This window comes from Canis lupus, chromosome 14, assembly GCF_011100685.1.
Source record: "Canis lupus familiaris isolate Mischka breed German Shepherd chromosome 14, alternate assembly UU_Cfam_GSD_1.0, whole genome shotgun sequence".
Taxonomy (NCBI): domain Eukaryota; kingdom Metazoa; phylum Chordata; class Mammalia; order Carnivora; family Canidae; genus Canis; species Canis lupus.
In genome coordinates, this window is record NC_049235.1 from 19,833,507 (window position 1) to 19,905,595 (window position 72,089).

The 72,089-nt window shown below is 39.0% G+C and overlaps 1 protein-coding gene across 1 annotated transcript; it reads left to right on the forward strand.

Annotated features, from left to right (window-relative positions):
* The first annotated feature begins 9,590 nt into the window (after positions 1-9,590).
* Positions 9,591-45,383, forward strand: COL1A2 (collagen type I alpha 2 chain). The gene is given in 52 exon segments (NM_001003187.1): positions 9,591-9,797; positions 12,317-12,327; positions 12,911-12,925; positions 13,568-13,603; positions 14,753-14,845; positions 16,125-16,178; positions 19,098-19,142; positions 19,247-19,300; positions 19,393-19,446; positions 19,761-19,814; positions 20,231-20,284; positions 20,778-20,831; positions 22,397-22,441; positions 22,734-22,787; positions 22,883-22,927; positions 23,294-23,347; positions 24,061-24,159; positions 24,300-24,344; positions 24,451-24,549; positions 24,957-25,010; positions 25,174-25,281; positions 25,651-25,704; positions 25,810-25,908; positions 26,832-26,885; positions 27,352-27,450; positions 27,845-27,898; positions 28,375-28,428; positions 28,579-28,632; positions 28,908-28,961; positions 29,947-29,991; positions 31,255-31,353; positions 32,981-33,088; positions 33,786-33,839; positions 34,811-34,864; positions 35,572-35,625; positions 35,723-35,776; positions 35,873-35,980; positions 36,365-36,418; positions 37,272-37,325; positions 38,305-38,466; positions 39,162-39,269; positions 39,943-40,050; positions 40,442-40,495; positions 40,583-40,690; positions 40,837-40,890; positions 41,255-41,362; positions 41,825-41,878; positions 42,003-42,110; positions 42,440-42,698; positions 43,099-43,283; positions 43,977-44,219; positions 44,915-45,383. Coding segments are annotated over 52 exon segments (4,101 nt in total). The 5' UTR covers positions 9,591-9,727; the 3' UTR covers positions 45,062-45,383.
* The last annotated feature ends 26,706 nt before the right edge of the window (positions 45,384-72,089 follow it).

A 72,089-nucleotide genomic window follows, 5' to 3' on the forward strand; every position in this document is an offset into this window, starting at 1 on the left:
GTGGAGATTGGGAGCAGGCCCAGCAGAAATGGACTCAGCTGCAGGCAATAGCTGGAAGTCAGAAGCAGGGAAAGCAGAGATAACGAGGATGTGCCGGGCCAAGCCAGGACTGCTATCAGTGAGGTCCTGCAAGAAGAAATGCAGGTGTTGCAACAGATGTTGGAAGATAGAGCCCTGGGGAAGCACTATTGCAGATCCAGGCAGGCAGGTCTACAACAATAACAGGAACATAGAGACATGGCACTGAAGTTAGGGACAGGACTCTGGTCTTCAGGGTGTCAGGAAAGGGTCATGGGAGGGTTGTCAGGAGCATGTCTCACACCCAGCTCCCAACACTGTATCTTGCATGGACAATAACAGATTCATGGAATGAACAAGGCCACTCATTGAGGAAATAAGCACATTATCAAAAGAGGAACTTGGGTACAAGAGGAGACAGAGGAATGGGCCTCACATTTAGACTGGGCTGTAGCTATAAGAAGTCCAGACAAAAGGAACAATGCCACAGCGTCAAATCCAAACTTGACAGAAAATGTTAGAACTGGAGATTCTTAATCTCATCTTCTACCACGACAGGGTGGATTTCCAGAGTCTGGGTAGGATTGGGTCTGAACATGTACATAAGTGGCCACAATTGTAAAACCAGGACCCTGTCAGGAAACCCAGCTGGGACTCACAAGCAGGAACAATGACATCTGCGATTGTTTTAGTCTAGCATGTTGCACATTCTGGAGTTCTGAATAGGAAGATTTGTTCACTCATGTACTCTCTTGGGTGCTTCAGAAGGAAAGTCCATTTTTTAAAGCTCTGGAGTGCCATTCTAATTCAAGTATCAAAACATGACATGGGAACCATAGGGAATAGAAGCATATGCCTGTGATATCAATATATAAATAAAATGTTTCAAAACATCATCTGGGCCTTTGGGGAGGGGCATTGTTCAGAATGAGTCATGAATTTGCAGTAAACCATGATCTTTCTTGCCTCACCTGAACTAATTACCCAGGGAATTACACCCAGGACCACAGAGTGGTGGATTCCAAGGTACTATAACAGGGAGAAGTTAATTGGTCCACAGAGGGACTATGGCTACAGCCCAGACTTAATTAGCTACAAGTTCCAACCATGAGGCCAACCACACTCAGCTTTCCTCAAGCGTTCACACATACCCTTCCTCACACATTTTTCCTCTATATATGCTATTTATCCAAATAAACTTAAATCGAATTTGGATCAATAAAACAGGATTAAAGCAGTCTTCCTTTGATGTTACAAATACTATAAATAAAAAATAATTAATAGCCTTTCAGAATGTTCAGCTACCCATTCCCTTGAACCAAGAAGAATTAAGAAAAGAAGCAGCAAGTCAACAGATACATTGGAAAGAGAGTAAAAATAGATATGAAGGGGGCTTTCTGGAATGAAGGAGAATAGAGAAGAGGAGATAACATTTTCTTAACTGGACTTTCCCACTTTGCTATCTTGTCATGTTTACTTCTATCCTCCATGATGCAAGCTATAGATCTAATTCAGGTTTAAGCATAACAGTCACATTCCTCAATACTAAATCACCTGACAGCTGTTAGAACACAGACTATTGCTAACCCATGTCCAGAGTTATTTAGTAGGTGTGGGATGGGGCACGTGATTCATATCTCTAGCAAGTTCTAGGGTGATGCTAATATCCAAGGACAATACTTTGAGAAAGATCTGGAGAAAACCTTGAACTTTGTTGAGCCTCATTTTATCCTCTCTAAAATAATAACTAATCTTCAGATTATTGTAAAGGCCAAATACTGCAAAATATTCCAGGCAAATGCTAGTTGTTATTTTAATTTAAAGGAAAAAAATCAAGAGACTGGGACTTAGGAAACTCTCCCCCTGCCCCAGTCACAGGTCTGTAACAAGGTATCTGGTCATATAACCTCTCTAGGCACGTTACCTCATTTATAAAATATATTAATTCAGGTATCTAAAATTTATTGAATACCTGATGTGTGCTTCACACTGGCCAGACATTAAAAATATGATAGAAAACAAATCCTGATTCTACACATTTAGAATTATTATTATATTTTGGATGATACCTCAATTGTCTTTCAACCCTAACATTTTGTGACTTTAAAATTAGTAAAATTAGCTTTTTCCTGTTTTTCAATCACTTTGTTTTTCAATAATTGGACTTGAAATATTTATGAGACACCGAGGAAAAATTAGGGGCTATTATTGGGTGAGTAGGCTAAAACACATTCACGTATTATTGAAGTAAATTTCATGTGTTCACTGCCATTCTTACCTATCAATAAAAAGAAAAATTTAAGTGTGTGGGTCAGATGGTAAATCAACAATGAAGAAAATAACCACAACTGACATTTAGTTCCATATTCCCCAGTGCTGTCATGCCAAATCAGTCTTCATTAACTGAGTAAATATTTGTTGAGCATCTATTATCTAATAGGTGTTATGATAGGATAAAGGGTTGAAAGTGTGAATAAAATAGGCATTGTTGTGGCTATTAATGACCTCACATCTAAGTGAGGTCAGTCAATGGAGAATTAACTCATTTCACTAATGAATCAACTGTCATTGTGAGAGCTACTAGATATTAGAAGTACAAGGCATTAGAAAATGTGCAACGGGAAGATGCTCAACATCACTCATCATCAGAGAAATGCAAATCAGAACCACAATGAGATATCACCTCACACCTATCAGAATGGCTAAAATCAAAAACACAAGAAACAACAGGTGTTGGCAAAGATGTGGAGGAAAAGGAACTCTCGTGAATTCTTGGTGGGAAGGCAAACTGGCGCAGCCACTCTGGAAAATGGTATGGAGGTTCCTCAAGAGGTTAACAAGAGAATTACCATATGACCCAGTAGTTTCACTAAAGAATATGAAAGTACTAATTCGAAAAGATATATGCACTCATACAGTTATTGAAGCACTATTAATAATGCCTAAATTATGGAAGCAGCCCAAAGGTCCATTGATATAGATCCATGGATAAAGAAGATGTGGTATGTGTGTACACACACACATATACACACACACTGGAATACATTAAAAAAAAAGAATGAAATTTTGGCATTTGCAACAACATGGGTGGATCTAGAGTATAATGCTGAGTGAAATAAGTCAGGGCAGAGAAAGACAAATACATATATAGAATTTAAGAAGCAAAACAAGTAAACAAAGTGGGGGAAAAAGACAAACCAAACCAAGATTCTTAACTATAGACAACAAATTGATGGATACCAGAGGTGAGGTGGACAGGGGATGGGTGAAATAGGTGAAAGGGATTAAGAGACATTTATTGTAATGAGCACTGAGTAATGTATAAAATTGTTGAATCTCTATATGCACACCTGAAACTAAATAACACCATATGTTAACTACATGGAATTAAAAACAAAATGAAACGAAAATGTACAACGGAGACTTAACTCATTCTAGGGTATCTGAGAAGCCTTAGACCAGTCACTTCACTTCTCTAAGTCTCAGGTTTTTCACTTGTAAAATTGGGAATAATAAAACATGTCTCCCCCCACCCCCAAGATTTAGATAATGACTATTGGAGGTTTGAGACAATTTATGTCAAATTCCTAGCATAGTACTTAGCACACAATATAATAGGTAGTTATGATGGCTCATTAACGAACAGAAAGATTATCCATGCAAATAAAGAATTCCAAAGGTCAGGATCGAATTTGAAACTCTAAAGAGTTCATCAGTAATACCGTTAACTTAATTCGCTGGTTATTTTTAAAAGATGAAATATAAATTATATGAATTCTAAATACGGCAACATATATAATTCTTTTAACTTTTTTCTTTATGCAATGTAGGAACCAAAGAGAATGTATCTTGATTCAACTTAATGGGTAAATCAATCAGTTACCAACACCAAGAATCTTTCTTGCAACTGAAGTAAAAGTCTCTTTATTTCTTCCAGCTACTTGAAATGAATTAAAAAATATGACTCTGGAAACCAAGCCAACCAAAGTTCTAATAAGCCGGAGTGGACTTTTGGAATGCATCAGCATTCTGGTACTCTTCAATTTAAGGATAGATTTGGAACTAGTTGAAGAAATGTAATCAGCATCTTCTCAAAGAAAGAGGTGAACTTAATTGAAAGTTGAAATTTTTGTGCCCTAATATATTCCTCTGGAATTATTGGGCTTAGAATAAGTAGCCAATAACAAGATACCACAAAACAAATATATTCATACAATCTATACTTGAGAATACTCAGAGTCCTGTGGAAGTCAGAAGGTGATTGTTTATTTCATATTTCTAAACTTGAAAAACGGGGCACTGAATCCCAGATTAAGCTGGGATTCATAAACTATGAGATAAATTGACTGTCTACACATTTTAAGAAGTCCTGAAGAAAAAATGGTCATTCATTATCAAATAAAAAAAATCTACAAGTACTTGATTGCTCCTTGCTTCAATGTTAAAAAGCAAATGAGGAGGTATATAATGTAGGACAACTGAAGGAGAAGAGCATTTCAATGGAAGTCTTTAGAATGAAGTTCCTAAGAACGCCTGGGTGGTGGGTGCAGTGGTTGAGTGTCTGCCTTTGGCTCAGGTCATGATTCTGGGGTCCTGGAATTGAGTCTACCATCGGGCTCCTAAAGAGAGCCTGCTTCTCCCTTTGCCTATGTCTCTGCCTCTCTCTGTGTGTCTCTCATGAATAAATAAATCTTAAAAAAAAAAAGAAAGAAAGAATGAGGTTTGTGTTAAGATTAAATATCTGCTTCATAAAGTCCCTAACATATATAATTCTCTTCCATATGAATCCTAACATCATCCATAAACTATACCCCAGCTTTCTCCTTACTTCTGTTATACTCCAATTTAACTTCAATTCTACCCCAGATGTGTCTGTTACCTCACTCTTCCATCTTCTCATAGCTTGATTCCATTCCATTGAAACCAGCTCATCAAGATCACAGGTGACCTCTGGGTTGCTAATTGATGTAGTCTGTTTAGCCTTTACTTGATCTCTCAGAAACACATGAAACTTCAGCACACCAAAAAATTATATTCTCCTCCCCTAAACAACCTGTTCCCTTGCCTTCTGTGGTGGAGATGCTACGGTTTTCCCCTATCCCATGTGGCTATTCCTTCTAAGTCACCAGGATGCATTTTCCTCTTCTGTCTATTGCTTACATGCTGAGCCCCTTCAGAGTTTTGTCCTGGGTTCTTCCTATTGTCCACTTCCACACACACACAGGATTTCATCCTGTCTACCATGACATCAGTAATCTAATGTCTTTGACTCCTTTGTCCATATGTACATATGACTATGTAGTTGATCTTTTTTATTTTAAGATTTTATTTATTTATTCATGAGAGACACAGAGAGAGGGAGACAAGACACAGGCAGAGGGAGAAGCAGGCTCCGTACAGGGAGCCCAATGTGGGACTCGATCCCAGGACTCCAGGATCACGCCTTGAGCCAAAGGCAGATGCTTAACCGCTGAGCCACCCAGGCGTCCCTGTAGTTAATCTTCTAATGAACACATCCTCTTGGGTGGTCCACAATCACCCAACACTGAACAAGCTCAGATTTGGCTTCTTCATCCTCTCCTCCCTCACCTCAATCAAGTCTTCCCCTCAGATGTTTCCCACCTCAATGTACTATGCCTCCAGGCAGTCAGTTGCTAAAGCTAGAACTGGTGACTGTTCCTCCAGTCTTCCCTCTCCCTTGCTTCCCCCAACCAAACATCAGACTACTTCCAACTCTAAGGGCACTACCTTGGTCCCAACCACCATTGTTTTCTGGCAGAATTACTGCTGCAGCCTCCTAACTAGCTCCTCTGCAGCTGACACCATCTTTTTAGATGCACTTTCATTACATAATTTCTCTGCTTAAAATTATCTAAACACTTTCTGTAGCACAGTTTAGAAAACACAAACACCAAAATACAGTTTAAAGATGCTTTTTCTTTTTTGATCTAGTTCCTGCTAAATCCACCAATCTCATCTCTAGCTTCTTCCTCTATTCTTTCCCTCTCTCTCCCCACCCCGACTCCATAATCCTACCCTGCCGAAATGCTTCCATTCCTCAGAACTGCCACATTTTCTAATGCCTCTGTACCTGGATCTCTCCCCCATCTCTTCTAAGTTTTATTCATATTTAAGGCTTGAGCTTGCTATATTCTCCAGGAAGCCCTCTTTGACTCTACCTAGAGAGTCTAGATTAGGTGTCCATCTTAAATCCTCTCATAAACACAAAAGCATCCTGTTCTCCCCCCATGGCAGTACTCTCCACGCTCTTCTCTATCCTCCAACAGACTATCAGCCTCCTTAGGGCAATGACCATGACATTCTGTTTCACAGCTATAAACTTTTATAGTGCCTGGTACAACACTAAATATTACATGAATGAACATATATTTAAATGATTAGCAGGAACTGAATAACCCAACTGATTGGATGTAGGGCAGGAATCTCCATGCCTTCCAAACAGATATCACAGAGAGAAGTCAGTCCTCAAATCATGTTAGCTACTACCTTAATTATTTCCTAATACCTTGTCAGCAATTGTTTGACAAACAACTCAACTCAAACTCAAACTCGAATGAGATAGGATAGTATTGGGGGCTTTCCAGAGTGGATCCTCCACAAATGTTTGAAAGGAGACCTTAGTCAGATGCTTACTCTGATCAAAGAAAAGAAAGGAATCAATGTGTAAGACAACATGGCTTTATCAGGCTGTTCACATCCCTTTATCAGGCAGACAGACACTCATGTCATACTTTAAGGTGTGGCCCAGTTTGAAAACTGTGGGCTGTAGGGAGCTGAGGAGCCCATCTGTTTTGCAGCACAGAATACTTTAGGAGTGGGAACCCAGGTGATAACGGTCAAGCAGCAGAAGGCTGATCTCTGCCTCCTTTCCTCCACCCCACACCCCAGGTCTCCCTCATCCACTCCTTCACTCTTTTCTCCCCCTACTCAGTCCCCAGCCACCAGCCCAGGCGCCAGGCACCCCCACACTCACACACCACGGCAGCCATCACCAGGGCTGTCCTTTAGGGTTTGGGTCAGCTCTCTTCCCAGCCCCACCCCTGTTGACACAACAAGCTTCTCTCTGTTTGTGGCACAAAACATTTTACAGAGATCTGACTGTAAACACTATCTTCCCCAATGAGTGATGAGTGATGAGTACAAGTCAAAATAATGTATTAAAATGGCTGGGACTGCAATCAGTGTTACGCTTAAAAAAGAATTCTCCTTCAGTTTTCACCATCTTCATTGTTCTGTCTAGTTCCAGGGCCTCCTACCAATCGCTGACGACTGCCTGCTTCAAACCCTGCCACATCAGCAGGGAAGTTGCCGGGGCAGCATTTGGTATTTGCATCAGTTTCCAGGAATGTGTTTCAAGTTATCAGTTTACTCTGCAGAGATGTTTTTCCTTTAAGTTTATAAATGTGTGCTTGAGCTGATATTTCTCTAGTTTTCAAAAACTAGCTGAGCATTTTTTATGCTAAGAAAGAATTTATAGTTGCATTTCCACAAAATGTTCTCCGATTTAAACTATCAGATTTGACCGCGGCTTCCTCCTTGTAAACATCCTCCTAGAACTGACCAGATACCCTTTCAAATTCCTTCCCTCCACGTTACTTCAAAACGTCTTTCCACATTATCTCCCAAGTCAGTACCCTTAATTAGAATAAAAGAGGGGTTTATTATATGAGTTTTGTTTGTTTCCTTTTATTTCCATTAACCTGTTTTAAGTTTAGAGGAAGCAACCAGTTTAAGAATATTCAGTCCCTTTGGTTTATAGTAGCTGCTGATGGAGTTAACTTAGAAATTCTTCCTTAAAGCACAGCCAAAAAAAAAAAAAAAAATCAAGGAAGAGATAGGGGAAAGAAAGAAAGAAGAAGAAAAAGCAAGGAACTGCAGCCCACTCACTTCTGTTTGGCACAGCAGGAATTGACCCAAAGATGCCCCTTTTGCGTTGACTTCTGGGAGCCCCTGGCATTCTGAGTAGCACCTGACTGCCTTATTGGGGGTGCAGAACGAGCAGAGGTGCAGCCCCAGCCCTATGGGCCCGGAATGACATCTCAGGAGAGTTGGGGAAAGGGCGGTCCACTGAAGTTGACTGCACCCAGTATTTCACAATTCTCAGGACCTCTCAAGGAGTCCTTTCAACCTCAATCCCTCAGGGTCAAGGTCCCAGCTCCTCCTCTCCCTGGTGGGGAGCAGAGAATGGGATGAGCCCTAAAGAGGAGAAGGAAGTTGGGTGTTCAGGAGAGAGTAAATATATACATTGATGAGGGCGCTGCTTGGGTAGTTACCGGAGAAGACACCCCATCTCAGAATGGAATTGGAAGCCCCTCTAGATGGGCTAGGCACTTCCCCCAAGGTGTAGAGAGGAGACCCCCATGGAAGTCAAGAAGGTGCTCGGGCGTTGCCCGTAAGAGGGGAGAGATCACTGAATGCACACGGAGGTCCAGAGGCATTGGGGGCACCCCCTGGAAAGTTATCTGATGAGTCCAGGCTCAACACGGAGCTGGTAAATCCAGACAAGGCATCCGTGGAGAAGAGGAGGTGGAGAGTGGAAACCTGTAGGGGAGAGGACGGATTCTCCCCTCCAGCCTCAGAAAGGGGAGACCCCCCCACCCCCACCCCCGTTAAGAGAGGCGTCCAGGTCGTCAACTGCAGTCATTTCGCAGGGCCAGATAATCTCCAAAGCCTCTGCGAGGAGACTCGGCCTCGGGAGCCATCGACTTTGCCTGATGGCTGGGTCTGGTCTACTGTGCACAAAGCACATCCTCCCCGCCCCCGCCCCCGCCCCCGCCCCCTGCTCAGTGCCACGCTACCCCTCGGGGCTCCCCCCTCCTCTCCCACGGTGCGGTCCTCCGGCTCCCACCCGACCCTGCGCACACAGAACCCCCCTCTCACCCTCTCCCGGAGCCAGAAGAGAGAGAGAGCGTTACTGCTGAAAAAGTGGGCGCACACACGCCCTAAAGCTGGAGAAAAGCTGGGCGCGGGCGGGGGCGGGGGCGGGGGAGGGGGAGGGCGGCCTCCGGCTGCGCCACGCTGTCGAGCCCCCGCTCCCTCCTCCCCGCTTCCTCTGCGCCCCGGCGCCCTGCCCCCGGCGGGTGGCCCGCAGGGCACAAGGTGAGGCCGGGCTGGACAGCTCCCGCTTTGATCTCCGGGCTCCGGTCCCCTCCGCCGCTGCCCGGCTGCCCCGGGATCTGCACAGGCTGCCCACGTCGGTGTCTGCAGAGCGCTCCGACGTGTCCAAAAGTGTTTCCAAACTTGGAAAGGGCGGGGAAGGGCGGGGGGATGGGGAGGGCGGAGGTATGCAGACTGCGAGTCAGACTTTCCCCTTGAAAGCCTCAAAAGTGTCCACGTCCTCAAAAAGAATGGAACCAATTTAAGAAGCCAGCCCCGTGGCCACGTCCCTCCCCCCTTCGCTCCCTCCTCTGCGCCCCCGCAGTCTCCTCCCAGCTGTGGCTGCCCGGGCCCCCAGCCCCAGCCTTACGATTGGTGGAGGCGCTTTTGGAGGCACCCTCGGGCCAGGGAAACTTTGGCCGTATAAATAGGGCAGATCCGGGCTTTATTATTTTAGCACCAAGGCGGCAGGAGGGTTCAGCTAAGTTGGAGGTACTGGCCACGACTGCATGCCTGCGCCCGCCAGGTGATACCTCCGCCGGTGACCCAGGGGCTCTGCGACACAAGGAGTCTGCATGTCTAAGTGGTAGACATGCTCAGCTTTGTGGATACGCGGACTTTGTTGCTGCTTGCAGTAACTTCGTGCCTAGCAACATGCCAATGTAAGTGCCTTCGGCTTGTTTGGGGCAGACGGGGGAGAAAGGTTAGATGGGTGGGCACCCTGGTCTGAAAAAAAGGAAACCTAAAGTAAACCCTACGGGCAGCTTGGAGGGAAGGCTCCCTGGCATGTAGAGAAACGCAGGCATGGCTGAGAAACGTGGAAATTATTTGAGAAATGAAAACATAAAAGGCTCAACCCTCGCCAAAAGTCAGGGAACTTTTCTCTCACTCAAGTGAGTCTTAATTTGATCTGGAACCTCTGATTAGGGAAGCTCAAAGAGAGCAGAACGTCTTTTTCCTAAGGATGAGGTATTAGCAACTAGCAGGCCCTTGACTGCACTGATGCCCACCTTGTAAAACTCGAGGCCTGCTTTAGAAAGCCCTTGAATTTAGAAATGAAGAACTCACCCCCTGAGGGCTTTTCTCTTCTAGGCGGTTTAAGGCTCGCCTGGAGGACGATGATGACTCTGAGGCGCCCTCTGGAGGGAGGACAATGAAAGCACAGGGGACCAGGCCTTACGCTAATGGAATCCCCATGAGAGACTCTACAGGTTTACACAGAGGTGACCTGCACTTCTGATTGAAGGCATTCCCTCCCAGTGTCCAGGACACACTGGGAGGGAAAATGATGTTACTTGGAATGGATACATTCTGAAGAGTAGAATTAGCTTCTTAATTTATCTGGCCCTGGAAATGGAAACATTCTTTAATTAATATCTCTTCTGCCTTCTGTTGAGCCTGAGAGTCACCTCTTTATCATGTGCTCAATGACAATCAGACATTCTCAACACAGCAAGTTGGAAAATATCAACACGGATCTGAAGCTCAAGAGACCGGGGTTTTCCAATGACTTTGCCACTAATTTACCACGTGACCTGGGGCAAGTCCAACTGAGCCTTTTCTAAAATGCGGAATGCGGATTAGATGGACTCCGAGGCCACTTCCAGCCATAGGTTTTATGACTAGGCCTGTCAAGATAGAATGAAGAAAATCAGTCAGTTTTTGAAAATGGCTGCCTAATTACCAAAGATATCAACTTGATAGGGGATGAGGGGTGTCTGGCCACACCCAACACTCCAAAAAGTTTGCTCCGCCCACATGCCACGGTGTCTACCATTGCATCATTGTTGATGCATTTGTGTGTGTGTGTTTTCTCCCTTTGTCCACTTTTAGTATGCACACTGTGGATATTAAGGAATAATTGTATAGAGCAAATTCACATCCCCAATTTTGTTTTTTATGAGATCTGGGGATAGGGGGAAAAATTGGTTCCTAAAGGAAAGATGAAAACAGACCTAGGGAAGTCTGAAGATACAAAAGGCAACTCACCTTCTGACCAACAGCCAACTGCAATCTGGAATAAAACTTACTAAACACACATTTCTTCAAAATGGCTCAGTCTGAGTAATTAAAAGGCAAATTTCCAAAATCATAAGGACTTCCGTTAATCAAGTCTGGGCATAATTATTCTTCCTACTGATGGACACAATGAAGTAAACATATCATTTTCCTAATTTAAAAGTAATTCTCAAAAATTGCCCTTAAATATCAGTGCTGGATGTGGTCCACCCTCCTGAATTGTGACTATTGCAACAGATGTTCTCACTCCAAATGACACACTTCTTGGCCACCTAATTAAAGCAATTTTTAGGGGTGATTCATCTTGTTGCCAGCTTGGCCACCCTTATATCCTGTGTTAACCTATAATTTTTATACCGTAGGAGAGGAATTCAGTCTTTAAGGACTTAAAGCAATTATGGCAAAGGGGGGGATATTACTTGAGTGTGCTTTTCCCATTAATTCTCAACATCTTTAATCCACAGTTTTTCCATTTATACTGGGCAATTCCTTCTCAGGGACAAAAGTGATACATATTGGTAGAATGACCTTACCTAATTTAAGTGAACCAATTTAAAGCAAAATTTCAGATGTCCAAATGGCCCCATTTTCATAGTAACTAATTTGCAAATCAGACCTTTTGAAAAAGGACATTAAGAAAGGTATAAGCTAAAAAAAAAAAAAAAAAAAAAAGAAAGGTATAAACCAAATGAACAACTACATAACTTTTATTAAAAAAAAAGTCTAAGTAACATAGTTCCCTAAGTTTTCCCTTTTTGGATTTTTAAGTATCAAAAACTATCTGAACTATAAATTATTTCCTCATCAATGTACTGATCTTACTCACATTCAGCGATCCACCTATGCAGTTAACCAACTTAATTACTACGCATTAGAAATATCCTTCAGACACATTAATATTTTACAGTGTTTATAAAATAGTAAATAATTAACAATTTAATTCAAAATATATTTACATACTAATATTGCAAACAAATCACCCTGCTGATCCCTGCCATACTTTTGACCTGCATAATTTCCAAGTCATTAGAATATTCTTAATAAAAAATATACTTGATCCTTTAATTAGGTAAGCCAATTTTATAGACTATTTGTTAATCACTGCTATAGATCAGTGCAATGATACTAATAATTATTTCTCTCTTTTCTCTTTCCTTTACAGCTTTACAGGAGGTGAGTAAAATTATCTTCAGAATTTGTTTTTTTTATACTGGGATAGCTTTGGCCACACTAATGCCTTCTCTGGGGAAGAAAGAGGAGGCTACACTCGTGTTAAACAACCCGGATTCCCGAGAAAATCATCATGAGTTATGGTAGTCAAACTTTGCTGGCTGTCTAGAAAGTACCCACCCCAATTTCCAAAGTGGGCGGTGCTACTGGATAAGACCACCCTCACAAGAACACTCATAAGAAACAGAATGAATAATCCTGTGGAAGTTTGGGTTTTAAGCATCTGCTACTACAAAGCAGGAGACTTCACAGAACTAGAAAATCTTGTTACTCTCTTGGAATCATTTGCAAGAGTATTAGGAACAAATTCTTAGCTCATGAATTGAATTTGAGGCATAATTACAGATAAGTATACATTTTGGTTCTGAACCTATTTAATTTATTGGTAAAATTTTAAATTATACTTTGAAATACTGAAATAATAGGATGCACAACACCGTGTAGATATGTTTGTATACTACACAGAAATGGGAGCCATTTAAAAAGTATATAATTTTCTTCATAATTATTTCTTGTTCTTTTCTAGGCAACTGCAAGAAAGGTAAGAGTCCAATACTTTTCCATAATATCTGAAATGATCAGAAATAACTTCTAATTTAACTGAATTTATAGTAGACTACAGAAAGAAAATACTTTGTCAAGATTTTGCCCACATGGATATGCATTAGCTAAACCATAAAATAAAGTAGCTTTGATGTCTAAGAAAACCAAGCTTTATTATCTTCCAGCATTATCTCTAATTACACTTATATTATACAAACTGGTGATTTACATACTAAAGAAAAAAAGACTTGTTTTAATTCTGGAGATGGAATGAGTATTATGTTAATTATAGGTAGTAAATTAAAGTTTATTTTAAAGGGCTTTGGCTATATAAATATGCTGTTAACGACGTAACAAAATGGTAATTTTATCCACATAAATCATATTTCTAAAAATAGTTATAATATTGGCCTGATGACTGGTGACTGCAGCCTCTAGTCCTCCAGTTTAAAGACATTCACATGTAATTATAATAAAACAATATACTTTTTTGTTGTTGTATTATGCCATTTTTGCAGCTACTATCTCATGATATTGTGTTTAGATCAGTCTTAGCGACTAATTATTATCAAGAATGCTTGCTCATTCACTGGTAATTGCTTAGATATTTATTACTGTGCTGTTTGTGTCTTCTTCATAGGGCCCAACTGGAGATAGAGGACCACGTGGAGAAAGGGTGTGTAATTTTTGAACTGTAAAAAGGTTTTGAACCATATTTAAACACTACATGTTAGAAACTACAGAAAACTGACAGTTTATGAGTTCTATGTATCCAGATATTTGCACCACTTTTTAAGCAGATAATGCCCTAAGGAAGAGGTGAATGAGTATTATTATATGTAATCAATAGTTTTTTACATCAAGATTATCTTATTAGAAAGCAAAGTTATTAAAAGCAGCCATATTCTTTGCATGGCCTTTCTTTGTTTTCAGCTGACCTGTCCAACTTACCATAATGGAAATGTATCTGCCTACCGCCACAATCCTCTCTTTGCACATGTTGTTTTGTTTGCTCTTCAAGTAAGATCTCTTACATAGCCTGGGAATAGTAGCGAAACAGTAGTCAACAATGTTTCTTTCTAAATTCATAAATGTGCAAGTTAGGTTTACAGCTTATCCATGGTATTCTTAGATCTTCCTGCTATGCATATTTGGCATGTATAACTACATTATGTGACACTTTTGCCAATGTATAAATACCTATACCTTATATCTGTTGAGAAGTGCAGACTAAAATGTATTCCAATCAATCTATTAGAGGTAGCATCATGTCAGTAAATTACTTTAACAACATAAATAGCGTTAATGGTAGGAAATCTGCAGGATCTTCTACCTTGTGATAAAGTAACTTTATTAATTATCATACCAATTAATCTACCATTCATACATTATATACCAAAATAGCTGAAAAAGTTCATCAGTTTGAAACTGACAATCAAAATACATAGTACATCACTCACTGTGCACTGTTTTCCTTATGAAGTTTATAGAATTATAAATTGTAGCTATAATTTCCATCCTTTATTGGGATACTGGAGCTCCATTATGAATTAATATTCAAAGACTAAGGTATCCCTCTTTCAGAGGAACTCATCAGTCTTGTGTCTTCTTTGTATATCAGACACTAAACCCCCTTCTAAAAGAGACCCATGTCATAAGTGAAGTTGAATTAGTGATAAATAACGGCATATTAAATTTACTTACTTCTTGAACATTGAAAGGTCTGAACAACTGACCTTACCACATGTATCCTTAGGTCTCCTTTTTTATGTATAGGTTCCTATGGGATCTGTCTAACCATGATAATTCGCTTTTTACAAAACAGGGTCCACCAGGACCACCAGGCAGAGATGGTGACGATGGTATCCCAGGCCCTCCTGGTCCACCTGGTCCTCCTGGCCCCCCTGGTCTTGGCGGGGTAAGGTGTCCTAAGTATTGCTAACTTGTAGCTAACTTCAGTTTCTTCTACCTCTATTGGAGGAAGGATCATTGTGGAACTTATTTTCAGTAGTTAAGGTAGAGTCTGCTATTTGGATATTGGTACATTTTATTTCATTTCTTTGGTTTCTTCATTCAAGATTTTCCTTTGCCTGTTCTCTTTCTGAGCCCTTGTCAATTACAGGACTGGTCTCTGTGTTCACTGAAGGTAGCTGCAGCCCTCACAACTATTATTTAATTTGGGGATTTAATATCTTTCATCAGTAGGGTACAAATAAGAGGTGTTGCATTATTAAAGAGTTTGATTAGATTGAATTATAACTGAAATCCCTGATCTTCAGCAATTTCACAAACATCCCACTCTTTTTATTCTCCTTGGCTTGAAGTCTGCTGAACCAACATTCAAAGTAGTTTTAGGTTTAATTTGCTTGAAACTAATTTGAGAAAAGTACATTTCCCTTTTTCATTAATATCTTCTTTTAGCTTTATGTCTTTAACAATGGTATGAGTGCCAAATGGCCTCACTGCAGGAAGGAAAACATATTTGCTTAATTGGTTAGCACTATGAATCAGAAGCCTGATTCTAATACCCAACTGTATGCCAGTAAAATAAGACCTTTCTCCCCCAAAAGATCTTATTATGATTGCTTATCTACTGAGTGCATTAAAAAGCACCTTCTTTAATAGATCTACCACTATAAGAGAGATCTTTAACAGTAAAGTTATTACTGTGAACTATTTTTTAAAAGTTTAATCTTCCAAGGGGCATTTTAATTTAATTTTCCTCTAAACTTCAAAACTCTTTACATCCTTTTTGAAACTCCAGCAAGAAAAAGGTCTCCCAGTCACTTTTGCGTCGTTCTGAAGGAGCCAGGCAACAGGTGGAAATGCAAAGGTGACCTCTTGGTCTCTGCTTAATTTATCAGGGATCTCCAGGGACTTAAAGTATAGAAAGCTCCCCTTTCTCAGTGTAGAGGTAGAAGGTAGGGAGAGGGGAGCAGTGATTGGCAGGGCAGGAAAGAGTTTGAAAAATAAGGTAGAGAAGCTTCCCACTTCAAACCAGATGTGGACTAAATTTTAAACCTATATTTTCTCCTGACTTTTTAGGAACTTAGCTCAATATGGAATTATAAACTAAAAAATATATAAAAATATCTCTCCCTTTTAAACAACAACATAAAAATCTTTACAAGTAGGATGAGAAAGTGAACTACAGAGCTAGTAATTTTAATATATATAATGTATTTTCTCCCCTCTAGAACTTTGCAGCCCAGTATGATGGAAAAGGAGTTGGCCTTGGCCCTGGACCAATGGTATGCTTATTTCTTTTTAATTATGACCAAAAAATGACTGAATAGATAATTTGTTTCTATGTTAAAAATTTCACTTTGCCATTTCCTTAGCTATCTAGGTTAACTAACTCAATACTTAGATCACATAAAAGCAGTAACTCCTTTTGTATTCAAATCTGTAATAATTTAAGCCTAGATCTAGGGGTTGAATTTTCTGTACAATCATGTTTCCAGTGTGTAAATAATCGCTGGACATAGTAACCATAATTTAAATATATCAATTGAATTCAAGAGTGATCACTCTGATTAATTTTTTTATACTCTTTAACACTGCTCACAATTTTAAGCTTAGAGACATGAAGCTATTAAGTCCCATAATCTTTCTGGAAAGAAGCAACAAGTTCTAGTCCAGCCTATTTTTTTTAAGATTGTATTTACTCACTCACTCACTTACTTACTTACTTACTTTATTTATTTATTTTGGAGATGGCGGGGAGAGGGAGAGGGACAAGCAGACTCTGCACTGAGCACAGAGCCCGAGTGGGGCTCCATCCCAGGACCTTGAGATCATGACCTGAGCTTAAACCAAGAATCAGGAGGCTTGAGACTGAGCCACTCAGGAGCCCCAGCCCATTTGTTCTATAGCTAGAGTTTTAGATTTAACAGGGCCATGGAGGTGGTTAATGGCAAAACATGGACTAACCTCCAGGCAGGATGTCTGATATTCAACGATACCCTGTGTCACATATCTAGCACTTGAATAAAACTTCAATTTATTCAACAAATATTTATCTGTACTTTGCATAGTATAGTGCAAACTATACAATGCATCAGGGATGTAGCACTGAATATGATAAAATCTCACCCTCCCTGAAAGAGTTAACAATACTGGAAATGTTTCCTTTAATACCTTTTGATAAAAATTCCCTTTTTAGTCTATTAATTATAAGTGCATACAGAAAAGAGTATAATTTAGCATCATATCACTCAGCACAAATAGTTAGCAATATATACCATAATTTGAGTAACATCTAGAAAAGTTCCCTAGATGATGATGATGATGATGATGATGATGGTCTATCTTTAAAAAGTGAGCCTTCCAACAAGCATTAGTGAGATGTGTTAGGGGAAAAAAAAGCACATGAGCATGCAAAATATACTAGCATGCATAAAAGGGAAAAATTGCTGGAACTAAAAATATTAAGTTGGTTAAACACTACAATTTAAAGTTAACATGGTCTCTCAAGTATAAATTTTACCTGGACAATGCATTCAGTTCTCTATCTTCAAAAGAAGATGTTCGGCTGGACCTAATGGTCCGCAATAAGCTAATACACTATAAGGGCAAGATAATATTTTCTGTAAATTAAAACTCTCACTTGAGAAGTAATGTGCCTTTAATTGATGATTTCCAATTTCCTGATTTTTCCTGGTAATTTAAAACATCCATATCTGAAATGAAGAAGTAGAGATTTTCTTTGGCTTTGTTTATATTGGATATTTGAAATTAGCCATTTCAGCTAATGCCGAACATTAGTCAGCTTTAAAGCAGTACCTATGCCTCAAGAAGAAGCTAAAGGGAAAAAAGTAAAATACTAATAAAATAGCCTACATAAGCCCAGAAAATTAATATGGATTTCAGATTCCCCTGACTTTGGAACATTCTCTGGGGGGCATAAAACAGTGTTTTACTTTTAAATATCAGTGAAATATAATTTAAGCTTGCACATCCACACACAGTCACAGACATATGTAATCAACAGATATGTGGCTCACAAATAAGAAAGATAGGCAGCAATAAAGTATTAAAATAATTTTCCATGTTGGAAAATCAATAACTATAAAACCCCACAGGGTTCTTCTCTGAATTAATGAGTAATCATCGTCCGTCTCACAGCCTCCACAAAATAAACTACACTTTATGTAAATGAAATTGTTGCAAATATGCGGAAAAATGAATGAATATAATTAAAAATTCATGGTGTCAAAGAAAATTATTTTTAATATATACCTAAAAAAATTATTTTGATTGAAAAGTGACAGTTTCTTTTAATGTGGAAGCAATTTCTAAAACCAAACAAATAATTCTTATAATTAAGATGATGTGCTTTTTAATAAAATCCATATTATTTCACTCTAGGCATTAATACATTGGGGCAGACTTGCCTGCAGAGTCCCCGTGGTTGATGTGTCATGAACAAATTACCCTAGACTTGCCAATGCAATATTTTCAGCTTGAAGGAACTGGCCCCTACAGGAGAGCTTGCACAGGCACTGATTACCACAAAGAGGAGTCAAGAATGTGGATTTAGCTCTCAAGCTAGCAACACTATCTCACTCCACTTGTATGTGACAGAATGGAGAACAAAAGAAAGAACAATCTGCTATTGTTGTGGGCCACATTTTCAGTAATGATATTAGAACCTTCCTGGAGGATGTTTTAATATTTTATTTTTCCTTCACCCCTAACTTTTGTCTAACATTTTCATGAGTCCCCAACGGCCTTAAAAGAGACTTAAATTAGGTTATTTAACAAACCTCCCTCTAATCATTAAGGACTTTTGATCCTTTTCAATTCATGCTTGTGGCGATAAAAATACCAATCTCTTAGCCAAATATAACATGGGGAGATGACCTGTGATCGAGGGCATCCAAATGGAAATGCTTCACCAACTGCATGAAAGGGACCTGTGGCCATCCATCCAATTGTGTTCTGCTGATTTGGGTTAGGAGAAAAGGTGAAAGCAAAGACAGAGAAAGAGTGGAGGAAATGTCAGTCCTTAAGAGCCTCCTGGGAGAAACAAAAACTAAGAAAAAAAAACAGGATAATTCTTATCCATCTATCACAAAATGTCTGTGGCACTGCTCTGCTAATCCTATCTAACTCAAACCAAAGCCATGATAACTCATCAGTGCTCACTATACTTGTCTTTTTTATAGGGTTTGATGGGACCTAGAGGTCCACCTGGTGCATCTGGCGCTCCTGTAAGTATTGGAAGCTTGTAATCTCTCTTATGTAAAAAAAAAAAAAAGAAAAAAAAAACAGAATTAAAGAAAGGTGTGGAGTATGACATACTGTTTTCTTTTAGGGCCCTCAAGGTTTCCAAGGACCTGCTGGTGAGCCTGGTGAACCTGGTCAAACTGTGAGTACATTTTTGCCCTTTATGGTAAATTTCTTCTTCAAGAAGTTTATTAATATAATCTTAATGAAATGACTGGTCTCCTATCTTCTTAGGGTCCAGCGGGTGCTCGTGGTCCACCTGGGCCTCCTGGCAAGGCTGGTGAGGATGTAAGTATTTACTTATAAGCATTTCCAAAATGCCATTTAAACACTCCTGCCTCAACAAGAATTTCTGGATTCAAATGAAGTATTCTGCCAAAAGCTGAATGTGCCTGACATAACTCTCCCCATATGGAAAATGTTATTTTAATGAAATTTCAATTTGTTTTGTATTTAAGGAAATTCGTTGTTAATTAAATATATATTTGGACCCATATCTTTATTGAATGCCTTTTTCCTATATTTTAAAAACCAAGATGTTCTGACTTCCAGCTGATGGCTTAGCAAGAAAAAGCTTACCCTATGATGCTTTCATGTTTTAGGGTCACCCTGGAAAACCTGGACGACCCGGTGAGAGAGGAGTTGTTGGACCACAGGTAAGCTTTCTATCCCAGTGGATCCAGTCCAGGTATCAGAGGCATCTTGCATGCAAGATGGTTGGTAAAACCGGGATGGGTCTAAATGACCACCTAGATGTTTGACCACCTGTACCCCTCAATGAAGGCATCTGACAAGTCAAGGAAGCTAGTAAGAATGCATACAGTTTTCATTAATGCAAGGGATGTCATCTTAATGACAGCAAGCACACTGTAAACTAAATCGTGTTTTGTACAAATGCCATAGTATCGGTTACTCAAATTAGAGCAAGTTAATTTGCTGCTCTGTGCTTTAAAATATCCTAGTCTTTGATTCCAAGCTCGAACTTCAGTGAGAAGAAATGAAAGGGAAGAAATCATTGTATTCTGATTTAGAAGGAAAACATCATTTGTCTTCTTCTGTGTTTCTTTTTAAGGGTGCTCGTGGTTTCCCTGGGACTCCTGGACTTCCTGGCTTCAAGGGCATTAGGGTGAGCACATTCTTTACCCAGAAGAGAGGAAATGTTGATTATTTTTAGGAAAAGCGTCAACTATATTTAAACTCCCGTGTGACACATACTTGCTTCCAAAATCCTGGAATTCGCCAGAGTGAAGAGAGAAAGTTCACATGGCTGAAAAGTCCAGTGGGGTGTGCTTTTCTTAGTATGTTCGTAGCTTTCAAGAATTGAGGATCCCTATGGAGAAAATTGTATAAAAGGCATATGACTTAAGAGGTACTTATAACCATCTGAAGATCGTAAAATTATTAAAGAGAGAAATGATGTAAGAGAGCACCTAGTTCTCGTTCCTTCCCTTTCAAATGCAGGGAGGTTTAGTGACTTAACTGGGGCAATGGAGCAAGTTTGCTGGGTGCCAGACCCTCCAGTGCACTGAAGCGGTGCATGCACGATTCACTCAGGAGGTTGGGATTTGACCAAGCACGATAATGGAATGGCATTTTAAGAATAAGAATTTGCATTTCAGGGACACAATGGTCTGGATGGATTGAAGGGACAGCCCGGTGCTCCAGGCGTGAAGGTAAATACTAAATCAGAAGTATTATCTTTAAAACAATTGACTGGTAATTCCCCATGATGGTCAGAAAGTGTATATTCTTAATGAAGACTACTCTTATTTCTAAGAGTATCTTATTTCCTCTTCAATATTTCAGAGCCTCCAATGGTGAGGATATGGAATTCTGTGACAAAAGGCCAATTATTAATACTGTTTATTTAATTCAATATCTATTAAACAGTTGAGATAAAAATAATGTCGATAGTTTCTTCCTTCATTTCCTATCCTACAATTTCAACCAATCTCTGCAGCCAAAATAAAAGTAAATAAACATATAATCAGATATTAGAACGCTATGTTATTTTAAACTGTAAATTCTCCTTTGCCACGCACTAATTAGATAGGTACATTCATGTCACAATACACTTTTCAACCTCTTTCCTGTGATTTATCTGTGCACACTCAAAAAAATTTTAATTAGGTAATTAAAGTCTCAGAAGTGTGTTATCTCTTGGCTAGGCTCTTCTCTGACAGCGTTTTCAACTATAAAATGTTCTCTCTCCTATTAAGGAGATAATGTGATATTAAAGTGAATACCAACGTAATTACAAATTAATGAGTAACGAATACTAGCGGGACCAGAAATGAACATGAATATGGAGAATCTGTTCTAACTTTCCAGCTGCCACACAAATGGATAAGGTCAAACTCATTCTCCCTAGAGCCTAATGTAATAGCTCAGACTACTAGTCCCAGCATCATAAAATGTTAGAGCCGAAAGGAGCTTTGGAGACCCCCTCATTTTGCAGATGAGGGAAACTGAGACTCAGAGAGAATGAGTGACTTGCCCAAAGTCCCACATCTAGCAGTTAGAGGAGCGCATAGGCTAGAATCCCTGACTTTCAAAGAACAGACTTGGTGTTTATTCCCCAAGAACATACTTCACATGGAATTCTAGAAATGAAGGGTTCCTAAAGGATCTCTCAAATCTATTTCTTCCAGATCTTGATCAGATTACTGAGAAGCAAAGTTCCTTTACATGTGCTATTTTATTTAATTACTGCCACCCCTCACCCGCCACCACCATGGTTTTTACTCAAGATAAGGATATAGCTTGGAAATAAATAAGACAGCTCTGAAAAATATTATGAAGCTTTAAATTTCCATGCATTTTAACAAAAATGAAAATACCAAGTGTTAAAAAATAAGTTTAAAGAGAGTAAATATGGTTCTATTGAAAGCAATTCATCCTCTGCCATCTCTTTCTATGATATCATTCCTAACATATAAGCCTTGTCGAAATGATATCCCAAATCGAAGGGGAAATATTAGAGCTGGGGTATATAATCCTCAAGTGACCACATCTCCCTCGTACTGTGATTTTTGGTACTATCCATATAAAAACTCATATTTTAGAAATTTAAAAATTTATGTGATTGGCATAATTGAGAAACAGTCTATATGTGTAAGAAATATTATGAAATATAAATGGTCCAAATTAAAGTAATAGGATAAAAATGACCCAATCAGAAAAAAAAAATAATCAATACCTGTAATGAACAAAAACTCAATGCTTCTTTTCCATGTAGGGTGAACCTGGTGCCCCTGGTGAAAATGGAACGCCAGGTCAAACAGTAAGTATCGATTACTTGATTGTAAATCCAAACGTGTACACTCTTTGCAAGCTAGAACTTCTTTAATGTTTTTGCTAATTACCATCTCCCTCGGCATTGCATTCTTTGATATTTTTCTCATAACTTTCTGCATACTTAATTGAAATCCATTACCTTTTAGTTGGAATTAGAACAAGACCTATTTATTTCTAGTGGATTCTTGCACATGTTGGAAATTGGACAAAGCAAATGATGCCTGTGACATTTTTAAAATTAGCGTTCTGGATTTCATTGAAAATATTTCTGCTTCTAGGGAGCCCGTGGGCTTCCTGGTGAGAGAGGACGTGTCGGTGCCCCTGGTCCAGCTGTGAGTGCTTCCATTTTTGTCCCTTATCCTTTTAAAAATTCTAGTAACTACTACTTGACTTTCCTCTTGACTTTGTCTCCTTATTTTCTTCATAGGGTGCCCGTGGAAGTGATGGAAGTGTGGGTCCTGTGGGTCCTGCTGTAAGTTTTGACACCAAAGAATTTGGAAGAGGTTAAGAGTGTGGGATGGGAACTCTCTTCTTTATTAATTTATAAGACAACACCATTTTGGATACCTTACCAAATGTTCCATGAGGTCTCTCAAAGGCTCTGTTTATAAGTACTTGTATCCCTAGTGCTTTTCATTGATACATAACATAAAATCTACCTCGCCCTGGATATCTTGAACGTCTTCCCTTTGGTATTAATGACAACAGACCAGCTGTCAGTTTTCTCTTTGCCAATATCAGATAAGATTGGGCCACTCCAAGCCGCTTCAATCTTCAGGTCTTGTGTTGTTAATTTGCTGGGAGGAAATATCTTAACCACATTCTACTTTGATTTCAGGGTCCTATCGGGTCTGCTGGCCCTCCAGGCTTCCCAGGTGCTCCTGGCCCCAAGGTAAACACACTGCCCACCATTCTCACTTCTTATTGTGATGTGAAAGATAGGCACTGTGCTTGTAGATAGATAATTACAGAACAGGAAACTTAATTAGTCCCCCTTTCAAAATAGTTATAGAATGACCCGTTTTCTCACTCCAAGCTTGAAATAGAGCGAATCTCTGTACTTGAGCCCCTGAGCATAGAAACCAAAGCCAACAAGGACATTTGTTTTCTGGGACCCCTCTGGGATATACTCCCAAAGTAGTGAGGACTGGCTAGCTGAGAACCAGAGTCTCTGCCGCAGAGGGACAGAGATAGGTGACGATGCTAGCCAAGAGGGCAGAACGAGGCCAGGAAAGTACGAACCCGAATCCAAATCTGTGGTGTGCCAAACCAGATGAGGGAAATAATTACAGTTCCGAACAAAGCTCATGAATCCTGGTGTCATCAAAATGGAGATAGGCTGGGATCCCTCGGTGGCTCAGCAGTTTAGCGCCTGCCTTTGGCCCAGGGCGCGATCCTGGAGACCCGGGATCGAATCCCACGTCGGGCTCCCGGTGCATGGAGCCTGCTTCTCCCTCTGCCTGTGTCTCTGCCTCTCTCTCTCTCTCTGTGACTATCATAAATAAATAAAAAAATCAAAAAAAAAAAAGTTAAAAAAAAAACCAAAATGGAGATAGGCTGCTTCATTATTTGCACACTAATGCCTCAGTGCCTTCCCTCCGTTAGGGTGAAATCGGACCTGTTGGTAACCCCGGTCCTGCTGGTCCCGCGGGTCCCCGTGGTGAAGTGGGTCTTCCAGGTGTTTCCGGCCCCGTTGGACCCCCTGTAAGTAGCCACTGTCATTAACCTCTTGGAGTGGAAGCAGGCAAAAAAAAAAAAAAAAAAAAAAAATGAAGGTGTGGGTCAAAGAAGAACAGAAATACCCTTGCCCAACAGAGAGCCTTCTCCTTTCTTTTTCCTCACAGGGTAACCCTGGAGCCAACGGCCTGACTGGTGCTAAGGGTGCTGCTGTGAGTATACAGCTCTCCTGTGCTGCTCGGCGTTCAAGGCACTCTCACAGGCCCCGCCTCCTCTGCCAGTCACCTCGTGACAGACCACGCTGCGTTTTCTTCACAGGGCCTGCCCGGTGTCGCTGGGGCTCCTGGCCTCCCTGGACCCCGTGGGATTCCTGGTCCTGTTGGCGCCGCTGGTGCTACTGGTGCCAGAGGACTTGTTGTAAGTGGTCATGGCTGCAGCTTTCATCTCCCTTCAATGCCAACTCTGCCATCATTTGTCACCATCTACACTTCCTTCTTGTGGTCTTATCATTCTTTTGGGGTTTTCCTTGGCATTTTTAGTTTGTATCTCTTCTACAAGAGCATGTACATGTATGTCTGTTCACACACATACCCCTCCTGCTATCCTAGAACATTACCCAAAGGTCAGTGAGGTACATTTCTATACCACTCTTGTCCCTCCAACTAAGCCAGTCCCCTGTAAGCTGTTTAAATATGAACCTGGGCACATTTCTTACAGAACTTGAACTTTTCTTTATCTTGATCCATAACTATTCCAAGATGTTTGTCGTGAGAGGGTTGTGACAAATGTTTGTCATTTGACCACTGTTTTGTATCGAACCCTAGGGTGAGCCTGGGCCAGCTGGTTCCAAAGGAGAAAGTGGCAACAAGGGTGAGCCTGTAAGTAGTTCTCTAATCACAATTTTATGGATTTATTACCTTTTTAATCCAAAAAGTCATACTTCTACTTAAAAAAAAAAAAGTGATTCCTTTTTCTCTGGCTGCATATGACATGAAAATGATGTTTCCTGTTCGCTCCTCTTTTGCCTTTTTCATTAAACAGGGCTCTGCTGGTGCCCAAGGTCCTCCTGGTCCCAGTGGTGAAGAAGGAAAGAGAGGCCCCAATGGTGAAGCTGGATCTGCTGGGCCCTCTGGACCTCCTGGGCTGAGAGTAGGTTCCAAATGCTCTTGACACCCAGACACACCAGAGGGGTCTGATGACACTCTTTCATTGGGAATTGGTCAGAATTACTGAAAACGTTTTCTAGACGAAGGGAGCATCTGCTTTCCATCTGCCTTATTAAATCAGTGACTCTCAATTTGGTCTGGAAATAATGTTGACCTATTTTTGTAGAATGCCTCCTCCACACATTCCTTTGGGGTTTGGGTGAAGTTTTCTTTTCTGGCTTGGTTTTTTATTTGTATCTCTCCCTTAAGGGTATCAAGATTCTTTGCATGCAAGCCATGTTTCAATAAATGCTGCCCTATTGGATCTAAGGGTTTTTTCCCAATTCTTTCTGTTTCACGCACTTTCTTACAGGGAAGTCCTGGTTCTCGTGGTCTTCCTGGAGCTGATGGCCGAGCTGGTGTCATGGTAAGCTTTCCATTATTCATTCCCGGGGAAGGAAGGAATTTGACACTTCTTTTTGTGGGTGTGTCGTTCGCTTCAGCGCCTTCCGCTCTCCCTTCTGTTTACTAGGGTCCTCCCGGCCCTCGGGGTGCCACCGGCCCTGCTGGTGTCCGCGGTCCCAATGGAGATTCTGGTCGCCCTGGAGAGCCTGGCCTCATGGGACCCCGAGTAAGTTTCTGATTGATTCTGAGCAAGTCACACCTGGCACCATTTCCTGTTTTGAAGGGATGATTAATATCTGAAGACAATAGAAAAATCATCCAAAGTAAATCTGTTAGGAGATTTGCTGATGATTGCCTTTTTAATTTAACTTTATCAAAGCCCAGAGATATTTTTACAAATTTGGTTAGTTCATAAATTTCTTATTTATTTCTTGATCCAATGGCTGTGAGGTTTTTGGAAAAATAGATTTATTTTAATATATCCAAATTAGGTGGGTTCTCCTATCAGCATGAATCTTTTATCTCAATTTGTGAGTTTTATATAAGGTGTCCATGAAACGTATTAGGACTATACATTATCAGTGTATTAGATTCATAAGTGAAATCATTTTTCTAGCAATCACAAAGTGCTATAATGTATTCAGCATCACACTAGCCATGGAGAAATGACCTTTAGATTCGTAGACACTCTAATCCATAGCAATAGAGTGATTTTTTTTTGCTTCCATTATCTCTTATGGATGAATATCATCTGTAATTGTACCATAAACAAGTAATAAAGACACCAAATATAGCAATAAAAAATCCCCTTTGAAAATTGCTTACTAAAAGTATTTGTTTTTCTATTATGAGGTAAATAACTTGATACATTTTGCCCATATAGTATGTTGCTTCACAGTTTCTTGAGATATCTATAAATGAATCAGTTGCACTAAACTCCAATAAAAAGAAAGGCATAAAGAAGGGAGAGAAGAAATATTTCAGAGCTCTTTTCATACCTCCCAGCCAGTGGCTAATACCCCTAATGATTTACCCTGTGCAACCAACAAGAAGGGGGGGGGGTAGTGCTTTTGTGAGATTTTAATAAATGGGAGCCTCAAGCATGTGTGTTAAAGTGCCAACATGAAAGCATCCTCATTTATTTTATAGGGTTTTCCTGGTGCCCCTGGTAATGTTGGCCCAGCTGGTAAAGAAGGTCCCATGGTAAGAATTGCTCATTTTCCATTATATTTTCAAGGACACTTATTGCACCCTTATCAAGTCTATTCTGTGGCTTATTTATACATGAACACACTGAAAATAAATATCAGCCACATACATCATCTGGGAACGTGAAGGAGTAGATTGTAATTATGGAGTCCAAATGAACACAGGACTGAAAGGAGGGAAGGAAAAAGAAAAACATGGCAGGGGAAATTGAAGAGGGTGATGAGGGTATGGAAAGGGAGGGGAAAGAGGGGATTGGACACATACGAGATTGACTTGGCTGTGTGTGTACTGACATCCTATTTAGAAAAGGAAAATGGATTCATAATTTATTGACACTTTATACCAGAAAGCTCTGTGCATTCAGAAAATGATTCTCTTTCATCCTACAGCAGCCTCACCAGCGTGAGGTCGAGAGACCCTGTGCAATGCTGAGTGAGCTTTAAATAAACTTTGGTTTCAGGGTCTCCCTGGTATTGATGGCAGGCCTGGACCAATTGGCCCAGCGGGAGCAAGAGGAGAGCCCGGCAACATCGGATTCCCTGGACCCAAAGGCCCCACTGTAAGAACAGCGCACCCTCTTCTCGCTTGGCACATCTTTGCTTACGTTTCACTAAAACTTGGTTTCTCTCCTGCCCTCAGTCCATTCTATCTCAAGATAGGGAGGAGGGGTCCCTTTCAACGCAGAAAACTGCGAGCCACCTACCACATAATTGATCTCCAATATATCATTGCACACCTGCTAGAAATCCATCTCCTGAGTCTGTGCCTCTGAGGACACAGGTGTACCTTCTTGTCCTTGGAGTTGCAAGATGATGGATTGTGCCTTAGCCAACGGAACTCAAAGACTAGGAACCTTAGAAAAGAAAGAGAATTAAAAAAAAAAAAAAAAAACAAGTAACATTTCAAAATTTTCATGGTTAATTTGACTTTTTTTTTTTTAATGTTTATCATAGGGTGATCCTGGCAAAAATGGTGATAAAGGTCATGCTGGTCTTGCTGGTGCTCGGGTAGGTGCTGACTTTGTCGTGTTATCTGCCTATGTCATATTCACTTAGGAAACACACATCCTTTGAGGCCATCTGATATAATGATGTCATCCCCTTTTCAAAATGCCATCCCCAAGGATCCTTTATGCCATCACAAAATGTATTTTCCTTTTTAAACTGCACTTATAAGACGGTGAGCTCTAACAAATCAGAATGTATATTCAGTCAAAATTATTTATGGGCTCATTTGATTTTTATTTCATTTTTTCTGTGATTAAAAAGCTATGCATATGCTAGTATGCATTCTCTAGTCTTCATAAATTGCTCTCCATCCGTGGACTTCCCACAAGCCATACCAAAAGCTAGTATTTAGGCAGGGGACCCACAATGAGTCATGCAAAGAGCATAAGCGGTGAGAAAGTAATGCACGAAGCTTCGAGTCTTCTGAAACTGTCTGACTCACAGGTAACCCTGAGCCTTTCTGTGAAATATTTTAGGGTGCTCCAGGTCCTGATGGAAACAATGGTGCTCAGGGACCTCCTGGACCACAAGTGAGTATTTCTCCCATTCTTGTTCCTACTGCCCAAATGAATCCAGTCCTACCAAATGACCATCTCCTTTTTCCAGTCCACGAGTTATATAGGTAGACAGCAATGGTGACAATACATTTCTACTTAAGCTGTTTTTACTATTACTTTCAGGGTGTCCAAGGTGGAAAAGGTGAACAGGGTCCTGCTGGTCCTCCAGGCTTCCAGGTAAGTCAACTAAAACTACAGAACATTGCCTTTGGTCAGATCATCCAGCTGTAAATCACCATAGAACTCTTCCCCCACCACACAGAACCTGATTTCAGAACGTAAGGAAGGATACACCTTTACAAGGCAAACTTCTGTGTGACTCTTTAATAGCATACAATAGTTAGTGACCATGTCGATATCAAAAAGTATCCAGAAAAACCCAGTCATTCTCAAATCCTCTAAAGAGAGCCAGAAGATTGAGATTTTGTGGGTTTTTTTTTTTTTTCATCTAGGGTCTGCCTGGCCCCGCAGGTACAGCTGGTGAAGTTGGCAAACCAGGAGAAAGGGTGAGTAAAACAAGTGATGGTAGAATTATCGAAACTTGGGACTTCTCCCATAAAGAATGCCCTAGTGCAGTGCAATTATAATATGTAAAAAGAAACTTCGTATTTCATATGTTAATGATAGTGTTCTACTTACGTTGGTACTTTGGAGAGAATACACCCAGTTACTCATGCTCCTTGGAATAACAACTCCTTTGTTTTAAAAACTGAATGAAACGCTGCATTATGAAAGGAAAATATTATCAATGAACATTCCATTTAATGGCCTTACTTTTTGTATTGTTCTTGGTAACGTTAACATGCAAATTATTTGCTTTCCCATAGTGAAAAAGTAAATGCACTGCTTTTCCATCAAACTAGACCCTGAAAAATTGCATTTAATGTTTTTCTTGGCATTCAGACATGACACTGCTAGCCACAATCAGGGCAGGAGTTCTGAGTCATTTTCTCTGGTAATTGTGATGAATGTGCCTCAATTCAGTTACATTCTGTGGCCTGGTCTCCTTTGTCAACAGTGAGGCACATTAAGGAGACAGCTGGTCAGTAATAAAGGAGATACACTTGGGTATACAATTAACTAGGTAATGTGCAGAATATGATCATTTCTATTAAGAAAGCAGTCTGTTATATAACTAAAAATAGGCAATGTCTGATATTGTCTATCATTATTTATATTATCAAATGAGATAGTCTGTTTTATCATTTTTTTAAAGTAATATAGACTAAGTGATGGAAACCTAAATTTCCTGATACCATGTTCTAGCATAGAAATATCTTTGATATCAGTGGAATTCTCACTTTTTGTATCTGTCTATATACACCTGAAAATTCTCTTGCTCCTAATAGCCCTATACTTATACACTCAGGGAGCTAGAGCCTAGCTGGCTTTGTTTGGCTATTTCAAAACTTACCTAAATATCATAATCATAAGTGGACCTCGAGAACATACATACATTTCATGATTTATCTCTTATCGTGTTTTGCTTAGGGTCTCCCTGGTGAATTTGGTCTTCCTGGTCCTGCTGGTCCAAGAGTAAGTATTATTTAATTAACTTTCTTAAACTTCTGGCGATGTGTTTTTAAAACAAGTAGTGCTTTCTCTTAAAAGCTATTGATGACCTTGTGACAAATTCCTGATATTGTTCTGCAGTCAAACATAATCTGTAGAGAACATTTGATTTCTAAATTGAAAGTAGACTTTTTAAATTTAATTATTCATATTTCTTAGCCCAAACCCACACAGGTATAAGAAACGCTTATATTTCTTATACATATATACATTATACATATGTGATTATAATATATGTATTATATTCAGTAATTTATGTAGACAAGTATGATATATTTGTGAAAGTGGCTCAACCTGAGCCAAGGAAAGGTAATATCTTACTAAGATTCAAAATCGATTTTTGCAATGTGTGTTGATGTTCAAAGTCTAAAGCTGAAACCATGAATTTGCTCTTACAAAAACAAAACAAAACAAAACAAAAAAACAAAAAAAAAAAACAGATTTAGTTTGTCTGTGTGGTCACAGAGTTTGCCCCTCAAGTATCCTGTTATATGGTTAGTTACCATATATCTAGGATGCCCAAACAAATTTAGTATCATAGAACCATAAGTATAACAAGGGCCTTTGAAACAGTTGCAATGCAGACTGTTAAATACTATTTGCATACATGTTAAATACTCTGGACCAAGGAATAAACTCTCATGGTGATATTTCTATGCAATTGTGAGAAATATAGATAGGTAGGTATACACATGCAGGCAAACACATATATATGTATATCCTGTTAAATATTATAACTATTACATCAACTATTACATCACTATAAATATTATAACAATAATCCTATTGCATAGGATTATTAAAAGGGGGGTAGATATGAGAATGTCTAATCCTATCTATACCTAGCATTGCTATTATAAAATGACACAATCTTTCCCTATGAATATCATGCATAACTGGCATCTATTTTTACCTATGAATCTATTACCAAAAAGACAAAAAAAAAGAATTAATTCCAAATTTGAATATTGTACTCTAGAAGAAAAACATTCTGGAGTTGTAGCCACAGAACATTAAAGCTGAATGAGACTAGAGATTATCTCATCCCATTCGTTCATTTTACTACTAGAGAAATTAAGGGGAAAAAATTATAATTTGTTAATGGCAAAACCAGGATTCAAAAGCTAAAAAAGTATAAACTCTGATGTGTAAAATGGTATCTCTGAAAGTGAACAGTACAACTCTTCTAATCTCTCTCTCTCTTTCTCTCTTTTTTCTTTCTCACAGGGGGAGCGTGGTCCCCCTGGAGAAAGTGGTGCTGCTGGTCCTTCTGGTCCTATTGGAAGCCGAGGTCCTTCTGGACCCCCTGGGCCCGATGGAAACAAGGTAACATTTTCTGTTCTATATCGCTGCTTTGGCCCACTATCCTCTAGAGTAACTAGATCATTTCCAATAGTAAATGAATTGCTTTTCAGATATTTTTTATTTCCAACTCTGTGATGATTTCCATTACCTTAAATGACTGTTTGATTCCAGTGGACCTGAATTATTCCAAAAGAAGGAAAATCCCAGTGTTCTACACACATAAATGAATTAGTATGGGCTTTTACTCTTGTGTCATTGCATGGTTTATACTTTGGTTTCCTTTCTTTTTTTTTAAAGATTTTATTTATTTATTCATAAGAGATACACAGAAAGAGAGGCAGAGTCATAGGCTAGTTCTCTGTGCAGGGAGCCCGATGTGGGACTCGATCCCAGGACCCGGGATCATGACCAGAACCTAAGGCAGATGCTCAACCACTGAGACACCCAGGTGCCCCTATACTTTAGTTTTCATCTAGAAACATCACATACATTTGGACACTATTTTTAGGGAACAAAGTTTCACCCTCTCACCATCCTGCTTCAGAGAGTAAAATTTCCAAAGGTAGTCTGGATTTAATTTTTATATATATTTCCAGCTTTATTTTTTTAATATGTATTTTTTATTGGAGTTTGATTTGCCAACATACAGCATAACCCCCAGTGCTCATCCCGTCAAGTGCCTCCCTCAGTGCCTGTCACCCAGTCACCCCCTCCTCCTACCCACCTCCCTTTCCACTACCCCCTATTCATTTCCCAGAGTTAGGAGTCTCTCATGTTTTGTCACCTCTCTTATTTTTCCCACTCATAGTCTGAATTTTAATGAGGGAGATAAAAGTTAACCGGACAGTACATTCATCCCCCAAACATAAGCTTGACAACTTGAGTTTCAAAGTAGAATCTGTGGTTTAGATTTTAAAATAGGTAGAATTTTCTAGACACATTTCTGAAAAACAGATGACTTTAACCACAGCAAAGAGAAGGCAACTCCTATTACTGCTGGTTCTTAACTTTCAAGAGGGGAGGGAAAAAAAAGTAAAGATTAGGTGCAAAAAGCTATTTTGGTAGGTGGAAGGATATTAGAAAAAAATGTCAAAAGCTAAGAGGGCGGGAGGAAGCGAGAAAGTAAACACCGTCCGGAGGATAGCACTTTCAGAGAGTTCTATCTTAGAAGTTAGTCGATAGGTTTGAAGTGTGTGGAATGGTGGGGTTTTCATATAAAGTGGATGCTATAGTCCCCACTCTTAAGGAAATTAAAATGTAAACATCTCCCCAGTTGACGAGGTTTCTCTCCATATTTCCTGCGTGGGCTAAGAGACTTATCCTTAAGAAAGGTTTGTGGGCAAACATTTTTCACTCTCTGCCCCGCATTGTCCCAGCCTCTTCTTTCCCACGCCTGCCTGCCTGCCCGAAGACGACCGGGAGCAGGTTATAGAAAAATCACAGCCCCCCACTCCCCCTTCTCTGCTCTTCAGCCCACGGTGTCATTAACGGCACCTCCTTCTGGGACAGGCGCCCTTCTTTTCAATAACCTTCCTTTGTGTCCCTAAGCAGGCAAGAGTGCGATCTATTAAATGTTGAAATTGGAATCGTTCACGAGTCTTCTTCTTTGGCCACCGCAATCATGGCTCTCACGTGTGTTTGGTTCAAGGGTGAACCTGGCGTGCTTGGCGCCCCGGGCACCGCTGGCGCGTCCGGTCCCGGTGGACTCCCAGGAGAGAGGGGTGCTGCCGGCATTCCTGGAGGCAAGGGAGAAAAGGTACCCTCTCAGTGCTGGGCCTCCGTGCGTGTGGTTGAACTGGAGCAAAACAGGGCTGCACAGGGTTGACCAGTTTGTGTGTTTGCTGCAATTCCTGGTAGGTGGCCTGGTGGCCTTTCGCTGTCCACCTCTGTGCGCTCCCCTCTGCCACCTAGCACCATCGCATTTCTAAACTCTCTAATCTGGCAAAATTCCTTGCTACCATGGAATTTCACGCAAACAGATGGTGTTGAGTAATACATGAGGCTCATTTTAATGCCACTAACAATAATGCCTCATCCTGCCCTAATTAATGGGAAGAAGCTATATTGAACAGCTGTCAACCGTGCTGCTGCATTAGTTATGCCATAAGAGTGATAAGGCACTGAAGCCCATTGTGATGTTGCCTTATAATTCTGTCCGCATGAATTTGTACCTTGCTTGATTATGCTTCAGGAGAGTGTATGGAAATTAGAAAAGAATATTTAGCAGTAATCTAGAGAGAGCCTTGAATTATTTTTTCCTTACATTTTTTTCCCATTCAACATCCTGTAGAGTAATAGGGACATTAGTAAATATTAAATGACTGAAGGTGAATAACATTTTCTGTAAAAAATAAAATAAAATAAAATAAAATAAAATAAAGGAGCCTTCAGATTAATTCTGATTCAAAAATTTGGTCAGAAAACAAAAAGTTGCTCTTGCTTTATACTTTCAGGGTGAAACCGGTCTCAGAGGCGAAATTGGTAACCCAGGCAGAGATGGCGCCCGTGTGAGTAGAATTTTGTTTGTTCGTTTGTACTTAGATTACTGTTGTTGTTGTTTTTTCACCTTTTACTTGATTTGAGTTGAGCAGCTTTCCAAAATAGAACTGACGAAAGAAGGATCCAGGTTTAGTGAGAGTAGCCCTCTCCTTTCTGGATCTGTGAAAAGTAGTATCTTTTCACATGTTTCAAAAGAAAGATCTTATCCCTTTGGAAATCATAACCTGAGTTTTCTACCTTCCTTAGTGTTAACTCGACCAAATACAAATTCTAAACTGAAATCTCTAGGTTTAATAGAACTTTGATTGTTTAAGTTATTATAGGACTTCGGGGAAAAAAACAAAAAACAAAAAAACAAACAAAAAAACTAACTCTTACTTTTTAAGAAGCCAGAACTTCTAACAAGGTCCTATTTATTCAAATGTGTGCCCTAAGAATTTATCACTCAAAGAGCAGCCCCCGTGATTAGTAGTTAATGCCATGGAGATGCCAAAGATGATCCCGTAAAGGTATAATAACCTTACCTAGAGCATTGGCAACGTGGCTCTTCCATACCATCGGCTACCTTGGTCCTCCTTCTCACCTCCCTCAGACCTGATAACTCACTTTGGCACATGGATAATAGTCCTTTCTCTGAATCACACAGTCCTGGCAGTTTCAAACAAGCCTACTCATTTGCCGCTCTCCAGGGAATTTGACAAGAGCAGAGAGTTCAGATCTCCCCAATTCCTAACCTGCCCTTGACTTACACATTTCTATCACCTTTATCGCTGAGGTACCTTCTTCCAGAGAGCTGCGTCTAAGAGTTTTGATCATTAGAACAGAAGTACATTGAAAGCTTTCTTGAAGGACACCCAGAGCATGCAGTGAGAGTGTTCGGTTACTGTATAAACACAGTCAGGGGGCTGGGAGAATGGCAAGGATCACTTTGGCTGGTCTGGGGGTGTTATTAACAAGACTCATTTCCTTTTGGTACCAGGGAGCTCCTGGTGCCATGGGTGCCCCTGGTCCTGCCGGAGCCACTGGTGACCGGGTAAGTGTTCATTTTCCTGGACTTGCCACTCTCTGGGCCAATAGTAGTATCTAAAATTTCCTGCCTGCCCTAGCCCCGGAGAGCCCCAGCAATTCATTTTTATGACTCCGTATAAAGCCTACTTATTTAAAAACCTGTCTGTTGTGATGGGGCAGCAGGAAACAAATGCTATGTGTTTAAAGTTCTCCTTCCCTTCCTATAGATGTGCCAACTATCTGATCTATACTTTAATCCCTATCATTTGTTTTAAAGACTTTCCTGTTGCCCATTAACAATATCCTAATGCACCAAGCCTCCTCAAAGCCTTCAATTGTAAAAAATCAATAAAATACATAGTGTGCCCATTTCGCATCGAACAGTCCACTTAAAATAGACCTTATTTATTGTACTGCACAGATTGCAGCAAATAGATCAGCTCTGTGTCCATCTAAAAATTAAAACGTCCTCCTCCTAGCATTGTGGGCACTGATTTATGGTGTTTTTGCAAGTCTGTGACCAATACCACTTCAGCCCCCAAAATGAATACAACATTAAGCACAGTAAAAATCCCTTTTATTTCACTCCCTGAGATGTGCATTAGTTTTCTCTTCTGACACAACTCCAAACTCTGACAAGAGCCTACTGTCTACCACTGATTCCTCTCCCCACCTGCTCTTTGAGCATCAATGTGAAGCACATTAACAAACTCATCTTTGGTCCCCTTACAGGGTGAAGCTGGTCCTGCCGGTCCCGCTGGCCCTGCTGGTCCTCGTGGTAGCCCTGTAAGTAGAAACCTGGGCCATTTGGGACACTCATAATTTTTAGACATTAATGAATCTAAGGTTGCCATGATGTTCTCAAACCCCTTCTCCCTCCTAGGGTGAACGTGGTGAGGTTGGTCCCGCTGGCCCCAATGGATTTGCTGGTCCTGCTGTGAGTATCCTTAGGATGAAGGTTAATCTGAAAACATCCCAAGCTGGCAAGCAGAGTGAGCTGCAATACCTGACCACAACTGTTCCTTTCTAACAGGGTGCTGCTGGTCAACCTGGTGCTAAGGGAGAGAGAGGAACCAAAGGGCCCAAGGGTGAAAATGGCCCCGTTGGTCCCACAGGCCCCATTGGATCTGCCGGCCCATCTGTAAGTTGAATTCATTGGTGGTCAACATGGCTTGTGTCGTTACCCATGAAATCTTGTAATCCAACACACATCAATCAAGTGCCTACTGTATACCAGGAAGATACTAGATAGAAGGTGATTTAAAAAATAAGAATTAACCTTTGCATTCCACTTTATAATTTGTAAACTTTTCATAAACATTGTATCCTCGTACTTTTTTGGTAGCCCCCATGAGGTGGGTAACACTGAAGTCAGGACATTTATTTTATGACACAGATAATCGTTTTTAATTTCTGGATTTGTTCCTAATAGACATGGGACTAACTAACGCCTTTGAAGAGAAAATAAACATTAATAAGCATTGTCTTGTGGTTTGACCCCATCTTTTTCTTTGTTTCCTTTTAGGGTCCAAATGGTCCCCCTGGTCCTGCTGGAAGTCGTGGTGATGGTGGCCCCCCTGTGAGTATTTATAATGGACCCTGCTAACATTGCTTTCTTTAGAATCTTATTGAAAACAACTTGAAAGCTTGGAGGTTTTGGGTTAATCCTAAACTTTAACAAGGAGACTCTTCAGATCCAAGTTCATGTTTTTCAGAGAAAATCTGATATTGAAGTTACCATTAGGTCATGGGATATTAACTTAATCCCAACTGGAACTCAGTGCAGTGTCGGTTGCTACCACCTTACCTGAAGTCATAACCAAAGTTAACCCTGGGTTGGTTAGTTGTGAAATGGGTAAAAATAATCTCTCTGGTACCCTTTATCCTTTTGCTGATGTGCCCCCCCCCTTCTTCTGCCCAACCATGCCCCTTCTCTTGGCACCCAGTGCTGTTACACTGACTCCTTAAAGACCCAGACCTCCCTAGGAATAAACTGCACTGACTCCTTCCTGCTCTCCTCAGACAGCAATTAATACTCTTGGTCTTCTGTTGTACCCTCCTCTGTAAACATAAGTACTTATCCAGTGTCCATTTCCTTCATGCCCAGCCAGGTGGTTAAGGTACTTATTAATGAATACACAACAATGTGTAATAAGAGCCTCGTGTCCTACTATCTTGTTCTTAGAACCATCATGCTGACAAATAGCATTTCAAAACAGAACATTAGAGCCTTTATGAAAAATATGCATGTACAGAGATCTAGGGTCTTCGGGGTCCTTGTTACAAAATACCCTGTATGAGGCTGCCTCTGCCTACTCCGTGGTCCATCCTCAGTCATGTGTATTGAGGACTAGCTGAAGGAGAAATTTCCATCTCACCCAAATCCCTAGAGTTGGCACTGATTGTGGAATTTTAATGTGCTTGATTCTTAGGGTGCTACTGGTTTCCCTGGTGCTGCTGGGCGGACTGGTCCTCCTGGACCCTCTGTAAGTAAATCATTTCAAAATCTGTCATTTACTCTACCCAATAGGCCTTTGCCTCTAGTAGGAAGCTGGTAGGAAACTCTCTTGGAAGCATCCTACTAATATTTTGCTATTACTTTCCTGGTCTGAAATCAGTTTTCCTGAACCATTAAGGCAGAATCATCACAAATTATATTTTATAAGATCAGCATAAGAGGCTTTTATTCATGTGAACACAAGTTCCCTTTTAGGGGCATGGTCTCTTTGTTAAAAATAAAAAACAGAACAGTTTTAGTCACATATCAGATATTTCTATATCTAATTACCCTTTATGGCCAACATTCTGCCTCCGTTGTTAAGGTATAATTGTTCCTGAATTTAAAGGTGGTTTGGCCTCTAATTCAATTCTGATTCAGACTCTCCTGTCAGGACTCAAGAGAATTTAATTAATTACTAAGGATTAAGTCTTCCGGTTAAGGTTTCAGGGAAAAAAAATAGCAAAGATGTTGATTTCTTGGAATCCTTTTACAGGTTCATAACAGAAAAATCTTCATTCCCCGTAGGCATTTAATTAAACCTAGTTGAGAGCATATGTGATTCCTCAATTATGAACAAAATGCCAGTATTGGCTTTCTTCAAAAAGGGATGAGCCAGAGTCCTCCCAAGCCCAAAGTCTCATTCATATACAACTAACTCTCCTCACCATAGTTCGAATTCCAAGATGCCAGGGTCCCGGGAGCACAGCCTTTCCTCTCCTCACAGACATTTGCCATAGCCTCAGCCTCAGTTAGTCATGTTATTACAGCTTCAGGAGAAGGAGGACAGCTGTTGCTTCTCTCCATTAGAAGGAATGTGACAAGGTCTAAATAGGTCCCCTCAAATCACCAGGATGTCATTTCATTGCTTCGCACTGTTTGCATCTTCATCTCTAGAGCCTCAGCTGCTTTATCCCCAAGTCTGTAATGACTAACAGACAATAAATGACTCTGTCATTTGCTCCCAGGGTATCACTGGCCCTCCTGGTCCCCCTGGTGCTGCTGGTAAAGAAGGACTCCGTGGGCCTCGAGGTGACCAAGGTCCAGTTGGCCGAACGGGAGAAACAGGTGCCTCTGGTCCCCCTGGCTTTACTGGTGAGAAGGGTCCCTCTGGAGAGCCTGGTACCGCTGTAAGTGATTTCAAGCTCCTCTTTCTTAATACCTTATAGCAAATTAAAATAAAGCCTTTACGCAGATCTTCAAGTGGCATATATCTGTTGATAAGTATTGCAGGCTTTCAAGTAGAGCTCAACTGAGCCAAGAAATCTGTCCAGCAGCTACTGAGGTGTCACAGCTTCAGCAGTTGCTTAGAAGGCACTACATAAGGATGGCAATAAATGAAGGAACTCACTGTTTTATCAGAAAGGCACCTTATTGGTCCTGGGATTAGAAAAGAATCCCATAGCCATGGCCCTCCTATTGAAAATGAATCAGTCTCAGGAAGCTACCAATTTCTTAAACATGCATTGTCCAGAATTATTGTTACTCTGCAATGTCCTTTACTAGACCTAGCTCGGTTAGAGGCCAAAGTCAAAATTTGCTTCTTGGCATAAATTCTATAAAAACTCTATTGCATTTCATTAATCTCAACCACATATTGTCCAGTGTTGTTCAACTGGTCTCTAGGAGGAACCAGGTATAATGAAATATACTTGCCAAGCTGTAATTGTCATTACTGGAGACAAGATATCCAAGGATATATCTTCCCAAAAGAAGGTCACTAGGCTTTTTCTAAACTGAGAATAGCTTATTCTTACAATTATCAAGCCAACCTGTATTATCATCTAGGGGTTTACCCAGTAATATTATTTTTCCTCTTGTTCAGGGACCTCCTGGCACACCAGGTCCTCAAGGTCTCCTTGGTGCTCCTGGCATTCTGGGTCTCCCAGGCTCTCGGGGTGAGCGTGGTCTACCAGGTGTTGCTGGATCCGTGGTAAGTGTTTGACACCATTCTTCTGCTCATTAACATAATAAAAGATTTTAAAAGCTGCCACTTCAGATGTGACAGATTGATCACTGAATAACTCCACTTAAGATTTTTTATTCATGGCATTTTCTTTATACAGATCACATGTCACTTATCTAAGAAGCTTTAATACCACCTTACTTAGACACACGCTATAAAGATCCAGCTTAACATTATGCAGAATGATTTTTGTTCTTTTTACATGCTTAAGAACTATATAAGCTCTAATTGCATTTACTCCTCTGCAGTATGAAATGCTGGCATCATTTATCCTGTAGGAAGAATGAAGCTCTGAAAGTTCTGAATCATTCCATTAAATCTTATACATGACAGCAACTAGGAATCATCTCATCTCCATAAACTCTCTCAACTTTATGATTTTGTTTCATTTGGGATATCGGATGCAACTAGGCTCACGTAGTAGAGTGACATTCCAAAACTGCCTAAAGCTGGCTATCTGACCATGTAGGATGAGGGTCAGGATAACACCAATGATACTTCTTGCCATTTTGTGGTCCATTCACTTTCACTATACTTTCTCTTTTCAAACTGGAATCTCCTAGCCAGGGTCATTTTGGGGAGAGTGATATTTGCACTCAGTCCAGTGGGAGGAGTGTTGTTTAATTTTCTCTGCCTCTAGGGTGAACCCGGACCTCTTGGCATTGCTGGTCCACCTGGGGCTCGTGGTCCTCCTGGAGCTGTGGGTGCGCCTGGAGTCAACGGTGCTCCTGGTGAAGCTGGTCGTGATGTGAGTCTAACACTTGGTTTGTATAATAGAACAGAGCTGAATTCCATTGTGTGCAACTTCATATCCTGAGCAGAGTTCCTCTTGTTCCAAGTGTCTGAATGAGATGGTCTGTTTCTCCATAACACTGGCATGTACTGGCCACTCCTGCTATTGAAAATATGAAAACTTATTTGGGCTGGGGGATGGCTCTTTAAATAGTATACTTCAAAGTTGGCCAAAATATTAAAAACATGTCTACAAAAACTAGGTTGGCAGGTTCTTGTTCCTACTATCTTTTGACAGTCTGACAGGGGGTTCACTACTGAGCCTGGGGATAGTAAGGCAGAGGAGGTGAGGTGAGGTGAGGTGAAGAGCCTCCCCGAGTGCCTTAACTGGTGTGGTATCTTCACAGGGCAACCCTGGGAATGATGGTCCCCCAGGCCGCGATGGTCAAGCCGGACACAAGGTCAGGACACCTCTTTGTCTTTCTCCAACTGAAAAGTGACTAAAATATAGGCCAGTTTTATGTGAAACTTCACTTTGCCTTTGGTAGGGAGAGCGTGGTTACCCTGGCAACATTGGTCCCGTTGGCGCTGTGGGTGCACCTGGTCCTCATGGCCCTGTGGGTCCCACTGGCAAACACGGAAACCGTGGTGAACCTGTAAGTTTGTTAATACCAGTCTTTTAATGCTGGCATCTTTGTAGGCTTCACTTCTGACCTCCCCACACTGGGGCACTGCGGGGGCTTGGGGAGAAGGGGGGCTTGGCCCTGGCTGACCAGTACTGGTTTGCTTCTCCAATGTGCAGGGTCCTGCTGGTTCTGTTGGTCCCGTCGGCGCTGTTGGTCCAAGAGGTCCTAGTGTACGTACATGGTGATTTCTTCACAAATTAACATTTAAGAAGACTCAGTCCAGTCTAGGCTAGAATTCATATTGTTTAAAAAAAAATGTGGTCCATATTGAGAATTGCTACAAAGGCTTCTAAGTCTCTTCTATTTCAAATCTCTTCTGTTCATGTGTATGAAATAAGCACAGGAATCTAGCCATAATACGGAGTTCAACTAAAGCAGGTTAGGGGAATAGATAGAGGTAGTACCCACATGGCTTTTAAACCTTTGCTTGTCTCAAGTCAGCTCTGTAAACAGATTAAGCAGTATTTGTGGGGGAAGTGGGCACCATTTTCAAAGGAAGGCAAATGCCCTATGTGTCCTCCTTTTTCTTTACAGGGCCCACAAGGTATTCGAGGTGATAAGGGAGAGCCTGGTGAGAAGGGGCCCAGAGGTCTTCCTGGCTTAAAGGGACACAATGGACTGCAAGGTCTTCCTGGTCTTGCTGTAAGTAAGGCGTGGACATCTGGCATGTATACAGATCTAAAATGATCTTCCTCAAATTTTCACTGCCCTTGTTCTAAAATGTCCTACATCATACTCATTTCCCATTCTCTGGCTGACTCCATCTCACAGAGATAACGCTATTTCATCCCAACACAAAAAGGTGAGGGTTAAGGGAGATCGAAATATACATATATTAAAATCTCCTGGCAACAATGTCCTTCAACCCCACTTAAAATAAATATAATTAGAGGAATGACTAATATTGCACTGCTGAAATAGCTTGTAGAAAAAAATATAATTGAATATAATAGACATAATGGGAGAAAAGAGCCCCATTTTACATTTTCAATTTTCTCAATCCAGAGTCCATTGAAACTAAAGTTTCCCATTCAATTTTAAAAACAAATCTACTTATCAGCACATGTTCTGAAAGTGTGATTTTCTGGTTTTCTCTCTCTCAAGGGTCAACATGGCGATCAAGGTGCACCTGGTTCTGTGGGTCCTGCTGGTCCTAGGGTAAGTCAACCTCAGAGACATTTGTCTCTGAAATCGAGCTGATGGCAGGCAGTGAGCCCCCAGGCCTCTGCTTCCTTGGGGGATTTTCACTGACTCACTCAGACTTGGTGTCCTTCTTCTCTAGGGTCCTGCTGGTCCTTCTGGCCCTGCTGGCAAAGATGGTCGCACTGGGCAACCTGGTACAGTCGGACCTGCTGGCATTCGTGGCTCTCAGGGTAGCCAAGGTCCTGCTGTAAGTATCATTCTGGGAAATAATAAAGAGCATCACGGACCTAAGGAATATTCTCTTCAGACTAACCAAGATGGTTGTGACAACACATTAAAGCAGTCCCCCACTTCCATATATCAGTTCTAAGACATGTAAAAATCATATGGGATGAGCTCTTTAGCCCATGCTTACAAGTGTGCCTGGGATCCAATTATTTATTTACACACACTTGGTTCTTTTTTGACTTGTTAGAATATGCCTGTGTGTGACACTTAACTGAAGGTCTGCTGTCATTGACGCCTCTCCCTATGACCCAATACGAAACCTCTTCTTTCTTCCTTTCACCTTTGCAGGGCCCTCCTGGTCCCCCTGGCCCTCCTGGCCCTCCTGGCCCAAGTGGTGGTGGCTATGACTTTGGTTATGAAGGGGACTTCTACAGGGCTGACCAGCCTCGCTCACCACCTTCTCTCAGACCCAAGGACTATGAAGTTGATGCTACTCTGAAATCCCTCAACAACCAGATTGAGACCCTTCTTACTCCTGAAGGCTCTAGGAAGAACCCAGCTCGCACATGCCGAGACCTGAGACTCAGCCACCCAGAGTGGAGCAGTGGTAAGTCAAGATGTCCAAGCCAGGTTGGCCCTTCTCACAAGCTGGGCTTTGCAAAGTCACTTCCCACTGACATTTAGAATGAAAAAATTTTGAGTAAAAATTGCATTAGGTGGAATTATACCTGATTGATGAAGCATTTTCTTCTCCCATCCTGCACCAAGTTTCAGGCTTCTCTTAATAAATATTTTTGCCTTTTTCATGATAATATACTTTGATTTAGGAGGAAAGGAGGAACTGTCTAATCTTGAAAATTGCCAACCTCTTCCTGTTAAATGTGGAGTAGACAGTGTTACTTCTGGGAATCAAAATTCTTTGTCTAGTAATTATTAGAACCTATGTTCCACTCAAGGAGAGGTTTTATGAGCTGGGCTTTTTTTTTTTTTTTTTTTTTTTTTTAAAGGTTACTACTGGATTGACCCTAACCAAGGATGCACTATGGATGCTATCAAAGTATACTGTGATTTCTCTACTGGCGAAACCTGCATTCGGGCTCAACCTGAAAACATCCCAGCCAAGAACTGGTACAGAAACTCCAAGGTCAAGAAGCACATCTGGTTAGGAGAAACTATCAATGGTGGTACCCAGGTGAGGAATCCTACAAACATTCCTTCTCCTACTAAATAATATTGTTAAGTTTGCTTGCTTTTTAATGGTCTGCATTTTAATCCTTTCCCAGAATGGGATTATTGAAAGAACCTGCTTTTTGCTCAGGTTTCAGTTCTATCCTGGACCTCGCATTAAAGATGGATTGATGGGCATATCCATGCAATCTAAAGTTATTATTCAAATTTAACTTAGCTGATAACCACTAGAGAAACTGACTAATGCCATTTAGTATGAGGAAGTACTGGCCAGCACATAACCCTGTGCTCATGCATATGCATTTTCAGGATATGTGCTTTTCCAAATTTTTAATCAAAATCTTTCACCAACTTTATTGAATGCCTACTGGTGGGAATCACAGAAAAAGAAAGAGGTCTGACTCTCTGTCTTATTTCTCTTTCATTCTAAGAAGAAACCTACATATAAAGGGTTAACTAAAACAGATACCATTTTGAGATTATCTTGCCTCAGCCTGGTAGTTCTCATGTCCCTCCTAGGTAACTAATATTGCAAAGACATGTGAATTGCGTTTCCTATAAAAGTATCTTTTTCCCAAGGTTCAGATCTGAGGTCATCATTCTTCCCTATACCAGCCTTTTCTCTCTCTCTCTCTTTTGACTCTTAGTATCTGAGTCCTTCTCCACTTAACTAGCATTTCTATTTTATTCTCTGTAGTTTGAATATAATGTTGAAGGAGTAACCACCAAGGAAATGGCTACTCAACTCGCCTTCATGCGCCTGCTGGCCAACCATGCCTCTCAAAACATCACCTACCACTGCAAGAACAGCATTGCCTATATGGATGAGGAGACTGGCAACCTGAAAAAGGCTGTCATTCTGCAAGGTTCCAATGATGTTGAACTGGTTGCCGAGGGCAACAGCAGGTTCACCTACACTGTTCTTGTAGACGGCTGCTCTGTAAGTAATAGTGAAATTTGGGAGTAGCACTTATTTACAAAAAAGGGGGGGGTTGGAGTTCTAGCTTAGACCCATGAATGAACAGATAATGAGACCAAACTTACTCAATCTAACTTCATAGGTGTATTTATTTAAATTCAGATGCTAAAGAGGATTCTTATCAGATCTTGCCTTTGAAAATTCTCTGAAATACTGAAATATATACCATGTCCATGCATTAGCTGTTTTTCTTTAAACTTGAGTTTTTTAAATGATGCTGTCTGCCCATAACTTAAAATTACTTGGGGTTAAAAGGTCCCAAGGTATAATTTATAGCTATATGTACTTTATTTTACTTATTAGTATGGTCTGCATGTAATTTTTCTCTACAATATTTTATACCTTGGAGAAAAATTAAAATTTACTCACAGTGTACCCACTCAGCTCTCCCTAATGACACACACATCCCAAAAATGATAATGTAGCAATAAACCACATGAAATATGTATTGAAATTTTCCTTAAAAAATTAGACTGGTAGGAAACCTCTTCCCTAAAGATACCCCTGATTCTTCTGTCTCAAAGATGAATATTTTTATCTGGGACACACTTCAGATGAACAAGCCCCAAAATGGTTCTTAAATATGTAAAGTTCTAATGATATTAGATTTAGGAATAATGCAACTTTTTATAAATATTCTTTTCTTTTTTAAACAGAAAAAGACAAATGAATGGAGAAAGACAATCATTGAATACAAAACAAATAAGCCATCCCGCCTGCCTATCCTTGATATTGCACCTTTGGACATCGGTGATGCTGACCAAGAATTCAGGGTGGACGTTGGCCCAGTCTGTTTCAAATAAATGAACTCAACCTAAATTAAAAAAAAAAAAGAAATCTGAAAAAACTTTCTCTCTTTGCCATTTCTTTTTCTTCTTTTTTTTTTAACTGAGAGTTGAGTCCTTCCATTTCCTCTGCACATCTACTTGCTTAAATTGTGGGCAAAAGAGAAGGAGAAGGATTGATCAGAGCATAGTGCAATACGATTTCATTCATTCCCCCTCCCTGCCCCCAAAGATTTGGAATTTTTTTTCAACACTCTTACATCCGTTGTGGAAAATGTCAACCTTTGTAAGAAAACCAAAATAAAAATTGAAAAATAAAATAAAAACCATGAACATTTGCACCACTTGTGGCTTTTGAATATCTTCCACAGAGGGAAGTTTAAAACCCAAACTTCCGAAGGTTTAAAACTACCTCAAAACACTTTCCTGTGAGTGTGATCCACATCATTAGGTGCTGACCTAGATGACATGAGCTGAGGTACTTGTTTTGTTTGTTCAGAATACAAAGGTGCTAATAGTATTTCAGATACTTGAAGAACGTTGATGGTGCTAGAAGAATTTGAGAAGAAATAATCCTCTGTAATGAGCTATATTGTGTCTTCTTTTCTCATTTGATTTAGCATCAGTATTTTACATCTTATTCCCAAATAAAAGTATGCAGATCACTTGCCCAACCTTGTCCTCTTCTTTAAATTCAGCATTTGTTCTTTGCCAGTCTCATTTTCATCCTCTCCCATGGTACCAAAAGGAAGCCTTATTTCTCGGACAAGCAGAAAAATTAAATTGTACCTATTTTGTATATGTGAGATGTTTAAATAAATTGTGAAAAAAATTAAATAAAGCATGTTTGGTTTTCCAAAAGAAAATATCGAGTAGATTTCCTTGCTTTGAAGCTCTTTGCAATATAAATATGGATTATGGCATCTCTACCAGCCATTAGACTGTTTCTCATTAAATAGAAACTATGCAAAAAAGGCAATTTGATATAGTAGAAAGAGCAGAGAACAAGGACCCAGGAGATCTGAGCTCCAATTCTGACTTCTCCTTGTGGCTGAGTGACCTTGAGCACTTCACTTTTCTGTGTTTAATTTCTGTATCTATAATATGGAGGAAGATAAAACATTTGCACTACTCAAAATACATAATACTTAAGCAAATGGTATCGTAGACCTAAGTTTACTCTAAGCGGAGATCCACAGAACCTTCTGGTGTATATTATCTATTAAGCACTTTGAAACAGTGGCTGAAAGTTGGTCTATGTACAATTAATACTATTAACTAAAACAGTTTCAAATATTCAGTAAAAAATGCCATACACTTAAATCTGATGCAACTGAGTACAATGCCTGTTAGGAGGTAATGTGTGTGCTGTCAATCAGCAGAGACAGTTGTGGATAATAGTACCATGAACACCTACCTGCCAAATCAAGTTCATTTTCCTCCCCTGCACCTTTCAATGACATCTTTAATACACTTAAACATAGTAATGTGTCAAGTAAAATGTTAAGATTCATTTAGAGCTTATTTCCTGTTGCAGAACATAATTGTGATTGTAATATTTGCCTCTTGAAATAAGTCATTTCAAGATTCAATTAGTTTTAAAAGCAAAAGACTGAACATGATGAAAATCTAACATCTAAATCTAAAAAGTTACCAAGATCTATTAACCAAATGGTAACTTCAAATTATGGTCTGGCTACCACCTGAATCAGAACACAGGGATGCTTATTAAAATGCATATTCCCAGTCCCCAACCACCAAATCAAGATTTAGTAAGGAAGCAGTATTCTTAAGCACCTTGCAAAATTCTGTTGTGCATCCATTGGGAAACCGCTGGATGTGGTGATTTCCACAGCCAGCACTTTGTAGCTCTAACATTTTCTATCTGGCAAGAATGGATAAATATACCTGACCAAATGACAGGAAGAAAACTAAACCCCTGTAGTCAGAAAACCCAATGCTCCCTACAAATTAGTAATTGAAATGGCCAGGGCAAACTTATATGATAACCAGTTAGAAATCTCTAGGTTTCCTCAACATGTTATGCCCTCAGGTACACAATCCAAGAAAGTTGACATACAAAGGGCAAGAGTGAAGAAGAAAACGTTTCCTGAGTACCAGTTGAGAGCCAAACACTATGCTAGATGTTAATAATGCTCTTTGTCAAACTAAATCCAAATAGGCAGATTTCTTAAGCCAATAGTCATTAATAATTTAATCATGAATGTGAGATTACAAGAAGATAGTTCAAAATACAATGGTATATCTGATAAATAACAATGAGGAAAAATAAAAATAAAAAAAATAACAATGAGGAAATAAATGATGGTATATCCAATCAAGACTAATGAGGAATGAATACTGGTCTAATAGACAGCAATAGGAAAATAGTGAAATACATTTTGATACCCCAATGACATTTATGAGTATGATTAAACAACCAAAAATGCTTAGAATGGAATGTTGTAATCTTTAAAATATTCAAGTACATTGTCATTAGAAATACATCGAACGTGCATATCAAAATGCTAAGAGAAGGTGCATTCGTGGAGTAATGATAGGAATGACTTTTATGCCTCAATTTTCCAAAATTGCTGAAATGTAGTTATATCACCTCTATCATTTATGACAAATTAACTCCTAAAATATTATGAAAAGTAAGAAGCAGCGAACAATTGAAAACAATTCTGGTTGAGGAGTGGCCATCTCTAGTGAAAGATGGTCAACCTCCCACCCACTCATCTTCTGAAAGAGAAGGAAAAGCCTAGCCTCAGAGTCATCACTCATTGCAGCCCGGCCACACTGAGGGGGCCTCAGGGAGGGGTACACAAAGCCATACATACCAGGCAGCAACATCCTCAGGGACTCCACAGTTCAGGTGCAGGGAGAGAATAAAATAATGTGTGAATGCAATTTTAAACAAAGTGTCCTCTGAGGATAGCAGAGGACACTATTAATTAATGAGAGGGGATCTCAGAAAATTAACCTTAGCTTCATGCAATAACAGTGACATTTGGGCTTAGCTGGCCAGCTTTTGCCACAGATCTCATTTCACTTTCAAATCCTCTATCTGGCTAGAGGTTTCTTCTATGGAAGCTACATATTAGAACAGTCTGGTACTTACCAAGCCAGGAGATCCACTGTGAATGTGCCTGGGGCTTGGGCAAAAGGCTGAAGGCTTGATCCTTCCACGACCAGTCCCCTCCATAGAGGCTAATCATCAGGCCTGAGGGACCCTCCTCACAATTTCCTGACCCTTGATCCTCTGAAGGTCAGCCATCTCTAACTTGTGCCAGTCTGAGAGGGAAGAAGATTGCATATGAGAGAAGGAAGGAGCAGGTAGCCAAGATCGGGGGACGAGACATTAATCAAGTCTGGTAAAAAGGGTCATTTAAAATTCTAAAATCAATACAGCTAATGCACTGGCAAAGAGCAAGGACACCTGACCAATGCAAAGCACATTTATTATCTTTAATGCCAAAATACTTTTTTTCTGCTATTCCACTTAATATCACTGAAAAAGAAGTTCAGAAATTGGATTATATATAAGAAAAGTTGGAAATGTCGTTTTGGGTCAGAACAACAATCCATCTAGATGAGTACTTTGCCTTTGACAGTGGCACCAAGGGAAATTTGGGAGAACGAGTGGTTGGCACTTCCTGAGAAACCAGCCTCAAAACTCCCATTTAATAACCCATTGTAAATCTTTTTTGTACATAGATGTATCTAAACCCTTCCAGAGCCCTCTATCTGTTTTGAAATATGTTGGTATTACAGTACCAACAGGAGAGAGCTAATGCTGAATTGTTAGCTCGGCTTCCTGGCCCTCTGATCAAGTAGCTAAAATATGCTTTCTATCCCTGTATCTGGATCAGCCAGGGATTCAACGACTCAGCGTCCACAGGGAAGCACCAGTAACTGCAGCCATGGGGCCATTGACAGCCCATAATGATTGACTTATCCCTGCTGTTTGACGAAATAAGCACATAATTTGTGGTCAGCAGTTGAGGTTTCCTGCACCAGCTCCACCACTGACTAGCCAAGGGCACTTGGGAAAGTCTCTTAAGTTCTCTAAGAATTTGGTTAACATACCTTACTCTCAGAGATTTCTATTAGCACCTGCTCTACCTATGTCACAGCTCCGCTGTGACAAATAGAACATTTGTGAATGGACTTCATGAAGTGTGGGCAAATGTTAGGTGCTATCACTAGGTCCAAAATTTCCAGTCACCAGTAGTCACCTCTTGAGTTAATCTCCTATCCTTGGCCCTCCACTGTGGGGAGAGCAGAGCCTAGAATTTAAATTTCATTGGCACCACTCTTTAAATACCAATCGATCACTTTCGAGTCATGCTTCCCTGTCAGTAAAAAATGTGATCCCTTACAATTACTTTTGTTAATCTATTTATATATAAATGTTATGCGAGTGCTATATACTACAGAACTCGCATATGATGTGCAACGTAAAATCTACAGGGAAAAGAAAACCTTTAAAAGAGAGACTATAGGTGCACCTGGGCGGCTTGGAGGTTGAGCATCTGCCTTTGGTTCAGGTCGTGATCCCGGGGTCCTGGGATTGAGTCTTGCATTGGGCTCCCTGCAGGAAGCCTACTTCTCCCTCTCTCTTTGTCTCTGCCTCTGTGTGTGTGTCTCATGAATAAATAAAAAAATAAAATATTTAAAAAGAGAGAGAGAGAATAAATATAAATAGAAAATTCCATACTCTGGTGGATGATTTTACACACACCCTGGGGTGCATATAGATTCCCACCCTCTAACTGTAGAGACTAGTACCCTAAAAAAGAATTCATGATGGGCTTCAGGGGAGTGCAGAACATCAACAAAGTGCTGAAATAGCATGCTAAATTTTGTGTGCACATGCATTTTTCTTGGGAGGGGATGCATAACTTTCTCCAGATACTTCAAAGGGCTCATGATCAAAAAATACATGTTATGAACTACTGCACAAAAGCAGTATTATTTATCTAATAAATTCTGGGCTTTTCTGAAATATGACTCTCCTATCTTATCTTGGATCTCATACTCAGAACATGCTACTTCTCCTGGCCCAGGACCTGGGAGAACCGACCAGCCACTGACCCACATTAAAATAGAGGCTTGTCTTTCCTTCTTCCACTTCCCTGCTGTGGGCCCTCCAATGCTTTAATAAGGCTTGGCAGATGCTTCATGACCCAGAGTTGGACTTTACATATCAAAGTGCACCTGTCCACAAACAAATAGAAACAAATAAACTCAATAACGGAGACTGGTTAATGAGTTATTCTTTTTAGGTAAAATATGCATATGTTAATTATATTTTTTTAAATTTTTTAAAAAAAAAGCTTCAACCTAAAAGAGACTGCAATTCCTGGTACTATAAGAGACACTAAGGACAATAATTGGAATGTGTTCTTCAGAGACCCTCAAATCATCCCAGAATCAAATGTCTCCTCCTCGCCTGGCTCTTCCCAAACAGAGGTGTTATTCTGAACCCAAGCTATAAGAATAATTTTGGCCAGAATTAACAATCCTCATGGACTCCAGAAAGGTACCCTTAAATTTTCGACTCATTACAGAGTTAAAGAAATTCACAAACACAAAATGCCACCAAAGTGACTTTTTTCTAGTGCAGCATTGCTTTTGGTGCCCAATGACTTAATTAACCATCAACAGCATGGGGGATAAAAAAGGAGAAATAATTTTTTTTAAATGAAATCTATTAATGCCAGGCAGAATAAGAACACCCACTCATAAACCACCGTGCTGAGTAGATGGCCTTTCTCTCCCTACGGGATGTCACTTCGAGTTCACTGCTCCCCCTGCTGACTGAATAATAGAACACCCCAGTCTTTTGACACAGCCACATGCACACCATCAGAGAATGAAAACTCAAATTTCAGAGGAGAAAATAGAACAGCCTCCTGTGCTTATTTTCTGTCTGCCCCAGACACACAGCCTTCTCTCCAGCTTCCATGGCAGCCTACCTTCAGGTCTTCAATGCTCCTTTTTTTTCTTACCCTTTTCCATCTATCCTTAATATCTCTCCCACAGAGCCAGTAAATGGAAATCACAAAGAGGCGAACGTAAGCTCAAAAGGAGAATGGCCTTTTGGGTGAGTAGAGCTGTCCAGTGCTACAAATATATCCCCACAATGCAGTGAAAAACTTCAGGATTGAAGCAAGGGGTTTTAGGGATTACATAGAATAGAAACAAGAGGACGTGACAGAAAGAATAGGGGCGTAGAAGGCAGAGCTATCTGGATAGGAACCCTGTCTCTCTCATTTCCTCATCTGTAAGACAGGGATAATGGTGACCTGCCCACTGGGTGGTTAGGATCAGAAACAGGAAGACATAGCAGCTTGTAGGGTTGATGGAGAGTAAGCACGCAACACCATTGCTGGCGTAGTCTGCCACAAGGCTGGATCTTTCCTCAAGCCTGTAACTCCATCCTCACCTTTCCAGGAGTGCTGGCTTCTCTGACGACAGTGGCCTAAACTGATAGCACATCTACAATTCAATTATACTTCAATATCTCCTACTATGAAGGATTCCGGCAAAATTCCAAACCCTCACGATTCTGATGAGTCCTTCTCCACAATCTAATAAAGAAGTACTGAGCTTTTATTAGAAGCTTGAAAATCATCTCGATTTTTTACAAAGAAAACTAACAATCCCACCTTAACAGTAAAAGCAAAAGCTAAAATTTCTGGGAAAAAAATTTTTTTTATTCAACTAGTCTCTGCCACATGCCATTAGGTGCAAACAATTTTAAAGACAAAGCTTTCTGAGCTGAGAAAACAGCCCTTTGCTTACTTGGAAGCCAGTTCTCATACACAAATGGACCATAACTCATATGTATGTGTTGAATTAGCCAAACTCCTGACACTTAATTTTCACAATTTGAGTTTCTCAAACTTTGTCTCTGGAGCAGAAATTCTAACTCAAGAGTTATCAGCACAAGAAATGATCGTAATTATTAAACTCATGTCCTTGGGGAAATTTCTTGGCCTATATGAATTTACTCAAGGGATTTAAACACCATTAAATCACCTATTATTACCAGTGCTTTGAATGTCTATATGAGTATTATTATATAAGTGGATCTACTTCAAAGAAGCTGTATTATAGTCATTTCCAACATGGTTTTTCTCTCACTGATTATAGGTCTCCTCTTCCTTAAAATACAAAAGTCTAAAAAAACTTTTTAAACCTTATCAATGTAACTAAATTAAAGTTTCCATCCACTACTTTGCTCATCATGATATGTTCCTAATCAAAAGAATAAAAAAAGACTTTCCTCAGATAACAAAACTGCCCATTTAACCATTTCCCTGGGTTTACTCATAATGAGTATTTACTTTTTGTCAAATATTAAAATATACTAAACTTACAGCCAATTTGAAGCTCTGCATGTTTTCTTAGAATTTCTTCAACTAAAATATCACAATAAACACTCACCTTGTCACCATAAACTATAAAAAGAGCCTGGCTTTTCTTCTCCCAAGCTTGGGAGGGCTATTTATCAAACAGAATACAAAGTCTACTAAATCCTTTGAACCTTTGAAGAGAGAAAGACAAATCAATGCCAAAAATGATGTGCCTTCTCACCAATACACAAATTAAACTGTGTATTTTGTAAGATTTATAGGGTAAGTGGGCTTCTTTTTATTATCACTTTTGCTAGGTATCTGTCAAGTGAGTCTAATTCAGTAAAATAGATTGATACATTGGGAAAAATCTCTAGTCTCCATTCTGGGATGGGGAAAAAAATGATGCAGACAGTTTAGTCACCCTATACTACTCATATTATGATTTAATTGGTCTGAAATATTGTTTTATACTCCCTTGGTGATTGTAATACGCAGCCAGTGCTGAGAAAAATTGTACTTGACTAATGCCACAGGGTTCTGAAATCCTCCCTTAAAATCACTGGTAGCTGGAGGTAGGTGCAAATGTGCCTTTTTCTAGGAAGATGATGTGCAATACTCAAAGTTTTTCCAGATCCCATACAATATCTACCTAACCAGCATTGCTAAGGTGGGGTCAAGTTATCTTCATTTTCAATGAGGACATTGAGGTGATTCCCATGTACTCTCAAAGTTTGGGAACCACTGGTTTACTGCTGTCACCACATTATTGAAATATTCTTGGATGATTCTATGCCCCTCTCCCCAAAATGTTTAGGGCCACCACTCTAAAATCATGGGCTCTCTAAGCTGCTTTAAATGAGAACATGTAATGGCTCATTGAACTCGTGAGCAATTAATTTGGGAACAGTTGCAGTATTATAAATGTGATTACTTATTGCAAACCCAATTAATCCAGTCAGGAGGAATGTTAATTACAAAGGAGTATGGAAATTAGCATGAGTGCATGACTAAATGCCTAAATTCTGACCTATTATATTGTCTATCTGGTAATTTACTTTAAAAATACTTCCACAGGAGGTCTAATGTATGTATGTGCGTGTGAGCAATAAGGTAACATTAGTCCACACTCCAGGGTTGATTAGATAACCTTGCAGATACCCTAATTAGGAAAATCGAAGTTTTAGAGGTGGCTACTGTGGTATTTCAAATGGGCATTACTGAAATCTATGTCAGGGGATATATTAATTAGCATAAAAGATGTGAAAAATAAATTTTTATTGTTGAAATAATTGTCTTGAAGATAAATGACTAGCTAATAAATATTTCATATTAATAAAATTTGAACTAAGCCTTGCTCTACTTGTAGCATGCCACTTAATAGCAAGATTGACAAGAAAAGACAGTCCAATTGATCTCCAACCACTATAAGCTACCTATATTTGCCCAAAACTCTTGAATCACTAAATCGGTTTAGATCAGGTCACAAAATGACTCAAAAAAAAAGATCTTTTTTTTGAGAAATGGCAGGAGATGGCCAAGAAAATAACATGCAAAGCAAAACTGTATTTAATTGATTTTTAAAAAGAAATTGCATACAATAACCATATTTCTTTTATGAGCAATGGAGTATCAATCAAAACAAATCCAGACAGAGTAGAAAGCAATTGGGAAGGTTTCCAAAACTCCTAAGAAATGATCTCCCCTAATTTGGGAACAGCCAACATTTACTAGGTCTGTGATTTTATGGCCCTTTCCTCTTCCATAACTGAAAAAGTAGACCGAGCCTGAACCAACCAGGCCATTTGACTCCTCTTTCCTGAGAATTTAAAACTTGGAGTGGAGAATGACAGAGACTGGGAGCCACTGAAGTTGAAGCATGCTAATGACAGCACTCTAGGGGTGGCCATCAACTTCTGCTGATGAAGTCCTAGAACAGCAGTAGGTTTTTGGTTGTGTTTTGAATTATGAAATCATCCAGTATCCTTTCACTCTCTATTCTGCTTGAGGTGGAGAAAAGTTGGTTTCTATTACATAAAACAAGTTTTAACTCATACATCTCGTAGCAGGATATAGAGTACACACCAAAAACAGAGGAGTATAGAGCAATCTTAGAGTAAATAGATACTTAGTTAGTAGAAATAAGAACCAAAAATGTGAATGGCCTAAAAAAGTAGTAGCCAGAAAAAGAACGTTGTAGGGAGACAATTCTGCAAAATGTCTTGCAGGCAAAGGTACTGAGGACATTTGTTCTGGATTATCTTTTCAAGGACATTTGTATAGTGATAGTGAATAGCCCTGAAAGAGAGAGAGATAGTATCTCCTTCCAGAGTGGAGAACAGCTTTCTGTCCAGTATAATAAAGATAATGTTTCCCTACAGGGCAAATTTCTGGCAGGTTTGCTTGCAGCCCACCATAAAATGTTTGGGTTCCCTACACTTTGTGTTTCTCCATCATGACACATCCAGCTGGGTTGCTCTGAATGACCCCCATAGAACTTGGGGGCAAGGGAACCAGAAGCAAACATAAAGCTTCTGTTGCTTGCCTTATTGTGAGTAATTACTCCTTTGTCTCTGACCTAGAAGTCACATGTCTTCTGCCAGCATCTGTTCAACTGTGGCCGACTAACATCTTAGCCTTAAAGCAGAGAAAATTTCAGACCCTCCACAGTTCTTGACAAACATTTTGAAGAAGAATACATACCAGAATGAAGCTGCATCGGATCTGTATGCCTGTCTTTCAAGTTGCCTAGCAACTAGTTGGTCACCATTGATCTGACACTCTGCAGTAACGAAAGACCGCACTATGTAGAAAAGTGTGATGGAACTGTATGCTTCTGGATCGCAGAGTTTGTCTGATTCGTCTCAGTATCTCCTTTATCACCTGCCCAATACCCAATATAGACTGCATGCTTGACGATTTTATGTTGAACAAATTGTTAAATCAAAGAATTAACTATAAAAATGACTCTGCTGGAATATGTATGGAATTCTGAGATACTTTTAAATCTGTCGCATAAGTACTCTCCCTCAGAATCATTCTGTTTCCTCAAGTTCACTTAATTGTGAATAATAGAGATGACTCAAGGAAGCTCACATGGCAGGGACATACTTAGAATGGGAAAGGTAAACAGCTTTGCTGAAACTGGAGCTGGAATGTGTCTCTCTAAGGTGGCTTTAGAGATCTCAGGAGCAGGAATTTGTGGCTTTTTTTCTCTACAGCTCTACCACTAATCTGTTTCATTCATATTCTGTATTTTTGTCTTTTTAGATCTATTATTAATTGGCAGCCTTTTTTAAAAAAAAAAATTTTATTTGCTACCCTAATTCCTTAAGAAGAGATTCCGGTGCAGTTCATAAATCCCTTGGCAACCTATTAACTGATGACCTTTGAGTAGACATCTCATCAACTGTGATCATTAAAGTCATGTGGTATAACACCTGGCATTGGAAGCCACGGGTGGGGCAATTTTTCAAGGGGTGGAGGGCATGAAAGGCCATAAGCAACATCTCTATTTGGAGGTCTGCAGCCTATCTATCCTCTCACTCTCTTCCCATCTCTTCTTCCTCCTGAAAAATGTGTATCTTATTTCACGTGGTTTGAGTACTTTGTCTTTAGATACAAACATAAAATACAAAAACTTCTTAGACGTTAATTTAAAAAAAAACTTGGGTGGTAGAACATGAATTCTGGAAAAAGAAAGAAAAAAATGTCATTAAATATACCCCCCAAAAAAGTACATTTGACTTGTTTAATAAACAAAAAGCAAGATCTTAACTGGTCTATGGCTAACCTTCTCTTAAAAATTATAGTGTTTTAGCCAGAAGATCAGTCTCATGTACAGCTGGCATGAATATAAATCAGTAAAAAACTTTTGGGGAAGCAATTTAGCAGTATGGATCAAAAGCTTTACAAATATTTTTATACTTTGACCAGTTATTATTCCACATGCTGGAATGTATCCTAGGAAACTAGTCCTTAAGTTTTCTAAAGACTTTTAAACAAGCAGAGTTTGTAGGTAGCGTTTTTTATAAAGCTGTGAGACTCTAGTTTTCCTTCCACAGCCCAAGTCAGAACACCTAGCTGTCCTCTAGTGCAGCTGCCCAGAACAACCTAAGTTTGGAGACGGAGAGCTATGCTGGTATGAAAGACTAGCCCATGAAATCTTCTAACTTTGAGAAATGCCATGGCTATTTGCAGCAGGAAGCTGACAGAAGGAACCAGAACCCTGGAGCAATCAAAAAAGTCACAGCAAATCCACCTTTTGAACTGGCTCACGTGACTAAATGCCAATCCAACCCTCTGAACAGGAAGTGTCATGGTAAGGAGTCTCCAAGAAACACCAAAAGGTTGTATTCAAAAATGTATGTCTTATTGCCTCCTCTTCCACTGAAGTCAATCCCTAGCCGGTTACTGTGAAACCACAGTCTTCTGCCTCCTATATCTTATCAGCATGAACGTGATATAAGTGCCTGAAGGAAAGACACTTACAACAGCAGTAAGTACTTGCGCAAAAATAATGACTGATGCTCATATCATATCTCAGGCGCAACAGTTGTCATAGCCTTATTTATAGCGAAAGATTGGAAATTAACCAAATGTCTAATAATAGTGGATTGGTTAGAGTAGATATGGCACATCCACATGATGGATTGCAATGTGGTTATTAAGAATGTTCTCAAAGAATACTTTGTGATATTAGGGGGGATTAATAACTATATACTAAAACAAACAAGTAGATTATAGTGAAGTTGCCTCTCACGTAGGAGATTGGTTTTTAAATCACGATGAAAAAAATCTCATATAATTAACATTACCCTTGAAAACCTCCAGGTTGGATAGCAAATACCGTAACTGCATCATAGATTTCCTTTTAGCATTAGAATAGGTAAGTGTGTCTGTGGCTGAGCATCAAAGCAGCTGGTCTGAGTTTAGATCATGTTGTAGGAAAAATATGCATTCTTACCACTGGAGTCATGGTCCCTGCACAAAAATGCATATACCATAAGAGACACACAGGAATTGAGACGCAGAGACTAGGAACAGCAAATTTCTATCACTCATCTCATGCTTATTCTAGGGCATATACTCATGAACAAAATGAAGGGGAATATTTTAAAAATCTATTTAAATTCTTGTCTTCTCACAGGCACACAGAGTAAAATTCACATAAGTTCAATGTGTGTAGTGATTATCTGTATAAATCATTATCTACATGTCTAGTCTGCTTTAAAATTTTCATTTTATACAGATATGCATACAAGATCCAGACAGAGTATATGCAAAAATTGAATAGCCATCATCTCTACTGAGATTATGGGTATTGTTCGAGCTTTTACCTCTTATTTTTCTGTATTAAAAAAAAAATTTTAAACGAACATTTATTGCTTTCATTATCAGAAAAAAATAGTGACTACTTTTAAATGGCACTCACAAAACATAGATGATATCTTTAAAACCAAGCCTTATTTTTTTTTCAAATGCTTAACAGTATATAGTATTTGGTATGCAATCTCCATATCAAAAGAACAAGCACTTGGTTAAGCAAACTGCTGCAAAACACGATAGAAACATGAGAACACATGCATAGTGCAGGAAGTCTCAATCAACAGAATTCTATTAGTCTACCTCGGTAAAGCAGTGTTATTAGGGACTACTCAAAAGAACACAGAAACAGCCTCCTTATATTGAACTGGACATTAAAATGTACTTGTCAAAAGAAAAAAGAAGGTTCTATCTAGATATGGATTATGTAAATATACATACAGAGTCTATAGTAAATTACATTAGGAGATGCCTTCTGAGCTTCCCTGAATTCCTACCCTTTATGCACTTGCCTAAAATTTCATTAAAATACCTATTACAGCAATACACTCTCTGCTCCATTCATAAAAAATGCATAGACATACTCATGTAATAAAGGAAATTTCTCACTGAAACACATATATCACTCTAGTAAGTCTGTTTTAGTGATTGGAAAAAATAAATGTCTCATATGAGAAGGATTTAAAAGACAGGTCAGTTAAAATAGTTCTTCGATTGTGTAAAATTACTGGTGGTTGATCCATTGTGTCAGATGTGAAATGAGATTAAATTGTAAGAGTCAGTTTTAAATTCTCAGCATTAAACTGAATTAATAAATTGAGCAAAGACATGGTTCAAGTAGGATTGAAAGGTTCTGCTAAAACCAGACTGTTTAGATCCATTAGCAACACAGCTACAAAGAAAGAATATCTTATCAGAAAGGAGTGTAGGCTGTGGAAAATTAATAGAGAGTGCTAGACCCAATCTTGGTGTAGAATTACATGGAAGGGATTAGGAAGTGAGGGGAAGGTAATTAAGTAGAAAGAACAGCCGGAAAGAACTGAAAAGCGAAAGATCAGATGGTCTGAGGTTGAGCCCCTCACCATCTGTTGGCAATCATCAAAATTTATTTGATCTTATTGTGTATTTACTTTGTAAAAGGAGGGAAAAAAACCCTCATTCTAATGAATGAATAGGTGGGATACAAGGTGAATGCCCATTATAACAGAGCTCATTATTACTGGGAGTAAAATCATTGCCATTGCAACATAACAGATACAATTAATGCAATCTAATTGTTCCATCTTTGTTCATGTCTCTGACATCAGCTTCACAAAAAGGTTCTTATGCTTTCCTGGCCTTTTGTGATTTAGTTGGAGAGCTTTGTCTGTAATTTTACTGTCATTGTTTATTGTATGTCTGTCTATACAATTTGCTCTTGTAAAATTTCTGAGTGCATGTATCCATTAGCAAAGTAGGTCAACCAGCCACTTATGTTTCCCCCTTCTAATCACCATCAACACCTGTGATTTCAATATCAGCTAAGGGTGTTAACTATCCACCCAGCTACACAAAGAAGAAAACTCAATCCTTTCCTCAACTTTACCTCTGGCCCCCATATTCACTCAACTACCAGATCCTTCTGAATGTTTTTCCTATATGCTTTCCCTTTCAAATATTTTGGTGGCTTCCTCCCATCTTTGTCACCCTGTACTGCAACTGTAGGCTTCCGTGGTCTTTCACCTTCACTGTTACCTGCCTCTCTTCCTGTCCCCTTCAGATTCACCTGCCATCACACAGAGAAAACACAAATCTGACCTTTCAATCTCCTGTTAAAAGATTTCTGTTTCCACACCACTTACAGGATAAAGTCAAAAGGCATCTGTGTGGTATATGAAACCCTTCACTATGGTGTCCCCTGACAATTTCACCTCTCTAGCTCTGCTTCCCCATCTCACCGTTTATACCCTTTAGCAAAACCGGAGTGATTTATAAAGCAACTACTAATAAATAATTAAGCAATTTTTATTATAATCAACTCATGACATGCCTCAGGGATGAGTATTTTCATTCATTTTTTACACCTGTGCCATGCATTACTATTTTAAAATTAGCTGCTTGGGTTTTAGAGTGCAAGCCTTGCAAGTAAGACAGAACAGACTACACAGCCAGCTGTCACACAGGAGCATCTGTACAGGAGGTCTCAGCACACCTCAGCCAAGACTAGCAGATACATCATGTATCTCTGGACACATTAGTATTGCCCACCAGTCGAGCAGTGTGCAGCTACACAGGAGAGCTGTATATTTTCCTTTATTAAAAAATGATTGAAACAGTGTCGTTCTTTGTCTAGTATCATCTTTCACGTATCTAGCAACACACTTTTAACATGCCGGATATTTGAAAGCTTTATCAAAAAAGGCTGGCTGCCTCAAATCAAGGGTTTTATTTAATTTAGCTCTAAAGTTGCTGGAGGAAAATAAATTGATGTCAGTTTTTAATTTTAACATCACATTTGCATTGCAGATGGACTATTTAACAGTTCACATAATCAATAAAATCACTGCTGACGCACAGGATGTATTAATGAGAGATTCTAATATCTGAGTAAGTGTTTTCCTTCTGAAAAGTCAAATCGTGTTTGTTTGGTTGCTTAAGTTTGTGAATTATAAGAAGTCACCTTCTTTCAATCGAAAAATAGCTAAATGTTTCCTCAAGATACTTGACTCCTTGCACATGATAGGGATTAACATTATCTTGATCAGTAAAAATATTCTACCCTATTCCCCCACCCTAGAAAAGAATGTGCAGATCCAAATTTGTGTAAACTGGTTTAAAATGCTGATTCATTACCATGCCGAATGCCAGTGAAGAAATATTTTGAAACGTCTTCTGTATTCTACATATCTACAAATGGGGTGAAATAAACATTAGACTAGTAAAAAGTGACACTACGTTTTTAAACACAAAATTTTCCTTTCAGAAAGAAAAGATGAGAATTGTTTCTATTTTGTTATTGAGCAGCAGTTTTATATATCAACAACTTCTTTGAAGAATCAACACCATAGACTGCACATATTTAAAGTATACAGTTCAATGTATATATTTGATATACATGTATAGACTATCATTTCTAGTTAAAAAGCCAGAAAAATAAAGAAGAAAACTATCAACTATATTCATAGTACTGTAATCACCATAAACCTTTAAAACATTGCCTTACCAAGTTTTAAAAACTTTATCATATATACGTATGAACAAAATAGGTACACTTTGACTTCTATCAAACTGTGAACAAACTGCATATACTGCATATACTTTTCCTCTTTTAACTATTAGGTTTTCATGAATATTTTCCATGACTTTAGTTAAATACAATGTACATTTTTTGTTTATCAGTAGTAAAATAATTACAAAATGAATAATGAAGGCAATAGCCATATTCCTATAGCCATAGAAATATAAACAAAATAATAACTATACAAAGAATATTATTAAACTCTAAAACAATTTTAATCTACTTAGATGAATTACAAATGTAAATATGCATATATACACATACACTTTTTTTATTAATTAGTAATCAAACTACATGTATTATTTCATACTCAAATGAATTTTAATGAGCATATTGTATATTTGTAAATTTTTGTTGCCAAAAGTTAAAAAGTACAGACATGCATGAGGAAGGATATTATCACCAATAACTCTAGTAATACAAAAAATCACTACTAAAACTTTGGAATAACATTTTTCTGGAGAGATGTAGATAAACTGAATTATTACTTAAACCCTATTTGTAATCTAAATTTGATATGGGCATTTTTCCTTGTTACTAAATATCTTTTAAGTAATAATTTTAAGTAGCAAAGTAGCTCTGTAATATGGAGTACTTTTGACAACATTAGTATTTTTAAAATCTTGGCCAATATAGCTAAATCTTTCATTTAAAAAAAAAGTGCAATCCTTTGATTAGTAATGAACTTTAACTTTTTTTTTCAAATGCTCATAAGCTTTTTAAAAAATATTCATTTTGTCAGTTCTATATGCTAGATGTTTTTTCGCAGCTTCTCCTTTGTTTTTATGGTAATATTCTTACACAGAAGTTTTCAATATTCTCCTTTACAATTTTTCCTTTGCATTTTTGCTTAGCTTAAATATTCATTTCTGGATTTTAAAATCTATTTTATTTTATGTTTTTAATTTTCACATGTGGAATTTATTTGGTAAATGATGTGAGGTAACCAAGCATCCTTACACATGAAGTTGAAATGGCATCTTTATCACATAATAAATTCTTATGTATGCATTTGAATTTAAAATTTGTGCTAGTGGAGTGATGAAAGCTGCAGTTCAATCTCAGAGCTTTTGTTCCTTTTGTATCTGTTTAGTTAAATGTGGCATTGATTTAGGGCGGTGCTTTTTTTTTAACACTCCATAAAGTGCTGTTATTGAAGACTTACATTTCGATTTATATACACACATATACTTATTTTTCCTCTTCAGATTTAGATTTTCTTTAAAGCAATACAAGCTTTCTGCAGAAAAAAAAAACTTTAAATGAAAGTGTAAGGAAGCAATAAAAATTAGTTTAATCCCTCTTAATCTTAGTATTCAGCAGCGACCACTGATAACACTTTGGCATAATTAATTCTAAGCTTTTTTTTTTCACCTCTCCACATTGTAGAGGCTACAAAAGATGTAAATAAAGGTTTCTAAATGGTTTATAACAATGACTTATTCTTCAGATGAAGCTTTAAATTGTTTCATAATAATGAAATTCTTTATTCTTCTAATGGAGTTTGAAATATATATTTTTAAAGAACCTACATGTAGGAGTTCATACTCTGAAACAGAAAACAAGTGTTTTCTTAACTGGTGAAAATGAAAATTCTCTATTTCACCAGTGGGTGGCACTCTCAACATATACCCGGTTTGGTGTTATCAATGGAACCCATTCACGCAAAGGGGAAAACTAACCTAAAATGTCTGACAAACATAACTCCAGCAGCTGTTGTTGCCCTTCAGTTGTTGTGATTTAAAAAAGAAAACGAGTAACCTGCAGAAATAATCACAAGTAAGAACATTACACAACATGGAACAAAATTACCTTGGCTTAATGTGGGCTCAGTGAAAATAAAAGCTATGTGTTAAAATATTATTCCTTATGTGCCTCTAGAGAACACAGCGTTTTAAATATTTCCAGATAGGACTAAGGGTTTACATCAAACAAACATCCTACGATTACAGGAATTACAACTATTGCTGAAAAAAAAAAAACAGAACAGAACAAAAAGTAATGGAGAATACTATTGTGATGGGAAAATAGCAAATTTGAATTATTGGCAAAACATCCAAACGCGTAGTTGAGCCACCATTAGAGTTAAAGGCAGTTAGGATGGTAGAAGGCTTATAAGGGCAGGAGAATACACATGGGGATGAACTTGTAAGTAACAGCCAGAAATTGCACTTATCTCAGATTTTAGAAACAAAAATGAACAGAAAATCAAGGTAATTGGTGTTTTTAAGTGCAAAAGTCAATGATCCCACACATCAGCTCATGAAAGAAAACAGTTCTTGGTAGTTTCACTGAGAGCTTGGACCAAAACATTTAGATACTTAGTCTCCAAGCCAAATAGAGTATAAATGTGGCATTTTTTTTATTTTGTAGAAAAACCCATATTCTTTTTTTGCATTAATAATTTTAAAAAAAACTAAACAGCACAGTCACTTGAGAGACAGAGAAAGAATCTTCAACGTGCCAGGCAGTCTAAAATTGAGAGTAGGGCTATGCTACAAAGCTGTAGAATTTGTCTTCAAACCAAGTACATGCTCTCAAAAAGATAAAGCTTCAAATATAGTCTGTCCAACCCAGTTCCCTCTTACTGACCATGAATCCAGACCCGTTGGCTATCCACAGTCTGTTAGTTCCAATTTCCCACCTGTTTCTACTCTGGTGCTTTAGAATCTTCTGAGCCTGGGGGAGCAGGGCACAGTGAGAGTTTGACTCATGCTGAGCCCCCTCCAACCTCCCCAACCCCACCCCCAACCCCAACCCCTCCCACCCCCCACCCCCCCACCCCCAGGCAAACTGGTTTTGCTCCCTCTGTAAAGACTGAGGAGCCTCTAGGGAGCACTATTTGGGTGGGGGGGAGGGAAGGACAATAAAACTGACCTAGAAATAAAGCCATAGTGACTGCAAGAGTAAGGGCTTCTAAAGTGTAGTGACTCTTGATGTCAACTATCTCCAACCCAGCCTCAGGGATTTGTATTAAAAATTGACTATAAATAGAAATCTAAAAACTGCAAACCCCTCCACTAGCATCTAACCCCAAAGAAAGAGACAATCTTATCCCCCATCTCATCCAGTGCTTTCAAACATTTCTCATCTAGAAATTGCTAGACCACCCCTCTACTTGCTTCTCGTGACCAATGTCATTCTCAGGGTGTAGATTCCCATAATTAAAATAAATATCCTAGCAATGCAGAATAAAGCAGGGCATCTGTAAACTGGACCCTTTTTCTGCATTAATGGAATACAATATTCCTTTCGCTTTTTTAGTATTGACTCAGAGCTTTGAATAAATATTTATCAGAGGTCAGTTTAATGTGAACAGCACTATAATAGGGAGTCTGCTATCTTAAACACTAGGAGAACCATATTCAGCACTCCAGCAGGGATTAAAGTCACCTCAATAGATGGTGATAGATGAATTAATGCATGATCGAGTGCCAAAATGAGCATGGCAGATTCCAAGAGCCTTAGTAGTTCAGAGTCAAGGAGTAGTTATGGCAGACAGGACTTAACAGCTAATGTTCATGGAGTGTTTATTTGGTGCCAGGCTCTGTCCCATGTTCTCTCAGTAGAATGATCTCATTTAATCCTCACATCAACCCTATGAGTTAGATACTATTATTATCTCCATTTCACAAGCAAGGAAACTGAGCCTCAGAGATGTTAAATAATTGATCCAAAAGTATACATTCGTAATTGGAAAGATCTGGTTCTTGAACCTAAACAGCTTGACTCCATTCTGCTATGCATTCTCCCTACACAGCTGCGTCGACGATTTCTCAGTCATGCCCGAAAAATCAGAGGTGTCTCATTTAGCTTAGTTCATGGTGGCTGCTTTCTGATCTTCAGGGACTGACACTTCTAGGTTTCCTTTTTTATGTGAAACCAGGCAAACTGGACATAATGAAACAGTCTGAAGCTTTGTCACATCCGAGTCCACTGCATTCACGAGGATCCAAACCACGTTGGCAGGTTAGGGCTCCGTGAAAATGAGCAGCATAAACATCAAAATAACCCATAATGGAAGACTTACGAAAAGAGCTAATATTATGATCTATTTTTGATTTGGGGATAGTAACACAGATAATTCAAAACTATTTACATCTTTTTCACTCAAATAACAAGCATGACAGAGTGCATAATGTGTGCAAGGTGCTCCAATAGATACTATGGGTATTCACTGCAGGGCTTGGGGAGATGTTTATGGATCTTTAGAAGCAGATATACTTCTTAAGGTTTTTTCCTTGGGATTTAAATTTTTAATTCTAAGCACACAAGGCTATCATGACAGAGGTGAGTATGGAAGATACCACATAACACCAGAGGGAAATACACCAAAAAGTAAAAAGTCCTTCCCCCAATTGAGAATATTTATATTAATTGAAAGTCAATAACTACAGACCTATTATGATCATATTCACAGCCTCAGGAGGACAGTGCTGTATAATGATAAAGTTGAAAGAATTTCTTCCACAGTAATAAAATATTTGGTCTTTTTATATTGTTCTGAGGAGAGAGAGCAAAACAAATGTGTCAATAAACATATGAATGATCCCTATTAGACTAATGAAAAGTGAAAAGTGATTTTATGTTCTTTTTTAAACAACTTAAACATTTACCTAGACAAGTATTATATTTAAGGAGCCAAATTCTGCCTCAAAGGGAACCAGCTGGCCATGAAATATAATCTCTAGCTGGATGGAGGATAAACAAAGTTTAGTTCTTCGTGCAGAACATGCAATGAAGATGGAAAGCGCATTGCCTTGGGATTTGTCCGGAGCAGGTGTCAGCAGCCTCTGTGAGATGGCTGCCAAGTCTTTATTTATTCACTCTCTCACGAACTGGAAGAGGGAAGGATTCTAGTGTCTTTAGGTCATTCACACACACAGGCCCAGAAGTGGATGCACTTTCAGGCAGCTATGTTAAATCTATAAGCAGAAATACTATGAAAAACATCTAGTCCATGTTTGCTGCTCCACTGAAAATGTGGGGATAGGGCATCTCCCTCAAAGGATCTCTCTTTCCACAATTTCAGTGACTGCTTCAGGGCTTCTTTAGAGTTCTCAACAATTTCCTTTTATAATGCAAATACCCTTAAGACAGACCACACCTTAGTACAAAGCCCTGGGAAGTTGAAAGACAGACACCGCTCAAGCTCAAGCATACTTTTGATCTTATGATAAGAGGACATTTCAATTCCAAGTGTTTATCTGGTCCCAATGGTGTGGGTGTGAGGGGCAGAGTGACAGGGAAAGGCCAAGAGTGTTGTTGCTTACGAAAGGAGTAGCTGCTTATTTTCTTGCTGTTCTGCTCATCATCTGCGTTAAGATCTCAGGGGCCAGTGTAGTAGATCAGCTTTGAGGCAGGAATACCACATTACAATCATATTTTACATATATTTATGCTACTGAGTGGGTCAGTAAACAACAGTAATCAAGTGCTGACCAGAAGCAGCATACCGTATTTGGGATTTATGAGAACAACAAAAATAAAGAGTGTGGTTTAACCCCTAGTTTGCTAGCCAACAGAAATTTTGCTACTATTTACCTAGTCACCAGAGACAACTGGAGCAATGTAGTTAGTTTTCCAGGTCATCATGTTAAGTAATAACAGTCTTAAGTGCACTTGGATCGATTAAGGAAACATTTGCTTGTTTCTGTTGTATGCCTATATAATTCTTTTCTTCATTTAGGTTGATCTTAAATAAATTTGTCTTTAGTCTATATATAAATAGAGGAGTGTTATGTAAGATTGATGACAGAGAATTAGAGACCTTTAAAAATCTTCATAATTTTATAAATTCTGTTTTCATATAGAAACTGACAGCCACCTTCAGACTCTCCAATCGGGAGCTTTTAGCCTCTTCTGTCTGTCTTCCCTATCCACCCATAGCTCTAAGATATTTTGTTGTTGGTCTTGACTACCCAATATTCATCTCTCCTACTTATTTGAGTAAATTGCACAGTTTTCCTTGGCAAGCTAATTTTCCACCTCTCAACAACTGATCTGTGTATTTGGGGAGGCATACCATCCTGGTCCTGACCAATCAGAGCCAGGAGATTGGGTGAGGATCACATGACCCAAATTGGTCCCATTACAATGGCTCCTGGGATTTGTGAGGAAATTGCCAGAGAAGACACTTTCTCCCTTCTTCTCTGGACTTGAATGCTGGAGAAGTTAGGTCTAGAGCTACCCAGAGAATAAAGCAAGCCCAGGAGATAGCAGAATGCAGGCAAATGGCAAAACTAGGCCCTGATGATAACATTTGAGTCCTGCAACAAACCATAAGATTTTCTGTTCCATGAGCCAATGTTCTTTTTCTTAAGTTATTTGGAGTTAACCTCCCTTTCAGAGGACATCTATCTAATAGACAAATTTGATTGCTTCTTCTTACCTTGTGACTATTGTGTCCTTTGTGTTTCTGTTCTTTAATTCAGTATATTAGATATTTAACAAAAACACCAAATTTCCTGGACTAAAGCATATTTTTTTTCACACTTTAGGTCCAAAGAAGTAAGTTATGATGTAGCTGAAATTGCCTGCACATTGACAAAACTTATCTACATAAAAGAAGAGCCTTGTATCGAGTTGTGATCTGTTTTTTCAGTGGTATCACACATTATATAGTTACACACTGACTTAAATTCAGATTCCAAATTTTCATTTAAAATGCTTTCAAAATGACTGCATTATGAAATAGCACTGAAATGAAACATTGTGATAGCAGAAGATAAAGATTACCTGGCAAAAGTCATGCAACACAATTAAAGGCAACAGAAATTGCCAAACTTTTTAATAAATCATCAAATTTTCAAAGCTAGGAGAGACTGGGGCAAATAATACATGCTTATAAAGAACCATAGCCGGGCCCCCAATAGTTATCTGTCAGAAATCTTTGGTTGACTTTCAAGAGAGGTTATTTAGCTTCTAGAAATGCTTAATTCAATTACAGATAAAAATAAAGTATGAGTTTAATCAAATAGGCAATGCTTACAAAATCCCAGTGCTCTCCCATGTTATAGTACCAATATGTCAATTCTAAACATGTTAAAGAAGTTAATCCCCTAGGAAGTGTTTTCCATATGACTGTCCATTGATGATAATGATTCAGAAGAGCCTTTAGATTCCAGATTTATAGATTGAATCTTTGTGAAGCCAAAGACATAAAATATCATTGTTTACATAAACTTATTAACATACAGGTACTAAATTTTATTAATAGGTCTGGTTCTAAGATACAGATTAACACATGCTAATATCTCTTCTTCATACATAAAACCAGAGGATAACAGAAAGAAGGAAGGCAAAGGGAAGGGGAATATTAATAAGAAAGGAAACTCTTGGTGGGTGTAAATTTGTGAGGTATCATTGAAAGAAAGACTGGCAGTGATAGCAATGAGCCAAAATTATAGCCATAAGTTTAGGAGGTATCCAGGCATCCATTGTGTGGGAAGTCATCATAACTGTAAGTCATTCTAGGCAAAAAAATCTTTGGGCCCTTGATATCTGGAGCCCAGATATTATGTCAGAGTTGCTGTGCTAAGACACTAAGACAGCCATCCTGAAAGAAAATACTACCCTTGCTATATCCACTTGGTGTTGTATCAGGAGAACTACATCATCCTCACTGGGCACAAATTTGGATACCATTAGGAAACTAATGGTAGCCTAGCATATATGCAGAAGAATTCTGTCATGAAAGTTAAATGTATAAATAAGATTTATTAATCATGTAGCAAACCATGAGAGACTACTAACAAACTCAGCTCCCCAACTCACAAGAAAGAACTTATGCCTGAGGAAATGAGTTAATAGAAAGGTCTCCAAAGAATATTTCATAGGATAGGAGAAATAAAGCAGGGAATGAATCAAATATCTTAAAAGCAAGAACAAGTAGTTATGAAACAAGAATAAATATCAATAAAAAATCAGCTGAAGTTTTTTTAAATGAAAAATATACTCATTAAATTATACAACTTAATAAACAGACTGAATAACATTGTGTTTACTATATAGTAATTGGTGAGCTGTAATATATTGCTGAGGATTTCTTCTAGAACATAAAACAGAGGCTAAGAGATATAAACTCTGGAGGAAATTTTAAGAGACATAGCAGATAGATTCAGAAGTTCTAATATCTGACTTAAAGAATTTTTTAAGAAGAAAGGAAAGACAAACAGGATAGCAATGTTTGGAGAAACAGAGGCAAAGAATTTCTAAGAACTAAGTGACGAGATTCCTTTGTCAAAAGAGTTCACCAAGCGCTACCAGAAAAATAATTCAATAAGAAAAAAACCCAAGTCTAGAAACTTCAGAGTAAAATTTCAGACCATGAAAGATAAGTAAACCTCTCTATTTCTCTTCTTTTTCCTCTACCTAAATGGTTTACTTTCTTCCACTTCTCTTTCTTTGGAGATAGTAGCATGACCAAAGACACAGCGGACAATAGTGGGCCTGGAGCTGACAAAGTGATGTGGGCCATGGCACCAGCAATGTATTCAAGGAGGTGGCAGTAGAGACAGGGGCCAAGTATGCATGAGGACAAGGAAAGGGGAGTAGTGAGGAGGTGACGGTGAAGCTAAAGGCCAAAGATATGGTTCCTGTGGTCAGGAGATTAGCTACATATAGGAGGGTTGAGAGAAAGAATAACCATATTAAGGATACTGGGAGCCAGATTGATCAGTGTTGGAGAAGTGAGTTACAAATATGAAAAGGAGGAAGGCTGGAAAGAGGCCTGAGTTGTTAAAGTGGAATTGGAAGTATTTGTTTGATATATTTATGTGGGTAGATACATAGGTATAGATATGTATATATCATAATACTGTGTATGCATGTTTATATACGCATATATATTTTCTACCTTCTACAAAGAGAGTCTAGGAGCAATGACATTCTAGTAACTAACAATGAATGTAAGTGAGTGCCCAGATCAGATTGAAATAAGTATCTAAATGTCTAAGATAACATAACATTTGCTTATATATATACATATATGCATATTGATGTATACTTATATGCATATAATATATATCATATGTGTTATATGTATATATGTACATACATATCAAAGTATGTGTATATAAGTGCATATATAATATGCACACACACTATATACAGAAAATAAACTTCCTTTTCTAATATAAATAAGAAGTTTGCAACACATAACCATGTGCTACCCACAAAGGAAGGTTCAACAAAGTACAAAAAGAAAAAAAACCCTGATATTATGTACACTATGTTCATTGCCTACATACAATAAAATTAGATATAGAAACTAAAATAGCAGAAAACAAAATAAAAACATAAAATAATAGTAAATGAAACATTTATTTTCTGGTTCTCAAAATTCTCATTAAATGGGTAGAGCATTTCATAATTGATGGTATCTTAAAATTGAGGAAATGTCAGCCCAAATTTCTTATTCAAAATTGCAAAATCCAGAAACTCTGAAAATCTAAACTGATTTTTATATTCATTTGGTAGCAAAAAATAATTTGATCTGAAATCATTGAGTAGCAAAAGCTGATCTAAATTGACAAGAGGCCATTTAAAGACTTTATTCTACTAAGAGTATGGATATTCCTATGTTAGTGACAAAAAAAAATGGATATTTTTGAGTAAACAGTGCTGACCCAGGCCCCTCTGGGAGATAATAAATTCATACCTGGTACATGAATTTTTGGTATTATTCTAAAATCTAAAAATTTTTGAACTCTGAAACACACATCAGACCTCAAGTGGTCCTTATAGGAAATGTGGACTAGTTACAGTATTTCTTCTGCATTCTAAATTACCTAAGAAAAAAGGGTAACTAGGGGAGCTGTTCAGCTCCAATGCCTATTTTTCCAACTCCTAAAGCTTCCCAATTAAGTATTTTTCTGTGGCAAGACTACAATTTTATGGCTATCATAATATGCAAACTTAAACTGTTTAATTTTTTCTTTCTTTTCTTTCATGCGGAAAATGATGAAATGCAAACATTTTCCCTCGCTTAGAGGCAGAGTTTCAATATTAAGAAAAAAAGAACTAATATTTTCATTGTTAATGATTCAACATCCAAGGGTAATGAGCCATCAAAGTTTATTGTGTGGGGGGAAAAAGTCAGGAGAATAAATTCAAAGAAAGGGAAAATGCCAGTGAGGGAAGTCTGAATAGAGAGGAGTGGGTTTTCTACCACCTTCCCCCCATCCCTGGCTAAGAGGATGTTAGAAAGAGGGGAGTAAATGAAAGAGAGTACCAGGAGCCCCAGCAGGCTCAAAGCCCAAGAAAGAGCTTGCTACATGGGGAAGAAACAAGTGGGTAGATCTAATTAAGGACTATTGCCAAGAGCACTATTCCAGTGCCCAGAAAAGAATGGAAGGTGAGTAAGCAGGAACTCTCACTTGAGTGAGAATGTCACTACTTCAACTGATTTTTCTCTTTAGCAAAGATAAAGGACTTAATTAGAACCCAGGGCTTCACCTATTGATTTTAAGCAGGGATGTTGCCTTCTGGGTTATAGGCTTTTACTAATTCCTTACTGAATAACCCATTGAGGAAATCTCCCTCCTGATTATGATACTTCAGGACTTCTCTAAACTCAATATAGGAGAAATAAAATCCTGGACAACTAGTATAGTAATAATGATGGGGAAATCACTCCTTGCATTTCTGCTGCAGGGGAAGGAGTACAGAAAGGAATAATACTTTATTTTGTAAGTAGCCTAAAAGACTATCTTGCATCTGAAGGATTTGCAAACATAACAGCCTATGTTTCTAGCTATCCCAACATCTCTTTATTGATATTTGCTACTAGAAGTGTGGGCAGTTTTAGCTACTGAACCAATCTACAGACTTTGAAATAAAAAGTACAAGAAATCATATTAAAAATAACTGTCATGTACGTAACAAACTAAATGCAAAAACAGATTTTGTATAGGCACTACTAAAACAAACAAAAACAAACTCTAACAACAACAAAACCCTGAGCAACTTCTATAATCTTACAGACTATTTCCTATGTTGACTGGATCTATATCTTAAAACTCACAAAGGAGTCAAGCTCGTATCTTTCACACTTCCATGGACCATCATTCTACCC